This window comes from Corylus avellana, chromosome ca1 (genome assembly GCF_901000735.1).
Source record: "Corylus avellana chromosome ca1, CavTom2PMs-1.0".
Classification (NCBI taxonomy): Eukaryota; Viridiplantae; Streptophyta; class Magnoliopsida; order Fagales; family Betulaceae; genus Corylus; species Corylus avellana.
In genome coordinates, this window is record NC_081541.1 from 26752224 (window position 1) to 26807272 (window position 55049).

Genomic DNA, 55049 nt, shown 5'->3' on the forward strand with positions numbered 1-55049 from the left:
TCTCTCTCTCTCGCCTAAACTCTCTTTCTTCCTCTTCAGCTCTCTGTCTTAAATTTCCCATCTCCCTCTCGGTTTCTCTTGTGTTCTTTCTTTCTTGTAGCGCTTGGTCTCGCCCTTTCTCTCTCTGTTCTGAGTAAACACTCTTAGAAAGAAGAAAGACCGAGTAAAAAGCGGAAGAAGAAAGAATATATGCAAGAGATGGGAGAGGAGATGAGTGAAATTGTGAAGGAGAAGAGCTCTATTTATAGGAGAAAATCAAATACTATTCTACCTTCAATTTACAATTATACCCTCATTTACTATTTCACCCACCAAATACTATTCTACCTACCCTATACTATTCTACCTACCATTTACTATCCTATTATTTCACCAATTACCATTCTCTAATTACCACTCTCATAAATTTTCCAAGAATTAATATCATTGCCTAATCTGAATATTAATATAATCATAGCATAAATTTAGTATCTCTAAAATAAGACTTTAAAAATCTGGGGTGCTACAATCTTCCCTCCTTATTAGAATTTCGTCCTCGAAATTAAAGCCCATAAATTACCACCTATCTTCAAATTGAGCAACCCAAATTAAAAACAAATCATACTTGAACCATAACTTACTCAAGTTACTATAAAAAAATTTTAAATTCAATCTGTTCATAAATAAATATCATAACATATTCCATACCCAGGCGATGTGAGACTCCACAAGCACTCTTCTTGGGCACCAGTGTCACCGTTGGCAATCCTCAGGGAATTTCTTCATTCTCTGCCCTTAACTTTTGGCCCTTATACATTTCATTGTGTCTTAACTGACACCATTATAATATAACCCACTTTTGGCATCACCAACGTGTGTCCACTAGCGACCCTCATAGGCTTGTGCACACTCCCACCATCTCAGGCTGGGTAATGCTTTGATACCATTTGTAACATCCCAGGGAAAAGCGCTAGTCACATCTGCGCTATTACCCCAAAAGGATTAGTCAATTTGGAGCTTTCCTAGAATTCATTATAAAGCCCAGTTTCACTTAGTAACTAGGCAATGTGGGACTTAGCACCCATGACTATCTCTATAAACTACCCACTCAATGTGGGCTTCTTCTCATCTTCCCAATATGGGACCGGGGTGTTACAAACTCCCCCTCTTAAACTCCTGACGTCCTCGTCAGGTCCACGTCATGCAGTGCTTCAATACCACATGACCTGGCGTTACTAGGTGGCTCTGATACCATTTTGTAACATCCCGATATTTCTCTTCTTTTATCTTGTAGATAAACACGAATGTTACGCTGAAATAATCTCATATAGCGGAAAAACTGTAATTATCAATACAAAAAAATACTGTTAAAATACTTTTCTTTATACAAAAAATACCCAAAGCTATGTCGTACAAGGCATTTATACAAATCTATCCGACAGTCTAAACTCTAGACAAAACTTAACCAACTTGGAATCTCTGTACATCTCAATATGAATCTCTAATCACAACTGCATAATTACCTTGATTTTCCATTCCTGCAAGCACTACAAAAAAAACTGTGAAGTAGTGAGTCAATTGATTTCCGACAATATAAATCATTGTTGAATCATATATAGCAAAATGCTAGACAAGTTATAAAACCACAAAAATCCGTATTATTGGATATCAATATCATACTCAATAAGTAAGAATACTTACAGTGGATTACATGAATGGATCATCAAAGGTAATTACTTGAAACCCGTTCTGCTGCAGTTGGTCCATACCCATAACAATCCCTTCACTGACTTTCTCTCTCTCTCTCTCTCTCTCTCTCTCTCTCCTAAACTCTCTTTCTTCCTCTTCAGCTCTCTGTCTTAAATTTTCCATCTCACTCTCGGTTTCTCTTGTGTTCTTTCTTTCTTGTAGCGCTTGGTCTCGCCCTTTCTCTCTCTGTTCTGAGTAAACACTCTTAAAAAGAAGAAAGACCGAGTAAAAAGCGGAAGAAGGAAGAATATATGCAAGAGATGGGAGAGGAGATGAGTGGTGAAAATTGTGAAGGAGAAGAGCTCTATTTATAGGAGAAAATCAAATACTATTCTACCTTCAATTTACAATTATACCCTCATTTTACTATTTCACCCACCAAATACTATTCTACCCACCCTATACTATTCTACCTACCCTATACTATTCTACCCACCCTATACTATTCTACCTACCCTATACTATTTACCTTCTTATTCAAAATTCTACCATCCTTATACCTACCATTTACTATCCTATTATTTCACCAATTACCATTCTCTAATTACCACTCTCATAAATTTTCCAAGAATTAATATCATTACCTAATATGAATATTAATATAATCATAGCATAAATTTAATATCTCTAAAATAAGACTTTAAAAATCTGGGGTGCTACAATTGAGGTTGGAAAGAAACAATGGAAAAGATTTTGAGGTAAGATTTTAGTGTGAATTGATGAATGATTGCAGAAATTGAGACTTTAGACTGTGAATAAGATTTACTCATACAAGAAGGAGATGGAATTTCAATATGATAAAAGAGAGTAAGCTTTGATGAAGGATTGAAAGGAATATCATCTGAATCCCTCAACTTGAAGATTGGACGATAATATTATAGGTTTTAATTTCGAGGACGAAATTCTAATAAGGAGGGAAGATTGTAGTGTCCCATAATTTTCAAAGCTATTTAAATAGATTATTTTGATAATGATGTTATTTTAATATCCATTGTAGCTAAGGATTTTAATTCTTGGGAAATTTATGAGAGTGGTAATTAGAGAATGGTAATTGGTAAAATAATAGGATAGTAAATGGTAGGTATAAGGATGGTAGAATAAGAAGGTAGAATAGTATAGGGTAGGTAGAATAGTATAGGGTTGGTAGAATAGTATAGGGTAGGTAGAATAGTATAGGGTTGGTGAAATAGTAAAATGAGGGTATAATTGTAAATTGAAGGTAGAATAGTGTTTGATTTTCTCCTATAAATAGAGCTCTTCTCCTTCACAATTTTCACCACTCATCTCCTCTCCCATCTCTTTCATATATTCTTCCTTCTTCCGCTTTTTACTCGGTCTTTCTTCTTTCTAAGAGTGTTTACTCAGAACAGAGAGAGAAAGGGCGAGACCAAGCACTACAAGAAAGAAAGAACACAAGAGATAGCGGACTTTAGAAATTAGTTTCAAAAGATATACTAGTGGTGTTAGTCATATTGGAGCAACTAGATTCCTTCATACCACTTTTAGCTTCAGTCTAGAAGTAAGTAAATTCACTACCCCTTCTAAAATTACTTCATGTCATGCTATTTATTCATTCTTTAGTAAATTGTAAATGATTATTTTATTTATGTATTATGAAGTTATGTTGCATGCATGAAGGATTTCTAAAAGAATTATCTAGAAAGTTTCTATTTATTTAAACGCTTTCTAAGTACAACAAGTTTATATTTGAAAAGGTTTTCAATTTGAGAAAAGAAAGTTGAGAAATGATGATGATTATAAGAAAGAAAAAAAGATGATAAACCCTCCTACATGTTGCCCTAAGATGCATCAAAAGAAGTACAAAGAAAAGTACAAGAGATGAGATAAATGTTTATGAAATAAGGGCACATGTATGGAGGAGAGTATTTTTGGCCCCAAGATAAGATAAGATGAGAGTTCGGTACCGATACTCGGATGGAGGCGAAACCACTGAAGGAGGCTATGCCAGAAGGTGGTATTCCATCAACTAGACCGCTGAGTGCACCAAGAAAGAGTTAATTGACGGTCGGGCATGGCTGTGGCCACAGTTCAGTGCCATGGTCACAAGGACCCGCAACCCTCGTGCACAGGGGTAATAGTGTACATGGGCCCTATTATGAGAAAATGATACTATATTTTCAACGATGATATGCTATGATGATTTACAACGATGATCTATTACTAGATGTAATAGTATGTATATGTTACGGGAGATGCAACCGTACATACAGATAATATTATGGCTAGAATTATATTTATTTGCGAAAACGATTTTCAAAACTGAGAACAAGGAGTAAAACTATTTATGGTTGTGGATTTTACTTGCTGGGCCCCCTTTGGGCTCATTCAGTTTTATTTCTTGTTTTCAGGTAGAAAGGATGCTAGAATAGGAGGTCGGAATGGGGTGGGAATAATTATTAATTTTCAAAGTCTTTTCATATAAGTTATTGTAATGATATGATATTCCGCAACTAAAGTTTAATGTTTTCTAATTTCGCTTGTAATAAAATCTCTTGAATAATGTTTTATACATTTTTCGTATCCTTTAAAATCAAGTACTCTGATAGACCTTATAGATCTTTGCAATAACTTTTGTTGTAAAAGAAGAAAAGTGGCAAACTCAGCCTTAACGGGCTGGGGATGTTACACAGACGGTCCTTGACTCAGCAATCCAAACAACGTTGTTTGGAAAAGATGATAGTTAAAATAGAAAAAATGCAATCATTTAGCTAAAAATTTGTTGAGCCAGATATGAAAGCTCTAAGTGCTTTGAAAAAATGGGTAGTTAAAATAAAAATTAGCTAAATATTCGTTGAGACGGGTATGAGTGCTCTAATGAAATCTGAATTTTTTATTTTTTATTTTTTTTTTTTCGGATTTAGGAAGCCCAAACTTGATTAAATAAAAAATACTATAAATAGCTTAATTAATTAAGTAGTTTGCTGTATTTTCCCAAACATCTTTTTAGTCATTTCTTCTTCAACTAATAGAAGGTTACTTTTACAACTTTCGAGCGACTGCAAAAAATGGTCAAATATAAAAATTATTAATGATGCACTTTTGTAGTTTCTTGTTTGGCTGCTTGGAAAAAAGGTAGGAATTTCAATGAAGATAAATAGGAATAGCATAACCATGTAAGGACAGGGGTAGTTCAGTTGCTTCTCTTTTTTAATTTTTAATTTTTTCTTGTTCATCTTTCCAGCTTTCGTTTAATTTAATTAATTTCTTTGTTATCACAATCACATGGAGCAGTTGCAACATTAGTGAAGCAATTCTGATCTTTTTTTCAATATATATATATATATATTCGCTTTGTTTAATATGTTTTATTACTTAACAAGATCGAGTACACAGTGAATAAAGATTTTGCTTGCTTGTCGTATGGTCTAAGTAGCCAAAAAGTTTTTTAGTTGTTTATTGAAAACTGTATGAATTATAGCTCGGTTTGTTTCTGCTACATTAATATGCATAGTTGAATACAATTTTAGTCCAAAAACCTAAGCTAATGGGCTTGGATCCACTTAAGTATATTGACTACTATTTTTCTTTATATTTTCTTAATGTGGGACTCAACACTCACGAGTAATTCTAGAAGTCTCTCTTGTATTACTCTTGTGTCCATCCAAAAATGATGTAGTTTTTAAAATCACAATTTGATCAAAATCTAATAATGATCAATTATAAGCCCAATAGTGATTTTAGGAGCCACATCATTCTTGGAGGGATACAAATGCATTCACAACAATTTCCACTAACTTGTGAGTTTCTTCACATTGACCCAAAGTGTCATGCGTCAAGAGTTGCGAAAATAGACACAACTCCAAACCAAGCGCGTCCAGACACCCGTCCCTAGAAGCTAACCATAGCTCTAATACCACTTGTTGGGAAGATAAACAGTTTGTGAGTTGTTATCAATAGTACATTAATATACATATTTGAACACTACTCTAACTCAAAAGTCTAAGCTAATAATGGGCTTGAATCTACTTAGATATATTAACTACTATTTTTCTTTATATTTTCTCAATGTAAGACTCAAAACTCACATATACACTCATAACACGTCAAACCACCTCCAAACCACAGTGTTAAACCACCGTCGGACCTTCGCTGGACCACTACTAAAAGTCATCGGCCGAGACTATATAAACAAGTTATTTTGTTAGGGTTTTGAGGATGTGATACTTTATTTCGGTAATTTTATTGGCATATATTAACTCCCATAAGTTTACTTGAGTCAATATAAAGCCTGGCATGACCGAGTCATGATCTCAAAAAGTATCTAATTAAGAAAAAATAAGTTAAGAAATGTTTATCTCAACTACAATTCGTATATATATATATATACTTCATAATATCTTCTCTGGTAACAAATATCTTTATAAATAGAATTTCTTTCTACCGTTTTTGTTAAAATCACTACACAAAATATGATCATATATATAACTCGAATTGAACTGAATTGTTCATCTCTCAACATTCTCATCCTATGTGACACATTTGCGTTCACTTAATTTTTTTGTATAAAAAAAAAAATTAAAAACAAAATAACAAAGTGAATACTAAAGATGAACGTACCAGAATACTGAGTAGCATTTCTCTAATTGCTTTCCTACCAGAATACCAAGAAAAAAAAAAACACATTATTTTACTCTGGTCTCATGATTACACCGAAGACCAAAGCCCATAAATAAGAGTGCTCAGTCGCTATTATTCTTGAGCACAAAATAAGGAGCAAAACAATGGTGTCTCTAAGCTCTTCCCTTTTCCCACTATTTTTCCTCCTGCTGTCTGCAGCTTCCATGGCAGCTTCAGCTTTAACTCAAGAACAATTCTTCCAATGCCTTTCTCTTAATTCCAAGATTCCCATTCCACAAGCCACAGCTTTTTTCACCCGAAAAAATACTTCTTCTTTTACTGCTGTCCTTTCATCCACTGCACAAAACCTCAGGTACTTGCTCCCTTCGGTGCCGAAGCCGGACTTCATCTTCGTGCCGGTGCATGAAAGCCATGTTCAAGCAGCGGTAATGTTAAACCATCATTTATCTCAAAAAATTATAAAAATAAATGAATCTAATCATTTGATTTATATTCTAACAGGTAATTTGTTCCAAGAAGCTCGGAGTACATCTCCGAGTCCGCAGCGGCGGCCACGACTATGAGGGCTTGTCTTATGTCTCCGGATTCGAGTCGCCTTTCTTCATTCTCGACCTCTCAAAGCTTAGATCCATCAAGGTTGATATACATGATAATAGTGCCTGGATTCAAGCTGGTGCAACTATTGGTGAAGTTTACTACAGAATTTCTGAGAAAAGCCAAAGACATGGCTTCCCGGCGGGTCTCTGCACCAGCTTAGGCGTCGGCGGGCACATTACGGGGGGCGCATACGGCCCCATGATGAGAAAATACGGCCTCGGTGCTGACAATGTCGTCGATGCTCGGATTGTTGATGTTAACGGCAGGATTCTCGACCGGAAAGCCATGGGAGAAGATCATTTTTGGGCTATTAGAGGTGGGGGAGGAGCAAGTTTTGGAATCATTCTTTGGTGGAAGATAAAGCTTGTTCCTGTTCCTCCAATTGTGACAGTTTTCACTGTCACTAAGAATTTAACACAAGGAGCTACAAAGATCCTCTATAAATGGCAACAAATTGCAGATAAACTCGATGAAAATCTCTTCATCAGGGTCATCATTCAACCTGCCAGCGCAGGCGCTAAAGGCGGAAGAACAATAACAACTTCTTATAATGCTCTGTTTCTTGGTGGTGCTAAAAAACTCCTCCAAATTATGCAGAAAAGCTTCCCGGAATTGGGGTTGACGGGAAAAGATTGTACAGAAACGAGCTGGATTAAATCCGTTCTTTATATTGCCGGATTCCCTAATGGAACATCTCCTGAAATTCTTCTCCAAGGGAAATCCCTCTTCAAGAACTATTTTAAAGCAAAATCGGATTTTGTCAAAGACCCCATTCCAGAGACGGCACTGGAGGGGCTTTGGAAAAGGCTGCTGAAAGAACAGAGCCCATTGACGATATGGAATCCGTACGGGGGAAAGATGAGCAGGATTGCAGAATCTGAAATCCCATTTCCTCACAGAAACGGAACATTGTTCAAAATCCAGTGGCTGAGTTTGTGGCAAGATGCCAAGGAGAATGCAAAGCCGCACATGGTGCGGATCAGGAGGCTTTACAATTACATGGGTCCTTATGTTTCGGGGAATCCGAGGGAAGCGTACGTGAATTACAGGGATCTTGATCTGGGGATGAACAGGAACAAGAACGTTAGCTTCGTACGTGCAAGGGTTTGGGGAAGCAAGTATTTCAAGGATAACTTCAGCAGATTGGCGAGAGTGAAGACAGAAGTTGATCCAGGTAACTTCTTCAGGCATGAACAGAGCATCCCACCTCTTCCACATGCATAATAAATGACTGGATTGGTTGCTCAAGTTTCCTTTGTGTCATCCAGCCATGTGGGTTTCTCTATCTCACTATCTGTGTTTGTTTGAAGATCTAAATGCCTAAATTTGTAACATCTTTTTTAGTATAAAATTTTGTTAAATTAATGGTACTTTTATGACCTGAGAGTGAGGAGCAATAAAAACAGAAATTACTACTCTCCCACAAGGGTTTTGGAGTTTGCTTTTTTTTTTTTTTTTTAAGTGGTTTTTGAGTTCACTAGGGACAAGCATTTGGAAACGGACGAGAGGGGATTCAGTCCTTGTAAATGTAGGACTCAATTATGCCCCTGCATTTACAAGGACTCAATCCCTCCCATCCAAATGGACTGGAGAGGATCCCAGCCCAAAATTAACCATGTATTTCAACGTAAGTGTCAATTTAATCCACACACGTTCAATTGAAAATTTTATTTCAAGCACATTAAATTTGTTACAAACCAAACCTTTTATTAAAAATAATACAAGTTCACAAGAGATAGCTCAATTAGTTGGAGTGTTAAAGTATTGATTATAAATTATTAGAATTACTTCTTCCTATCGGCTTAAATTTTTTAGATAAATTGTAGTTTAGCAGGATATCAAATCTAAAAGGTTATAAGTTCGAATCTTAACTCCGTCAATTCACCCTGCATTTCAATTAAATATTCTACGTGTTGAACCTCACCTATTGAAAGGGAGTTGAATTTGAACTTACGCGTGAGAAGAAGTGCTAAAGTATTGATTAAATGATTACATTTACCTATTTCTATCGGCTTAAGCTTTTGAAATAAATGGTAGTTTAACATAGAGTAACTTGGAGACCATGCCTCATGATGCAAATGTGATTACATCAAATCCTCCTCCTATTGTGTGGACAAATAAAAAAATAAATACAAAATAAAATTTGTTTTTAATATTCATCCGAATTAAAAAGGTTTCTTTCTTTCAATTTTTAAGCAATTAAAAATAGCAGCCAAAAGATATTTGCAATAAAATCAACTATAATTTTTTAATAAATAGGTACTATATTCAAGGAAAAAACTACCAATTTGCTAGAGATGGTTTAAGGCCAGGAATACCTTTGATTCTAGCCCTAGCACAAAACAGGAATACCTTTATGGATGATATTAACATAACAATATTAAAGATACAACTTGAGATATCCTCCATTCAAACCTCATCTATGACATGTCGATCGTCAATTTCAGGTATTGACTTCAAAACACTTCAGCAGTTTTTGTTGTCATAAATTTTTCAATTTTCAAGAATGTGTCATTGTTTGTAGAAGATGTTCAGTTGCTATAACATTTTAAAGCACCGAGACTTCATCGGGACCCTACCGACACTTGCTTGAGACCTGTTCGAGACTTGATCGGAATCCGCCCGGGACCCCTTTTGGACTTGACCGGGACTTGACTAGACCTGCCCGGGACTTGACCAGGACCTACTAGAGATCCCGCCTGGGACTTGACCGGGATCCGCCTAGGACTTGACTGAGATCCAACCGAACCCGCTCGGGACCCTGTTGGGACCTGATCAGGACTTGACTGGGATTCGACCAAGACCCACCCGGGACTCGTCGGAAAATATTTTCAGCGGAAAACATTTCCTTGAAAATGATTTCTTAGAAAATATTTTCTGGTATTTTGTATGTAAGGAAAATCAGGTGGGTCCTAGTCGTCGGAAAACATTTTCAACAGAAAACATTTTCTTGGAAAACATTTTCCAGTAGTTGGTGTGTACGCAAAATCATGTTAAATATTAAATTACAAAATGTCCCTATCGGGTCTTGGGCGGGTCTTGCTAGGGTCTCGGACTGATCCCGACGAGGTCTTGATAGGGTCTAGATGGGGTCTAAATGGGTCTCGGGTGAGTCGCAGTGGGGTCCTTGCTAGGCTTAGTTCGGATACCTCTAAGACTTGGTCATGATATTTTCATAATTTAGAGTTGGGTAAAGTCCACGTACCCCCCTTCAAACTACCATCCAATTGAAAATGTTCTCCCCCAAATTGTCAATTGTGACAATGTCTCTCTCAAACTACCAATCAATTGTCAATGCACCCCCTAATGACAAAAATACCCTTAATATTTTTTTAAAAAAAAAAAGAAAAAAGAAAAAAAGAAAGAAAGAAAAGAAATTGAAGCTCAAGGACGACAGGTACTTCGACAAACTCCCCCTCAAGATCATTCGCAAGGTCAAGGACAACGTACGTGCATGAGCCTCCCCCTTCTCTCTTTCCTAGGGTTTTCAATTTCGATTTTTGCAATCTGATTTGTCGATTTTGAAAGCAAAAAGAAAACAAAAATCGGGTCTGGTACAGTGCTTAAAGATTTGTCTAAATTGCCGATTGTTTGTCTAGTTAAAGCAATCTATTCATTAATATAGTGTGATCGAACTCAATTTTCTTGCAATTCAGTCGTTCAATCTGTTGAATTGATGAAGAAGTATTAGAACCTTTTTTTTTTTTCTTTTTTGGATGAATTCGACTCTGCTATAAATTTTGGCAGATTATGATGAAATTTCCCTTATTCTCATTGAAGGATATAATTACATCTTGAATTTCGTTAATTTCTCAAGGCTGTTTACCGAATTTCAAAGCCAAATACATGAAAATTTGTGAGATTTTCTTGATTCAAAACCATTTTGCCGAATGGGGCTGATTCTCCTTTAAAAAATATATATACGTATATATAGTTTTTTAATTTTTTTTTTTTAAATTTATAATGATATTTTTGTCTTATTACAAATATTTTAAGGTCATTTTTGTCTTTATGCTAGCTTTCGGGGGTAAAATGACAATTGATTGGTAGTTTAGGGGAGACATTGTCCCAATTAAAAGTTTTGAGGGGGATATTGTCAAATGGGTGGTAGTTTGAGGAGGGTATGTGGACTTTTCTCTTTAGAGTTTAATATGATTTAATGAAAAAATATATATAAAAAAACATTTGCTTTTCCATCCACGCGGTAAAAGCCGTAAAATGTTTTTGACAGAAAACATTTTCAAGGAAAATGACTTTCCTGAAAATATTTTTCGACAAAAACTATTTTACGTCAAAGTAAATGGAGTCTAAATAAGATTTAAGTGTACATGCAAATTAAAGTAAACTTGCAACCCTTTGTAAAATACTTAGACAATCTATAGGCATATACAAACACCCCTGATTGTCTTCTGTTGCGGCAACTCTAGCTCCTAACTAGCTAATCTCGTTTATCAAATTCTTTACCCACCCACTGATAGACTTCAACAGTTGATGACCAATGATTGTGATTCGATGAACACAAGCTTCAAGAGAGACTACAACGGAAGTTCTAAACAAAAACTCTCTTGGCACACATCAAAAATGAAGCTAAGCAAAGTGTATCTAATTTTCCCAAGGCTTACACTCGGTCTCCAATCGACTAACAACATCCTTCTGTAGATAAAATGATGAAAACCCTAACTTTGCATGTGAAAAACCATCTCAAAAGTATGCAGGGCATCGAGTGAAAACCCTAGAAGGAAGACTAGTTTTTAGTGAGAGGTTAATAATCACTTCATGCTCACCGCTAGAACATTGGAATAATCACATTTTCGAGGCCCTGTTTGGTAACGGTTTTGAAAATACTTTTTTTTTGTTTAAAAAAAAAGAAAAGAAAAAGAAATACACTTCATAATAGTTACAAATTCTCCCACAAAATACACAGAAAATAGATCACCAATTCTCCCAAGCAGGTAAACACAAATGTTATCATGATGATTTAAATCGCCTGATTAAGTGACGTATGATTTGCTTTGCTGCAAGTTGAGAAGAAGTCATCACACAACTTATTGAGATGCACATTAAAATGATTGTTTCTCTTTTGAAGTAACAGATTTGAATCCTTATATTAAAGAAGAAAATGATGTAATTATGTGAAAAGCGGTTACCGGGTAATAACCAGTCTTCAATAACCATATAACTGCTAGTTGCAGTTAATCGCTAACTAGCCTAACGGGTGCTGTTGTGGTTATTTAAAATTAAATAACTGCCTAAACCGATTGCGATTGTGGTTATAAAAGAATAACTACAACCAGTTGGGCACCCTTAGTTCATGGCGGCACTATTCTTAGAGCATTTTCATTTGGCTCACTAAATTTACGCCATATTTTAGCTAAAAAATCATATTTTCCTATTTTAGTTAATCCGGCTCTCCAAATTAGGGATTCGCTTTCACTATTATATTTAAATAGTATTTTAAGAATTTCTTTATTCTTTCTCTCTCCAGCATTCATGTATTTGAATTTTTTTCTTTTTCTAACTGTTATATTTTCAAAATTTATATTTCTCACCATTATCAATCTAGATAAAAAAAATTAAATTTATTTTTTATTTTTTTATGATTTGGGGAGTGAACAATATTCCCACTCATGCTCCCCAATTTTTTTCTGATAACAGTGAGTCGGGTAAAGGGTTAAAAACATACATTTTACCGTTTTAACTCCCTAAAATAAAAAATTTTCTACAATAAAAAGTTGGATGAGATCGCTCTAAATCCTCCGCCTAAGAGCATTCCTAATGGAAGAGTCAAATGATATTTTTATCTAAAATGACTAATCAAATTTATAAAAAACCCTCCACATTGGATTAGCAAAAAACAAAATGCAAAATGGATATTTTATTAGATTAGCAAAAAAAAAAAAAAGTTACATCTAATAGCACTTTTCAATCGAGTCATTTTACTTTTTATTGTTTCTCACATGTTTTCTCTTTTTCCAAAAACTTTTTCCACTTTTCAAGAGATCATTATGAGAATATTCTTTCTCGATTTTTAATAAAAAGATATTTCATAAATATGATTGACATTACTATGAGAATATAGTTTTCATACTTAACGTTGGCAAATACAACATTTGAAAAATATAATCGTTGAAAAATATAATTATTATAAAATACAACCGCTTCAAAAATATTATAGTCACAAAAATAATTATTTGAAAAATAATAATCGTTAAAAATTATTGTGCTAAATGAATTGCCATTGAAAAAATAAATATAGAATCAATAAAGAGTAAAAAATAATAATATTTAAATGATATAGATAAAAATATAATTAATCAGATGTAGGAAACCTTTAAAAATTCATTAGCTAAACTAGATAAAGTGGCCAGGTTTTGAGGATCCATTTTGCATTAAAAAAAAAAAAGAGGCTTCTTTATGGAGAATAGACTAACAAATAGGATAATAAGGATATTAGTTACTGCGGGTTAGTTTACAGCACAACATGACCGCATAGCGCAGTGGATTAGCGCGTCTGACTTCGGATCAGAAGGTCGTGGGTTCGACTCCCACTGTGGTCGTCTTTAAGACTTTTGATCTTTCTTTTTATATTGAATCGGAAGTCTGCAGTCGCCGCAATAACTATGGAATTGTTCTTTCGCTATTTTTCTCATGTAATTTTTTACTTAATCATTTGTCTTGTTGGGGATAAATGAATCTCATTTGGGCCAGATAACCCGAAGGGCCACAGCCCATCAATGAGGCCATGATGCAGGTCTCAATCAGCAGGCTTTATAGCTAGTAGATATTCACTTCGAAAGAGTCAACAATAAAGACTGCAGAAGCCCGGTTGACCGAAGACCAACCCCCGAGAACAGACTCTTGGGAATATCAAATCATTCGCTTCTTGGGATCCCTTAGACAGATATCGTTGGATATTCCAACTCTCATCACTCAATAGATGATTTTCTTTGGGTTAGAAACTCTTGTCACAACTATCCAATATCGCAAGAATAATGTTAGAGCTCATATGCAACTACTATTCTCAATTCAAATCAAGCTACACGGATAACATAGAGAGAAAGAGAGAGAGAGGATCAAACTAGAAGACTCGGATAGGATCAACGTGAAGTAAAGATAATATCGAAAGAGGAGCTCTAATTCGGGTAAACGTGTTAGCCTATTTATAGGCCAAATCCCCTGTATCAAAGACATGTTTAATTATTCTAGCGCTTACACTTATTTTCTCAGAGATTTTACTTGAGCATCGGAGGGAGATCACACCGTACCAGAAATTGTTCTAACATGTCTATTTTTTTTTAAAAAAAAAAAAAAACAAAAAACAAAATCTAGTGGAAATTTTATAAAATCATGAGAATCACACTATTGAAATTGAAAATTGAGAGCTTTAGTTATGCATATGTCACTACAAAACTATGCATGCATTTCATTTACTTGCAGATACGAGGTAAAACAATTCATGATAAAAAACATTTTAATATATACTTGTTGGTAAGACGCTTGGTTTACTTACCCAAACGGGCCAAACTAGCTAAATACTATGAATGTAAAATACCTTATGTACTGAGCTTTCCTCTGCATTACGTTCACATGTTAGAATTTATCCCCTCTTAGAACCCTAAAGCTTTTCTTTGTATTCTTAACAACTCTTCCCCCTAGAAACCCTAACTTTTTCAAAACCAGGTTATCTCGGTCAATTGAGTAATATTAGAAAAAACACTTTTGTCCTCATTTTATCCCTTCAAAGACGATGCCGTAAATCTAATAATAATTTTAAAAAACGCATTATTTTTAAAAAATAAAAGTTTTCTTTGTAACATTACTCGCAAAAATAATGTTGTCGGCCGGCATTCACAATGGGTTGCCAGGTCAAAGCCATACAGATAAAATCTTGATGTATTAGGGACCTCATTATGAAAAAAGAAAAAGAAAAATTAAATAAATAAAAGAGAGAATAACAACTTAATTGTAACTGGTTTTTTGTTCTCGTAATATATAATACAGATTCCTTTTTTTCTGTACAATTTTAAGGCCCATTAAAATATACAGGCTCTCTTCGATTCATCAAAGAGACTGCTCTCACATGGCTGTTAGCGAGAAAGGTGAAGAGCAGAGTTGCAGGCGGCTGGCTGCGGATGGCTTAATTATTGGCTGCTTCGTAGGCCATGAAAATGAAAGAGTGATGACCCGGGGGTCACTCGATGAGGCACGTAACGGGAAGACACCATGAAACCCTGGCCCACAAGTCCTGACCAACTTGTGGGCTCTGGCCCACACTCTACTAAAACGCATGGGGACCACCTTATTTACCTAAGCTGTGGCCAACATATCCACATGTCAATTATTCCCCACGTGTCGACAATGATATTACCTCCCCCTCTCATTCATGGGTCAAATCTTGTGTGAGAAAGACCTCTCATGAATTAAAGGAACACATAATACGAGCCTTCGAACCTGCGGGTCCTACCCCAGCATATTTCTTCTCTTCTTTTTATTTTTTTTATTTTTATTATTATTATTATTATTTATTGGTTTTTTTAAAAAATAAAATAAAATATGGGATGGGGGCATTTTGAGAAAGAAAAAAAAAAAGTCAAAATGATCGAATTGCAATAATTTGAAAGTTTAGGGAGTCAAGTGTCACGTTTTAAACATTGAATATAAAAATGCAAATGAGTAGATAGTTCATGGGGGTAAAATGTATTTTTTCCTATTTTATAATTATAGAGATGAGGTTAGCATGATATAATTATAGTTATTTTCCTAAGGAAAATATCAAAATCACTCTTTCTACTTTATTTCTTTATCAAAAAGTCACGTGTTTTCAGTTTTATCATACTGATAAAGTTGAAAGCACATAGGAGTTTTTGATAAAGAGTAAAAGCATAACGAGTAATTTTGATACATTTCCTTTTGTCTTTTTCCAATATTATATGTTGCTATCCTTTTTGGAGTTTTGTTGTTTCTTTTATGCTGCATTCAAATTTCTTATAATAGATTAGAGATCCTCCTCAACCATTCCTAGTTTGGCACAATTAGGGTGGTCAAAATCACAAACACTTTTGGTAAGACAACTGAATGCCTGTATTCTATTTCAGGCAATTCTAATATGTTACAGAGAATCAAACTCTTTGACTAAAAACTCCATATACAAAAAAATATATAAAAAAAAAATTATGATTCATATTTCGAAGCAAAAAGTTACAATTTATTTACAGCTTTGCTGGTCACAGACTCACAGATGCAGTTCACAAGTTCATTTGTCTGAACCAGAAAGCAGTTCCTGTTAGAATATTTTCTACACCTCTAATATTTAATGTCACTAGGCCATTAATCTTATACTCCCAGAGTATGCTCTCATCTATGTCATCACTGTCCCATGTCCAAAATACAAGAATTGTGCGATCATAAGCTAGGTTACCAGTTTACAACTTCTCCCTCACCTCCAATTATGGATGCCACAAGTTTTTGCCCTAATGAGTTAAAGGGGAGGATTTGGATGTAGTCTGAGGCTAGACAAAATCAGAACTTACCGTCTGCAGTAGATTTTTCCTTCGGCGTCGTCCTTAATGATATTGCCAAGGCTCTTTGGAAAATCACTAGGCCAGAAAACCATGTCACTCCCCAAAACAGCCATCTTTGAAAGATGATCAGCTGCTCTGTTAGTTTCGCGCCATGAATGAGAAATCTTATACTTTTCAAACTTCTTTAGGAGTTCCCAAATATGATACAGACAGCTAGCAGCCTTTGGACTAAAAGGCTGCTTCTTATTAATGGTTTTCACAACACTAAGTGAATCAGACTCGACCCATATTACTTTAATTCCAAGACCTAAAGCAAGAACAAGGCCTCTCCATACAGCCCATAGTTCAACCAAGAAAGTATCGTCTACGGGTGCTTTAGAGACGAAAGCACATATCGGGTCGCCCCTATAATCTCGAAGTAATCCACCAAAACCGGCGTTTTCTCGATCTACAGATCCATCAGTATTTAATTTTGTCCATCCAAACTTTGGCTTTTGCCATCTACACCATCTAATTGATCCAGCAACTGGACTAAGAAGATTGCTCAATTTTTCAAGGTTCATCTGGACAAAAACCATCCCATTGCTTTTTTTTAGCATAACAGAAGACTTGCTTGCATTCTTAATTAATTTCTCTATTCTTAGTTCTTCTTTCTTAGCCTTGTGCTTCTTACCTTGGAGGTGTGTTTCTAAACAATTTTTACTTGTAGTGCTAACCAGGCAAAGAGCACAGCTCCATTCCTTCTGAACTTTCTTTGGACTGGTTGGCCGAGTAACATTTATTTCTGTACTGCCGTAATTGGCCGCCAATGTTTCCTGATACAGAGAAACAAGAAAAGATAAAATACATGTGATGGCTTCATTCAGCAAAAATTGAATCAACCTTGAAAAAATTAGCATTAAGCTATCCACCCACTTACATCTTCTGAAAGCAGCCATTCAAGACCAGAAAAATGGTGGGGTTTGGGGTTTGGAGGGAGGGATCCATTTTTTAGTTGTAATTATAAGATGAGTAATACTACATATTACATTTTTATCCTACAATTGTTCAACAATGCCGATGTGGCAATCTCAACCAATCCTAAAGGATGGTTGGGAATTCAACGTCAGCATTATGGAATAGTTGAACAATAAAAATGTGGTATATGCAAATAGATGTCATGGCTCCATAGCTTTTCAAATCTAAATTTTTTTGGCCAGACATATGACCTCCAACTTCACATTGTTTTTTGTTTACTCCTTAGAGTAACACATCAAAATAGCATGTTCCAAGGCAGAAATCAGTACCTAAATTAGAAATCATTAAACAAGTTAAGTGTAGTTCCTCAATTGCACCATCCTTCCACATTACAATTTCAGGTTATATAGAAGCCTACCTGACAACTTAAGAATTCTTCCTCCTTCCCTTTCAGTTTGTTTTCGATAATATTTCTCTCAGTCACATCTAGAAAGTTGCTCTGCTGAGTCTCTGCTGAGTTCAGTGCATGGGAACTCTCAGAAATATAGGGCCTTATGAAGTGCTTGTAGACATAAGAAGCACCGCCAAAGTAAGGTATCACCAATAAAACAGTTGCCATACCCTTTGCATAAGACCAGAATGGAAGCCTGTCATGAAAAACAAGTTTAAAGCAAAAAATGCATTCTAAGACATGGCAGGACACCATGAAATCGGCATCTTCCACACGCATACACACACATACAAACACGTAAAAGACACACACATGCAGAAAGAGAAACAAGTGATCAGTCCAGCCAAAGCTTTTGAGCTATGACATTCTCAAGCAAAATTTACTCAGCATTGGGAACTTGAAAATCCAATTTCAACCAGAAAGGGACAGGATTTTTGATGTGTTATGCAACATATAACATCCATCCGCACATATGCAACGTTCAATTTAGCCGCTTCCGCAATAAAAATGCTAAATGTATTTTCAAGTGTTTACTCCCTCATTGAATTTTAAAGTGGTACTAATTTTTTTACTAAGAGATGGGTACCAAGATGATGTAAAACTTATTTATTGGAGAGGATCAAAACAATTAATAAAGAAAAATTATACGGGTACCAATGATTAAGCTCCACATTATTTTAGTACCCATCTTTTGGTAAAATATTTGGTACCCATAACATTTCTCAATGTGTATATTTCACATCAATGGTGATTTTTATTGTAAGCACTTGGAAGTACACGTAGGATTTCTATCGATGTCAAACTAATAAAACTATGAGATGGAAATGTTCCACTAGAAGATAACAGAATGTAACTTTTTCACAACAAAAGAAGCTTAATTACCATTCAAAAAGCTTTGCAAGCAACCACTCCAAGATATTAATCAAAGAAAACAGGACCCAATAACTGAGACATTGCTGATTTTTGGAGATGGAACCACTCTCTATTACCCGAACCGAAACATACCTGTACCATAATGTTGAAATTACAGGTCAAAAAAACAAACTAAAACTAAAGTTCCTTGACATTCAAAAATCAAAATAAAACCATAAGTTTAAGAACCAAGTAGACCCAATAAGCATATAATAAAACCATTCTATGAGAAACGCAAGAGGGATAGCCACGTACAGAGGAAAAAGCATAGTGAATGAAGGCCTGCAGATCAAAGACAGGGAATAATGAATCAAAATCACAGAAAACAATTGTACATTTGTCGCTTAAAATATCCTAACTGCAGCAAGCAACATTCACACTTCTGCAAAATAAGATCACAAAAAAAAAAAAAAAAAAGAAAAAAAAAAGGAAAATATCTACCAAAGTATGCAAATAAATGAAGGGTCTGCATCAAATCAACAAATAAATGACCCCCATAAAAGGAAAAAGAAAAAGAAGCTCAGAAGTCAAACCAGGAGAGAAAACCGAAGAATTTTGCGACAAGCTTGAGAAAAACTCCCCAACCCATTTCTTCAGTGTCGTTGTTCTTCCTTGTTCTTGGTTTTCTGCAGGAATTTTTTGAAATTTTTGTAGCTCGGAATTCGGAAAGGGTGTAAACGGTGTTCAGCTCACAGAGAAGCAAGGCAAGTAAGCCGAGGAGTCAAACAAAGTAAAGTTGGACAATGTTCCCAAGTACCTCGGAACATAGAGAATAACGTGTGCACGCTCTATGGCCATTGGAATTCTTCGAGGCTAAGTCTCCGTCGTATGTATCCAATCAGCATTCGTCAACATGTGGAATTGTTTTCCAGGTTTTTCTTTTCCAATTAATTTATAACGATTAGAAGCCCCATAAAATAAAAATAAAAATAAGAGTTAAATACCTAATAGTCCCATGTGGTTTACAAACTTTATTTTTATGTCATGTGGTTTCATTTTTATCACAGAAGGTTTCTGTGATTTTGATAAATGACCAAATTAGTTCATCTGTTAGTTGACCGTTAGGAATTTCATGTGGACCAATCATATGCTGACACGTGGCACATACTTAATTTTTTTTTTTAAATAAAAAAATAAGTATTTAAAAAAAAAAAAAAGAGGAAAAAAACATTGGGGGTGGCTCTTTGGCCATGGGGGTGGCCAGGCCACCCCCAGTACCCACTGGGGGTGGGTTTCAACCACCCCCTTGGGCACCAACGAGGTGGCTGAAACCACCCCCAACCACCATTGGGGGTGGTTTCGACCACCCCCTAGGCTCCATGCGGGTGGCCGAGGCTGCCGAGCCACCCCCAGTGGATACTGGGGGTGGTTTCGGCCACCCCTTGGGCTCCAAGGGGTGGCCGAGCCACCCCCAATGTTTTTTTTTTTTTTTTTTTAATTTTTTTTAAAATAAAAAATTTAAGTAGGTATCACGTGTTAGTATCTGATTGGTCCATGTTGAATTCCTAACGGTCAATTAACGGATTGACTACCTTGGTCATTTATCAAAACCACATGGACCTCCTATGATAAAAATAAAATCACATGAGGGTAAAAATAAAATTTGTAAATCACAAGGGGCTATTAGGTATTTAACCCTAAAAATAAAAATAAATAAAAGGATTTATAACGATTGGAAGGGCAAAGGACATGTGTTAGGTAAGTATTAATTGCTCTTCTTATTCTTCTTTTTAATGCTTTTATTTATCCTAAGTTGTCTCACAAGCTCTCCCTTCCTTGTGATTTTGCATATTAAAAATTAAAATTTTAAATCAAATCGAAGAAAATGTATAATTTATAAGTATATTTAAAAAAATAAATAAATAAAAAAAATTGCAATTTCAAATAGCAGGTACATTTCTAAAAATGAGCAATTTTAAAGATCTCAAAGTGTAACTCAATCGACTGAAAATTATATTTCACAAAACAAAAGTCAATAGTTCATCCATAGATATTAAGATCTGAAAATAATTCTAGCCATCATGACCTTCCTCCTTTGTATCTACACATACATCTATGTGATTGTGGAAATTACCACGGTTATTTTTTAAGTCATAACTCCCACCGTATAAAGCTTATTGAGTTTTTGAGCTATTGAATTAGGCAATCCGAAAATGAATCTCTTTCTCACTCCCCTCTATCAGAAAAGGAGGCTTGGCTCTGAAATGGTGGTAAGGCAAGAACCATATCGAGCACAGGTCTCACTCTACAAGTTCTTTGGACCGGTAACCATGCATGATGCAACCCTGCTACTCACCAGCTCTATTGTTAACATATTATGCAGTTACAATACTCTACAACAGTATGCAATTTCATTGTCATACCCTGAAACTTGAATGATAAGATGATAAAATAAAATAAGCATAATTATTTGTCAAAATTGTGCTTTATAAAAATCAACCTTGACGGTTTAAATTAACATTAAAAAGAATCCAATAAGTGCTACAAACCAATTTTTTTTTTTTTTTTTCAAAATTAAAATTTGACATTTTCATCATTTCCACCCCTAAGCCAAACGTTCGACATATTACTCGAGCGTTCGATGCTAACCCTAAGCCAAACATTCGATATATTCCTAAAACATTTGAGACTATTAAAATAATGATTATGTGATTCAATTTATCTCTTCTTATTAGTTTAAACTTTTGTAATAATTGGCAATTTAACATGTTATCAGAACCAAATGTTGTAGGATCGAATCTTAACTCTATCAAATCACTTCCATTTAAATAAATATTTCACGTATTGGGCCTCACCTATTAAAAATGAGTTTGAACTCACACATAATGAGAAGTGTTAAAATAATAATTAAGTGATTACATTTATCTCTTTTTATTAATTTAAACTTTTGAGATAATTGATAATTTAACATAGACTAACCTTAAGCAAAACGTTCAACATTTCCTTGGTACATTTGAGGTTGACACTAAGCAAACGTTCGATTTTTGTCTATAGAGAATTTTAACTTTTTAGCACTTCGACCAATCTTATCCATTATCCATGCCTATAGATAGTACCTCATGACCTTCATCTCTCTCTCTCCGCTTTATTCTTTCCTGGAAATACATAAAAAGCTTTTTGTTTCGTATTGGAGCTAAAAACCCTTCACAAACACACAAAAAAAAGAAAGAAAGATACCCATAAATCACTAAAATGCATTTTTTGGGGAAGCTTTTTTCTTCATCTCCTTGAAATTTTCTTGATTTTTTTTTTAATTTTTTGGAGGGAAAAAAAGGTTACACCAAAATGGGGAAAGGTAAGGCTCACCTTAAGCGAATTGAGAACAAGATCAACAGGCAAGTACCGTTCTCGAAGCTAGGTGATGCATATTCTTATATAAACCTAGAAGTCGTATTTGGGCAGGTGGGTTATTGAGCACATGGAGGATGCTGGCATGTGGGCCCTAAGAATGCATTATAGTAGTCTCCCATTTTCTTGAGCTACTTGTGTAATCTAATGGTAATCAAGTTGAAATGGAATCGTGAGCTTCTATTCCAACTTTGATTTTTGTTTTATTAAATATAAAAATACAAAGGCAATCAAATTATGTTATACACACGGCCAAGAAATAATGAAAATATCCTTAGTACCGACAATATTGACCCCGGGTCATGCTGAAGCGGTCCACCTACTCAACCCGCTCTCTCTCTTTCTGCAGTTTCAGAAATCTTTGAACAGTGTAATCTCTCTCTCTCTCTCTCTGTGTATGCATCTTTTGAAATTAAGTGTTGAGTGGGAAGCTGGGTATTAGTGTTTAGTTGAATAGGTTAGATAATTATTTAAATTGGAATTTAAACTTTTGTTGATGTTTGATTTTGCAGTTTGATTGAAGGGTTTGTGGTGCAGTTTTGGTCAAGAATAGATAATGGCTTCAACAGGGCCACTACAGCCTCTCAAGAGACGGGATTCATCTGCAACTAGAGAAGATGATCAACTTATTATAATCCCTTTAGGGGCGGGTAATGAAGTGGGTCGGTCTTGCGTGTACATGTCCTACAAGGGGAAAACTGTGCTTGTGAGCCACTAACACCAAGTACTCTGAATTTTCTTTTATTCTTTTTGTTTTTTGTTGAAAAAAAATTTACGTTAGTTTTTATTATCATATTTTAGATTTTTTTTTTGTTCACGTGTGAATTGAATTGTTCTTTCTTTTTTGCTACTTTTTCATGGACGATAGTTTGATTGTGGAATTCATCTTGCTTACTCGGGCATGGCTGCTTTGCCATACTTTGATGAGATTGATCCTTCAATGATCGATGTGCTTCTCATCACCCAGTATGTATATCTTTTCTTTTGATGTTTTTAAAGTTTCACTTTATACCTTACTGAAATGCTTTATATTCCTTTGTTTCCCCAGCTCGTGTAGCTCTTTTGTATTAAGTGAATAAGTTCAAGATTCTAAATTTGCAAAGTTTGGGGTTTTATCTGCAAGTGGTGCTTCTTAGACAAGATGCATGGTACTGCCAAATATCATATTTTAATTGTTTATTAGCAATGAGGATCTCTTTTACTACTAGTAATTCGGTTGAGTGAAATTGTGGCAAGGAAGGGTGGAAAAATTTATCCAATAGTTCCTTTCCCTCTTTATATCTCAACTGGTTTCCATTGTTCCCTCTTTATATATCAGCTGGTTTTCTCTTTCTGCAATTTCCCTTCATTTTATCAATTGGATAAAGTTGCATTTACTCTTTTCAACAATGTTGATGTAATGGCTATACAGTTGGCCGTCTAATAACTAATAATGGCATAATACACCAAATCTATCTGCTATTAGCATTATGCAACTATAAGGTTCCTATTTGACATAAAATAAAAACTTTATTTACAAGTGCTCATCTTTATTTCCTCTACTTGTAAAATTTGAACAAGCAATGACTTGTAGGGCAATGTAGCATAGTTATATACAATTAACTTAAATGTTTGTAACATGCTTCATCCAAAATCTATTCATTAAAAATTTAGTTAATTAGTAAACTTCTTCAGGCAAAATTGGTATATTTGGGATGATATAAGTGTTACAGATATATATTCCATAGTTATATTTGTCAGCATATTCTATGACTATTAGGTAATAGAATACTCATTATTAGAGGGTCAATTAAGTTTAATACTATTTAGTTGCATATAGGGCTGTAATCAAGCCGAGTATTGGCTGTTCAAACTTAGCTTGACAAAATTTTACATAGGCTCAAATTCGGCTCGAACTTGAGTCGAGCTCTAGGAGGCCAGGAGGGTGTTTGAACTCGGCTTGAAAAAAAAAAAAGAACAAGTTCGAACTTGGCTTGAGCTCGACCCAAATAAATCAAATGGCTCGAGCTTGAGTTCGGATTGAGCTCAAGCTCGATGGTAAAGGAGACAAAAAAACCCCAAACATTAAGAGAAAAAGGAGAGAAGGAAGAAAGAATAAAGGTATTGTGTGTCTTTCCTTGTTTTCTCAAAAGCCAAATAGCAAGGAAAAGAAACAACTACAAAACAGTGGATCTAGATCTAGGGGTTTAGAGATATAAAATAAAAGAAGAAAAAAGAGCAGATAGTTTCTCTGATGTGGATACAGATCTAGGAAAAAAAACAAAAGCAGCTGGTTTCACAGACAGATGGAAGGACTTTTTTTTTTGGAGTAAGAAGCATTTGGTTTAGAGGCCGATGGAAGTGTGGTGGACAGGTGGTGTATGGATAAAAACGGAAAGAGAGAGGCGGTGGTCAGGAGACCAGAGTTCAAAAACAACACAAATTTATCTTGGCTCAAGAAAAGGAAAAAGTGAAATTTTCTCTTGGGAACATTGGAACCGTGTAGTTATTGAAAAAGATATAAGTGGTGTTTGATAACTCTTTTTTAGAGGTTTTTTTTATACAAGTAGTGTTTGATAACTCTTTTTAAGAGGATTTTTTTTTTTTTTTTCATTTTTTTTTTGTGTGTTTTGGTTGAAAAAGTGTTTTGATATGCCTTAAAGGTGAAATGAGTTTTGAGTTTTTTGTGAGGAAAGTTGTTTGTTAATATGTTTCCACTTTTTTGGGTAGTAAGGAAAAAGAAAAGGAAAGAGAGTTAGCAAACAAGCCGAGCTTTTCTACTTGGGACTATCCATGCTACGATTATGTTGACATTTCAATTGTAATTGCATAGAGAAATAGAGAATGTGTTTGATGTGTTAAAAGTCATGCACCACCACTAAATGACAAGCCCTTTCTTATATCTTGTGACTTGTCAGCATGGCAGGTTCTATACATTTACAGTAGCACTTAATTTTCTTACCTCTTTAGTAATGTAACACAGTGATGTGTATATATATATATATATATATATATATTTCTACCACTTGCCATCACTTCCTTATTCCAAATTGTCTTAGTTTTCTCTTCATTTTCCTTGCACGGTTTTGCCACTCTGTTTAACATGATGCTTTTGGCTTGCAGCTTTCACTTGGATCATGCTGCATCCCTACCATATTTTTTGGAGAAGGTATTTTGCTTTGTTCTGAATTAACATTAGTGTTTATGTCTGTTCTTTTCCCCACTGAAAACTAATATATCGAAATTTTGTTTAGACCACCTTCAAAGGTCGAGTTTTCATGACTTATCCAACAAAGGCTATCTACAAGCTGCTTTTGACAGATTATGTAAAAGTCAGCAAAGTTTCAGTTGAAGATATGTTGTTCAACGAGCAAGACATCAATCGTTCCATGGATAAAATTGAGGTCTCCACTTTTTCAATTCATATTTGTCTCTACTTTTGTATTCTTCCCAAAATTGGTCCTGTACTGTTAGATTGACTGTGGAATTATTTCCCATGCACACCTTGCCCTACATTGTGGCAAATTTTGAAGTTTACATTTTTATGGTCATTAAGTCAGGTTTCTATATTTGAATTTTTTTTTCCCTGATCATTCCATCTAGTTTCTTATGATGTTTTCTGTCCATGTTGCATTGACCCCTGAATAAAAAGGTGTTAATATTGGATTCTAGGAGTTTGGTGTTTGTGAATTTTCTCCCTCCCATTTGAACTCCAATATCATGATTTTTCAAATTGTATTAGATTTAAACCTCCCATTCAATATTGAAAGTTTCTCATGAAATATTTGTCATATTTGGTTTATATGATATTATGTGACCAAATGCAGGAGAGCTATCTTTATATGTTCTATAGTTGGATCTACTTGTGGTTTGGAACACGGAATCCAAGGAGGTAGTGTATTCTACCTGACAGAAGAATTATTTAAACCCAAAACGACTAGGGGTGGGCAGATTAATCGGTTACCGATTACCGGCCGTATACCGGTTTCGACCGAACCGATATTAACTGTAACCGATATACCGATATCCTTATCGGTTAAATTTTTTATACCGGTATGCTTATCAGTTCGGTTCGGTCCGGTTAGAAATTTCATATCGGTTAACCGTTTAACCGATATAAACCGTTAAGTAGGGATGCCAAAATGACGTAGTTTTGGGATTATATATATACCTATGTAACCTTATCTTAATTTGGGTTTGCGTAGGTGTGATTTTTTTTTTTTTTTAGTGATGGCATTGGATGAGATTTCTTTATCTTTGGTGAAAGCATTTTTCATTAACTAGTTTTGTTAGTCTAATTAGCATTCATTATGTTAATTAGTCCATTTGCTTTGGAAAAATGTATTTTATAATATAAAAAAAAGTTGTGGTGGATCAATATAAAAAAGCTCAATTTTTATCCCAAAAAACAAATATTTGGGTTCCAACAAAAAGTATTTGGACCCTAAAACAACTCATTTTTAATAAGTTATTTTAGCCCAACAAAAAGTATTTGGGCTCTCAAAAGTCAAAAAAACTCATTTTTTGCCCAACAAAATAAATCAATATAAAGCCCACGGTTTAACCGGTTAACCGGTTTAACCGAACCGTTTAACTGTGTACCGTTATAACCGATAATTTCGGTTAAAATTCTTATTGGTTCGGTATCGGTTAATAAACCGTTTAACCAAAAATTATCCATTAATAACTGATAAGAGCCAAAACCGGACCGTTTTGACCGATACTCAAGCCTAAAAACGACTACTAAAAATGAATACTACTAACATTCCAATGGGCATTGCACTAAGGGCCTTTGATATTCTTTTAGAAGGATCTCCAAACTTGATCTTGATGATACCTTCATATTCGGGTACTTGTTTGTGGAAATATGGTCTTTTTTTTCTTCTAGTATTAGTGTCGTGTTTCTAACATTCCAATGGGCATTGCACTAAGGGGCTTTGATCTTCTTTTAGATGGAGCTCCAAGCTTGATCTTGGTGATACATTCATGTTCGGGTATTTGTTGAACAGTCCAAAATTGTACACTTCAAAATAGTATTTAAGATATTTAAGTAAAGAAGTATTTGACTTAGATGCAGATCATTTGGCTACCTGGATATTCGATTGTTTTTTGTTGTTGATAAAATTCCATATCCAGGCATGCATCCTCACATTGTTATTCATTTTGTTAACATACGATTCTGTGGTAGATCCTATAAATCTAATAAAACATGAACTATTCTTCCATGTCTGTCTTCTGACGGAGTATAGTAACTGCAGGTTATCGATTTCCACCAAACTGTAGAGGTAAATGGCATTCGATTTTGGTGCTATACTGCCGGCCATGTCCTTGGTGCTGCTATGTTTATGGTTGATATTGCTGGTGTTCGAGTACTCTACACTGGAGACTATTCACGTGAAGAAGACCGGCATCTCCGTGCTGCTGAGACCCCACTGTTCTCCCCTGATGTATGCATAATTGAATCCACTTATGGTGTCCGGCAACATCAACCTCAGCACGTCCGAGAGAAGCGCTTCACTGATGTTATTCATACAACCATTTCTGAAGGAGGTCGTGTCCTTATTCCAGTTTTTGCCCTTGGCCGTGCCCAAGAACTGCTTTTGATTCTTGACGAGTATTGGTCAACCCATCCGGAGCTCCAAAACATTCCCATATATTATGCTTCTCCCCTTGCAAAAAGGTGTTTGAGTGTTTATGAGACATACCTCCATTCAATGAATGACAGGATACGCAGCAAACATGCAGCAAAGTCAAACCCCTTTGTGTTCAAGTACATATCACCAATAAAGAGCATTGAGAATTTCAAAGATGTTGGCCCATCGGTGGTGATGGCGAGTCCCGGAGGGCTTCAAAGTGGATTGTCACGACAACTATTTGACATGTGGTGCTCTGATCGGAAAAATGCTTGTGTTCTACCTGGATATTTGGTTGAAGGCACACTAGCTAAAACCATTATTAATGAACCCAAGGAGGTTACTCTCATGAATGGTCTCACTGCTCCTCTTAACATGCAGGTCCATAACATATCCTTCTCTGCCCATGCAGACTCTGCTCAGACAAGTGCATTCTTGGAAGAGCTCCTGCCTAACAACATAATTCTTGTTCATGGAGAAGCTAAAGAGATGGGGAGGCTCAAACAGAAACTCATTGGCCAGTTTGCTGATCGCAACGTCAAAATCTTCAACCCGAAGAATTGTCAGTCTGTTGAAATGTACTTCAACTCTCAGAAAATGGCAAAAACCATTGGACGGCTGGGTGAAAGGACACCAGAAGTAGGGGAAACTGTCAGCGGTTTACTGGTCAAGAAAGGATTCACCTATCAGATAATGGCACCTGATGATCTCCATATCTTCTCTCAGCTATCGACCGCAAACATTACTCAAAGAATTACTATCCCATATGCTGGTGCCTTTAGTGTATTAAATCACCGGCTCAAGCAGATATTTGAGAGTGTAGAGTCTTCAACGGACGAGGAGTCCGGAATCCCAATGCTGCGAGTGCATGAACGAGTTACAGTTAAGCAGGATTCTGAGAAACTCATTTCATTGCATTGGTCATCAGATCCTGTAAGTGACATGGTTTCGGATTCCATTGTGGCTCTGGTTGTAAATATCAACCGGGAGATCCCCAAGGTAGTTGTTGAAGCAGAGGCAATAAAAACTGAGGAAGAGAATGGGAAGAAAGTAGAAAAGGTTATTTATGCGCTCCTTGTTTCGCTCTTCGGGGACGTGAAGGCCGGAGAAAATGGGAAGCTGGTGATCACCGTTGATGGAAATGTGGCAGAGCTTGACAAACAGAGTGGGGATGTTGTGAGTGAAAATGAAGGCCTAAAAGAAAGAATAAGGACGGCTTTCCAGCGAATTCAAAGTGCTGTGAAGCCAATCCCTCTATCTGCATCGTAGCTGCTTCCCCTGCACTTACTTTTCTTTTCTTTTTCTTTTTTTTTTCTGTATTTTGGAGGTTAAAACTTTTGTATTTTGTATGCTACACAGTAATACTTATCACTTATCAGTAAACACTAATTGTAGTTTGTATTTACTATCACTGAGATATTATGTGTTATCAATACAGCTAGTGATTACTCTATAATATTTTGGTCTGTTGTGGTAAGGTAATTTTGGTGTTGACCTTATTTATATTTGCTGAATGTTTTTATTTTTTTACTTTCTGATGACTTTCATGAGATTTGCTTCATTATCTATCTCATGACTTTCTTGCATTGCACATATTGCGGCTGGTTCCATTGTGCGTGATGTGGTGTATTTGGAGAGAGCGAAATATTCAAAGTTTTGATGACTGCGAGAGAGAATTGGTCAATTTGAAGAAGTTGATGTTACAAACGCTGATTTCGTAGAGAATGATTTGGCCTACTCCAACTATTTTTAATTTTTCTTAGTTTCTAGATTTATGCAGTTCTTTCTCTTTGGAGTAGGGGTCTTTTGTTATACTCTCTGTATACATGGGTTGTGCTTCTCAGCCCGTTGTTTTAAGATACATTATTTATAAATAAAAAAATCTATCTTATTACAATGGTACAAATTATGTATTGAATCTGATCCATTGGGCCATAGCCTTTCATTTCTTTGTTTCTTTGTATTGTTTTTAATAATAATAATAATAATAAAAGGTCTGGATATATCATGCGTTAATGTAATTTATTCAAGTTACTGCTGAGGCCGTCTATTTTCCATCCAAAAGTCATTGTTCTGCCACGTGTCCCACTACTAATAAATAATAAATATTTATTATTTTATTAATAGTGGGACACGTGGCAGAACAATGACCATTGAATGAAAAATGAACGGCTTGTTTGAAATTTTAGAAACTAAAATTTCCTAAAAATTTCAGTAGATCCTCAGTAAAACTAAAATTTCCATGGATTTACAAAAGAAGAAAAGGTTTAGCATCTCAAACAATGTAGCCATGCCTCTCAACCTCGATGATTGACATTAATATTTCTTTCTTTTGATCCAAGGAGATACCCTACATTTCATTGCTTTCGCCCAACAGCACAAGAGAAGTAATTAATGTGGCCTTTGAATCTGATCCTTAGCTTATGGACTGTGTTCTCCGATATTACCTTTATTTTTTTAGCTAAAATAAACTACTATTTTGTCTTCACTTTCACTTTTTTAAAGTGGATGGTAGCATTTGGGAGTTTTTTTTTTTTGTTTTTTTTGTTTTTTTTTTTAAATTTTATGTTATGTAAAGGTGAAAATTGTGTATAAAAGTGGTTATTCTTAAGACAAGTATGTTAACAACAGGCCTTCAGTAATCGTATAACCATCGATTGCGGTTAATTGTTAATTGACTTAATGGTTGCAGGCGTTTACTTAAAAAATAATGGCCGCCTAAAACGGTTGTGGTTAAGAGGAAATATCTGGAACCTCAACCACAACCACTTGTACACCCTTATAGCACTGTTCACTCTCCAACAGAAGTAATGTTATAAATTTCTCTTATGTTTATCTTGTATTATTTCAAAAATGATATGGCTCTTAGAATTACTATTGAGCTTGTGATTGATCATTATTAGATTTTTATCCAATTGTAATTTTAAAAACCATCTCAATTTTAGAAGGATATAAGAGAAATTTTTAGAATTACTCATGCTCAAATGATAAAAAGAATTTGAACAGTCTCTTTCCTACCAAATTTTTTTATTTATTTTTTTCATTTCTCATTTCCTCTTCTCTCTTTCTTTTTCTTGCATACCCACAAAATTACCACATTATTCACTCTTCACTTTTTCTTTTTCTTTTTTTCTAATGTTGCCTAGAGATATACTAATGATTTAAGAATTGATAATGATGAAATATCATAGTCAGAAAAAGAAAAAAATTTAAAATATGACAATTAGGGAAAAGACTCATTTTTAAAAATATATTATTAAAAAAAATAAAATTCCAAATATATAAATGCTAGAGAAAAAAATAAAAAAATCATTAAAAATTATATTTAAATAAAATAATGAAAGCAAATGTTTAATTTGATAAATAATTAAAATAAAAAAATGTGAAATAAATTTGAAAAGACAAGTCAATGATACTAATTCCTAAGTCGTTGAAATGTTCCAGTTATTCTTCTTTTTAATGCTTTTATTTACCTAAGTCTCCCTAACTCCCCCTTCATTATGATTTTGCATATTAAAAGTTGCAATTTTAAATCAAATTGAAGAAAATGTATAATTTGAAAGTGTATTTTAAAAAAAAATTGCAATTTCAAATAGCAGATACATTTCTAAAAAGTGAGCGATTTTAAAAGTTTAACTGTAATTTTAAAGATCTCAAACTGTAACTCAATCAGCTAGAAACTATATCTCATGAAGCAGAGGTCAGTAGTTAATCCATTAAATATCAAGATCATAAAATAATTCTGCCCATCATGTCCTGCCTCCTATGTATCTACACATACATCTATGTGATTGTGAAAATTACAAAAATTACATATGCAGATGGGTGAGTCTACATTCACAATAAGAATAAGGATCACTAATTTTGTTAGGAGCTTTTACTAAGAAAATATCATTCTCATATGATTATGAATTAGGATCCTCTTCATTTTATTTGAATAGTTTAATATCCAGTTAGTTATAGTGGAATGATATTTTTGTCCACTCAAAAAGTGAAAAGACAAAAATACCCTTCCACTATAACTAACTGATATTATTCTGTTCATTTAAACCAGATAGATAAGATAAGCAATTAGAGTTAATGTATCATATAACTTTATGTGCATGTGTGTTTATATATATATACAAAGCAATAAAACAATAATACAATGTAATGATTGACAATCTTTTGAATTTTAAGTCTTATTTATTTTCTTTTCACACATCTCTTACAAAGTCATACTCGGTTAACGGTTATTTTTGAAGTCATAACTCCCACCATATGAAGTGTATTGAGTTTTTGGACCGGTAACCATGCACCCCCGCTACTCACCAGCTCTATTATTAGCATATTATGTAGTTACAATAATCTACAACAGTATGCAATTTCATTGTAATACCCTGAAACTTTAATAATAAGATAATCTACAATAGTATGCATATTATGTGGTGACGGGCTCGCCTTCCCAGACAGTAGTTATGGCTCAAACCGGACATTCCACAGCAGGTGGGAACCCCGATGATAACACTCAAGGGGGAAAACTACACTGGTCGCCCCTTTCCACCTTTTTAATTAGAAAAAAATAATAATAAGATAATAAAATAAAAATAAGTATAATTATTTGTCAAAATTGTGCTTTATAAAAATCAACCCTTATGGCTTGAATTAACACTAAAAAGAATCCAATAAGTGCTACAAACCAATTTTTTTTTTTTTTTTCAAAATTAAAATTTGACATTTTCATCATTTCCACCCCTGAGCCAAACGTTCGACATATTGCTGGAGCGTTCGATACTAACCCTAAGCCAAACGTTCGACATATCCCTAAAACATTCGAGACTAACCTTAAGCCAAGCGTTCAACATTTCTTTGGAACATTTGAGGTTGATCCTAAACAAATGTTCGACTTGTACCTTGAACGTTCGGCTTTTGTCTAAAGAGAGTTTTAACTTTTTAACCCCTTCAATCTTATCCATTCTCCATGCCTATAAATAGTACCTCACGACCTTCAACTCTCTCTCTCTCTCTCTGCTTTATTTTTCCCGGAAATACATAAAAAGCCTTTTGCTTCTTGTTGGAGCTAAAAACCCTTCACAAACACAAGAAAAGAAAAAAGAAAAAAGAAAAAAGAAAAAGATACCCATAAATCACTAAAATGCCTTTTTCGTGATGCTTTTTTCTTCATCTCCTTGCAATGAACCCTCTTTAAGGTTTTATTTTTATTTATTTATTTATTTTTTCTTGAAAAAAAGGTTACACCAAAATGGGAAGAGATAAGGTCTAGCTTAAGCAAATCGATAACAAGATCAACAAGCAAGTGACATTCTTGAAGCTAGGAGATGCATATTCCTATAAAACCCTAAAAGTCGTATTTGGGCCGGTGGTTATTGAGCACGTGGAGGATGCTGGCATGTGGGCCCTAGGCATCCATTCTAGCAATCTCCCATTCTCTTGAACTACTTGTATAATCTAATGATAATCAAGTTGAAATGGAAGCGTGAGCTTCTATTCCAACTTTGATTTTTGTTTTATTAAATTTAAAAATACAAAGGCAATCAAATTAGGTTATACACACGGCCAAAAACCAATGAAAATAACCTTAGTACCGACAATAAAAAAATGAAAATGAAAACTCAACTATGATCAAATTTTCAAAAGAACAATTAAGGAAACAAAAAGCAATTATCAGATTTTCCAACCCATATTGTCTCCGGGTCATGCTGAAGAGGTCCACCTACTCAACCCGATCCACTTTCAGAAACCATTTTTGTTAAACCGCAAAACTCACTCGTACTTCAAATTAGGGTTTTAGCGCTCTCCCTCTTTCTGCATTTTCAGAAATCTTTGAACAGTGTAATCTCTCTCTCTCTTTCTCTCTGTATTACTTTTCTTTATGCGTCAAAAGAAATCTTAGGGCACTGTAATTTCTCACTCTTATTGGTTTGCGTTAACTCCTATTGTGTGCGCGTGTGTATTTGCTGAATTTATTATATTTAGAAATCTTTTTTTTTGCTTCTGAGTTGAGATTCAGCTCACTTTCACTCTCTTTGATTTCCGAGAAACCGCGAGAAAATAACGGAAATCGCAAAGAAAATTACAGAAATGAAAAGCTGAGAAGAAAATAAATGAAACGAGAGAGAGAGAGAGAGAGAGAGTGGGAAGCTTATTAAGGCGTTCATATTCTAGACATTACTAGATTTCAAATACGTATATCCTTCCCATTTCAATTTTTATTCTTATTTTTAATTTGCGGGTTTCTTGAGTTGCTAGGCTCAATTTGTTGATTTTTTTTTTGTTTTTTTGGTATGAAAAATCTCTCTTCATGATTCACTTGAACTTTTTGGCAGCCAAAGGTAGAAATTATTGCTTTTTTCAATTAAGTGTTGAGTGGGAAGCTGGGTATTAGTGTTTAGTTGAATAGGTTAGATAATTATTTAAATTGGAATTTAAACTTTTGTTGATATTTGATTTGGCAGTTTGATTGAAGGGTTTGTGGTGCATTTTTGGTCAAGAATAGATATATAATGGCTTCAACAGGGCCACTACAGCCTCTCAAGAGACGGGATTCATCTGCAACTAGAGAAGATGATCAACTTATTATAATCCCTTTAGGGGCGGGTAATGAAGTGGGTCGGTCTTGCGTGTACATGTCCTACAAGGGGAAAACTGTGCTTGTGAGCCACTAACACCAAGTACTCTGAATTTTCTTTTATTCTTTTTGTTTTTTTGTTGAAAAAAATGGCCAATTTACGTTAGTTTTTATTATCATATTATAGATTTTTTTTTTGTTCACGTGTGAATTGAATTGTTCTTTCTTTTTTGCTACTTTTCATGGACGATAGTTTGATTGTGGAATTCATCCTGCTTACTCGGGCATGGCTGCTTTGCCATACTTTGATGAGATTGATCCTTCAATGATCGATGTGCTTCTCATCACCCAGTATGTATATCTTTTCTTTTGATGTTTTTAAAGTTTCACTTTATACCTTACTGAAATGCTTTATATTCCTTTGTTTCCCCAGCTCGTGTAGCTCTTTTGTATTAAGTGAATAAGTTCAAGATTCTAAATTTGCAAAGTTTGGCGTTTTATCTGCAAGTGGTGCTTCTTAGACAAGATGCATGGTATTGCCAAATATCATATTTTAATTGTTTATTAGCAATGAGGATCTCTTTTACTACTACTAATTCGGTTGAGTGAAATTGTGGCAAGGAATCGCCAGGTGGAAAAATTTATCCAATAGTTCCTTTCCCTCTTTATATCTCAATTGGTTTCCATAGTTCCCTCTTTATATATCAGCTGGTTTTCTCTTTCTGCAATTTCCCGTCATTTTATCAATTGGATAAAGTTGCATTTACTCCTTTTCAACAATGTTGATGTAATGGCTATACAGTTGGCCGTCTAATAATAATAATGGCATAATACACCAAATCTATCTGCTATTAGCATTATGCAACTAAAGGGTTCCTATTTGACATCAAATAAAAACTTTATTTACGAGTGCTCAACTTTATTTCCTCTACTTGTAAAATTTGAACAAGCAATGACTTGTGGGGCAATGTAGCATAATTATATACAATTAATTAAATGTTTGTTACTTATCAAAAAAATATACAATTGACTTAAATGTTTGTAACATGCTTCATCCAAAATCTATTCATTAAAAATTTAATTAATTAGTTAACTTCTTCAGGCAAAATTGGTATATTTGGGATGATATAAGTGTTACAGATATATATTCCATAGTTATATTTGTCAGCATATTCTATGACTATTAGGTAATAGAATACTCATTATTAGAGGATCAAAAAAGTTTGATACTATTTAGTTGCATATAGGGCTGTAATCAAGCCGAGTATTGGCTGTTCAAACTTAGCTTGACAAAATTTTACATAGGCTCAAATTCGGCTCGAACTTGAGTCGAGCTCTAGGAGGCCAGGAGGGTGTTTGAACTCGGCTCGAAAAAAAAGAAGAAGCAAGTTCGAACTTGGCTTGAGCTCGACCCAAATAAATCAAATGGCTTGAGCTTGAGTTTGGATTGAGCTCAAGCTCGATTGTAAAGAGGACCAAAAAAACCCCCAAACATTAAGAGAAAAAGGAGAGAAGAAAGAAAGAATAAAGGTATTGTGTGTCTTTCCTTGTTTTCTCAAAAGCCAAATAGCAAGGAAAAGAAACAACTGCAAAACAATGGATCTAGATCTAGGGGTTTAGAGATATAAAATAAAAGAAGAAAGAAGAGCAGATAGTTTCTCTGATGTGGATACAGATCTAGGAAAAAAAAACGCAGCTGGGTTCACAGACAGATGGAAGGACTTTTTTTTTTTTTGGAGTAAAAAGCATTTGGTTTAGAGGCTGATGGATGTGTGGTGGACAGGTGGTGTATGGATGAAAACGAAAAGAGAGAGGTGGTGGTAAGGAGACCAGAGTTCAAAAACAACACAAATTTATCTTGGCCCAAGAAAAGGAAAAAGTGAAATTTTCTCTTGGGAACACTGGAACCGTGTAGTTATTGAAAAAAGATACAAGTGGTGTTTGATAACTCTTTTTAAGTGGTTTTTTTTATACAAGTAGTGTTTGATAACTGTTTTTAAGTGGTTTTTTTTTATACAAGTAGTGTTTGATAACTCTTTTTAAGAGGATTTTTTTTTTTTTTTCATTTATTTGTTGTGTGTTTTGGTTGAAAAAGTGTTTTGATATGCCTTAAAGGTGAAATGAGTTTTGAGTTTTTTGTGAGGAAAGTTGTTTGTTAATATGTTTCCACTTTTTTGGGTAGTAAGGAAAAAGAAAAGGAAAGAGAGTTAGCAAACAAGCCGAGCTTTTCTACTTAGGACTATCCATGCTACGATTATGTTGACATTTCAATTGTAATTGCATAGAGAATCTGTTTCATGTGTTAAAAGTCATGCACCGCCACTAAATGACAAGCCCTTTCGTATATCTTGTGACTTGTCAGCATGGCAGGTTCTATACATTTACAGTAGCACTTAATTTTCTTACCTCTTTAGTAATGTAACACAGTGATGTGTGTGTCTATATATATATATATATATATATTTTTTTTTTTTTCCAACACTTGCCATCACTTCCTTATTCCAAATTGTTTTAGTTTTCTCTTCATTTTCCTTTGCACGGTTTTGCCACTCTGTTTAACATGATGCTTTTGGCTTGCAGCTTTCACTTGGATCATGCTGCATCCCTACCTTATTTTTTGGAGAAGGTATTTTGCTTTGTTCTGAATTAACATTAATGTTTATGTCTGTTCTTCTTTTCTCCACTGAAAACTAATATATCGAAATTTTGTTTAGACCACCTTCAAAGGTCGAGTTTTCATGACTTATCCAACAAAGGCTATCTACAAGCTGCTTTTGACAGATTATGTAAAAGTCAGCAAAGTTTCAGTTGAAGATATGTTGTACAATGAGCAAGACATCAATCGTTCCATGGATAAAATTGAGGTCTGCACTTTTTCAATTCATATTTGTCTCTAGGCTTGTATTCTTCCCAAAATTGGTCCTGTACTGTTAGATTAACTGTGAAATTATTTCCCATGCACACCTTGTCCTACACTCTGGGAAATTTTGAAGTTTACATGTGTATGGTCATTAAGTCAGGTTTCTATATTTGATTTTTTTTTACCTGATCATTCCGTCTAGTTTCTTATGATGTTTTCTGTCCATGTTGCATTGACCCCTGAATAAAAAGGTGTTAATATTGGATTCTAGGAGTTTGGTGTTTGTGAATTTTTTCCTTCCCATTTGAACTCCAATATCATGATTTTTCAAATTGTATTAGATTTAAACCTCCCATTCAATATTGAAAGTTTCTCATGAAATATTTGTCATATTTGGTTTATTTGATATTATGTGACCAAATGCAGGAGAGCTATCTTTATATGTTCTACAGTTTGATCTACTTGTGGTTTTGAACACGGAATCCAAGGAGGTAGTGTATTCTACCTGACAGAAGAATTATTTAAACCCAAAACGACTACTAAAAATGAATACTTCTAACATTCCAATGGGCATTGCACTAAGGGCCTTTGATCTTCTTTTAGAAGGATCTCCAAACTTGATCCTGATGATACCTTCATATTCGGGTATTTGTTTGTGGAAATATGGCATTTTTTTTTCTTCTAGTATCAGTGACTTTTTTCTAACATTCCAATGGGCATTGCACTAAGGGGCTTTGATCTTCTTTTAGAAGGAGCTCCAAACTTGATCTTGGTGATACATTCATGTTCGGGTATTTGTTTGTGGATAGATTGGTATTTTTTTCTAGTATCAGTGACGTGTTTTTTCCAAAATGGTTCTCTCTTTCTTAAAAGAGTTCCTGGAGAGAGTGTTGACACTGGATCTGCAACATCATTAAAATACTTGTATTTATAGAGAGAAATTATATGCACACATGATTTATGCTATTGTTGTCCAGGTGAGTGCTCTCATGATTCTTAGTTTTAACATAGAAGTTGCCCTTTGTTTTTGTAATTGAAAATGAAGGCTATTTTAGGTCCATACTAATTTGGACGGGGTTAAAACTTTCCGACATGGATTCCCCTTCAATTTTGATCCAATTATAAACTAATGCAATACAATTTGTCCAGAAAAGTGTAACCTAGATATTTGATTGCTTTTGGTTGTTGATAAAATTCCATATCGAGGCATGCATCCTCACATTGTCATTCATTTTGTTAACATACGATTCTGTGGTAGACCCTATAAATCCAATAAAACATTAACTATTCTTCCATGTTTGTCTTCTGACGGAGTATAGTAACTGCAGGTTATCGATTTCCACCAAACCGTAGAGGTAAATGGCATTCGATTTTGGTGCTATACTGCCGGCCATGTCCTTGGTGCTGCTATGTTTATGGTTGATATTGCTGGTGTTCGAGTACTCTACACTGGAGACTATTCACGTGAAGAAGATCGGCATCTCCGTGCTGCTGAGACCCCACAGTTCTCCCCTGATGTATGCATAATTGAATCCACTTATGGTGTCCAGCAACATCAACCTCGGCACGTCCGAGAGAAGCGCTTCACTGATGTTATTCATACAACCATTTCTGAGGGAGGTCGTGTCCTTATTCCAGTTTTTGCCCTTGGCCGTGCCCAAGAACTGCTTTTGATTCTTGACGAGTATTGGTCAACCCATCCGGAGCTCCAAGACATTCCCATATATTATGCTTCTCCCCTTGCAAAAAGGTGTTTGAGTGTTTATGAGACATACATCCATTCAATGAATGACAGGATACGCAGCCAACATGCAGCAAAGTCAAACCCCTTTGTGTTCAAGTACATATCACCAATAAAGAGCATTGAGAATTTCAAAGATGTTGGCCCATCGGTGGTGATGGCAAGTCCCGGCGGGCTTCAAAGTGGATTGTCTCGACAACTATTTGACATGTGGTGCTCTGATCGGAAAAATGCTTGTGTTCTACCTGGGTATGTGGTTGAAGGGACACTAGCTAAAACCATTATTAATGAACCCAAGGAGGTTACTCTCATGAATGGTCTCACTGCTCCTCTTAACATGCAGGTCCATTACATATCCTTCTCTGCCCATGCAGACTCTGCTCAGACAAGTGCATTCTTGGAAGAGCTCCTGCCTAACAACATAATTCTTGTTCACGGGGAAGCTAATGAGATGGGGAGGCTCAAACAGAAACTCATTGGCCAGTTTGCTGATCGCAACGTCAAAATCTTCAACCCGAAGAATTGTCAGTCTGTTGAAATGTACTTCAACTCTCAGAAAATGGCAAAAACCATTGGAAGGCTGGGTGAAAGGACACCAGAAGTAGGGGAAACTGTCTGCGGTTTACTGGTCAAGAAAGGATTCACCTATCAGATAATGGCACCTGATGATCTCCATATCTTCTCTCAGCTATCGACTGCGAACATTACTCAAAGAATTACTATCCCATATGCTGGTGCCTTTAGTGTGTTAAATCACCGGCTCAAGCAGATATTTGAGAGTGTAGAGTCTTCAACGGACGAGGAGTCTGGAATCCCAACGCTGCGAGTGCATGAACGAGTAACAGTTAAGCAGGAGTCTGAGAAACACATTTCATTGCATTGGTCATCAGATCCTGTAAGTGACATGGTTTCGGATTCCATTGTGGCTCTGGTTCTAAATATCAACCGGGAGATCCCCAAGGTAGTTGTTGAAGCAGAGGCCATAAAAACTGAGGAAGAGAATGGGAAGAAAGTAGAAAAGGTTATTTATGCGCTTCTTGTTTCGCTTTTTGGAGACGTGAAGGCTGGTGAAAATGGGAAGCTAGTGATCACCGTTGATGGAAATGTGGCAGAGCTTGACAAACAGAGTGGGGATGTTGCGAGTGAAAATGAAGGCTTAAAAGAAAGAGTTAGGACGGCTTTCCAGCGAATTCAAAGTGCTGTGAAGCCAATCCCTCTATCTGCATCGTAGCTGCTTCCCCTTCACTTCCATTATTTATTTTATTTATTTTTTTTTCTGTATTTTGGAGGTTAAAACTTTTGTATTTTGTATGCTACACAGTAATACTTATCACTAAACACTAATTGTTGTTTGTATTTACTAGCATTGAGATATTATGTGTTATCAATACAGCTAGTGATTACTTTATAATATTTTGGTCTGTTGTGGTAAGGTAATTTTGGTGTTGACCTTATTTATATTTGCTGCATGTTTTGATTTTTTACATTGTCATGACTTTCATGAGATTTGCTTCATTATCTATCTCATGACTTTCTTGCATTGCAGATATGGCAGCTGGTTCCATTGTGTGTTTTGGAGAGCGGAATATTCAAAGTTTTGATGACTATGAGAGAGGATTGATCCATTTGAAGAAGTTGGTGTTATAAATGCTGTTTTCATGGAGAGTGGCTTGACTTACTCCGACTATTTTTAATTTTTCTTAATTTCTAGATTTATGCACTTTTTTCGACTATTTCTAATTTTTCTTAATTTCTAGATTTATGCACTTTTTTCTCTTCGGAGTAGGGGTCTAACTCTCTTGTATACTCCTTGTGTACAAGGGTTGCACTCCTCTGCTCGTTGTTTGAATATACATTATTTATATATAAAAAACAAAAAAAATCTAAAGAAAACTTTACTTTGGCTCCCTAAACTTCCATGCAAGTTGACAAACTCTCTTCAAACTTTCAAATATCTTATTTTGGACTCATGAACTTTCAATTTATATCACTTTGGACCCTTCTGTTAGTTTTCAATATTAAACTCAAATGGAATGAATTTTTGTGCCCATTATACCCTCACTCGGAAACTACACCGTTTTGGGCCCCAAAACTACAACACTCACTCCAGCCCAAAACGATGTCGGGCATTAAAATTATCTTCTTTATTTATTTATTTATTTTTTAAAAAGGTAAAATATTAAAAAAAAAAAAATAATAATAATAAAATAGGAGTGGTTGCCTGTCTGGGGGTGGTTCGAACGGCCAAGGGGGTGGTTTGGCCACCCACAAAATGGAAAAAAAAAAAGAAAAAAAAAAAAAAAAAGAGTGGGAGGAAAGCTTGGTATGCCCCTTCGAAGTTCCAGTTGATTTAATAAACACCTCATGAATTATCAAAACTCTCACTTAGGCCTCCTGAACTTTGGTTTTCTTTCATCTGAGACCCTTCTGTCCATATGAATCGTCAAACCCCTAACGGAAGGCTCCTCACGTGATTTTCATGTGGTCTTTTTCAGCTGGCTTACCCATTTTGCCCTCCCTCATTCTTACTAACCCTCACTCACTCTCACCCTTACAACCTCACGCTCACTCGTCCAAGCCACTCAAACTCGAAGCCGAAGACCCACCATCGAAGCTTGAGGAAAAAATGTCGAAGCTGATGGTTTAGGGTTCCAGCCATCGATTCGAAGCCTTAGAAAGAAAGCTAAGGAACTAACTTCCAACGGCGAAGAATCCCACACGATGAGACCCAGTACTGGCGAAAATCATCCACCGGCAAAATTACTTATCGTCCAGTACCGGCGAGGTGTCGACGGTTAAAGATGGAGCACTCCGAGGGTGAGGTAAGCGATTCAGGATCGAGCTATCCAATTTGCAAATGTGGAAGCAAAACTGTTGTCAAAACTGCATCAACAACTAAAAATCTTGGGAAAATGTTTTATGCCTGTGTAAATTATGTGGTAAGATGTGTTTGAAAATTTATTAATTTTTTTTCACATAAATTTGCTGCTCATCCCGTTATGCCTAAATCCTTTAATAATGGATTAAACCCTAATATGTGTGATCCTAATTTGTGTGACCCTAATTTGTGTGATTATGCAGAATGAAACAAATCGTGATTGCAATTTTTTTAAATGGGTTGAACTAGAAATTTGTGTGTACGGTGATCGAGTGATGTCGATGTTGTTGGCGTGGTAGCACGATTTGAAGTCCGAAAGGGCAATGGAAGTCTTGAAATGCAAGATTGAACTTGCTGAGTATAAGTCAAAAATTAAAGTTGATGCTACTAATTTTGCACTTAAACTTGAAAGGGTTGAGAATAAGTATCGTTCGATGCGGCTGAAGTTTCGAGTTGCACTTGCATGTTGTTAGTGTCTTGTTGCTATATTGTTGTGTTTCCCTTTTTCTAATGGACTTGCATCAAAGCTAATGTTAAGCAACTGAAAAAAGACATTTTGTTGTCTTTATTTGTATCAGACTTGTATCAATTGACCATATGGTTAGGTTTTTTGTACCCAACTATTGTGTAATATTTGGTGTGGTTTATATGAATTTTCTTGGTACAATTTTACAAGTATCCAAATGGATTTGTTCACTAAATTTTCCAACCCCCTTGTGACCGCAATTTCTCTGATTGCTTGATGTTGTGTTACCTTCAGCTTAGGAAATAAAACATTGGCAAAATGTTGTCAATTTAACTCAATTGAAGTCAGTTTAAATCCAAAAGTTACATCATCCACATGTACTCAATTTAACCTAATTAATATCACAAGAACACTAAATGTATAAGCACTTCTAAATTAATCCAACTATCAAAATCATAGCAAACACTATATATAGTCACAACTACTTAAGAAATTATACCCCAATTCAAATCCAAAAGTATTCAATTTATCTAAATGTTGCCAACAATACATGACCATCATCTACAATTCATCCACACAATACCCCAAATACTTACAAGCTGTAAGTGGTCAAACACAAAATAAAGTTGACACCAAACAGCTATATGACAACCATTTAGAATTTATCCATTACATTGTTCACAAAAATAGCCCAAACAGTTACAACAACTACATGACAGCCATCTAGAATTCATCAATTACATTGTTTACAAAAATAGCCCAAACAGTTACAAGTTGTGAGTGGTCAAATATAAAATAAAGTTGACACCAAACAGCTACATGTCTAAAGAGGTCAACCATTATAATGTTTACAAAATACCTCAAACAGCTACAAGTTCTAATAAAGTTTAGGGTTTACAATGTTTACAGACCACACCAAAGACAAAAAAGTTAGACAAGCACACGTTCACATAAAACATTCATGGTCCATGCATTTTCTTCTTCCCTTTGTCAATTCTTCGAACATGTTCATCAAAACCTGGTGGATGGTTAGCAGCTGTCCCTTGGCCCTTTTGTATGTCGAAATCATGCGGGGCTATTCTAAATGTCATACCACCAACTCTGGGAGGACCCCAAGAACATAATGATCGACCACCTAGAATTGGTGGTGGCCCAGTAGGGCTGCCAGTCAGATCAACAACAAGCTTCTGCCTGTTAGCAGGTTCTCTTCCACTTCTAACATGTTCTCTCAGCCTACCACCTGCTCTCGTCCTTGTTGCCAATCCTAGGGTTCTTTTATTTTTGTTCCCAAAAATGGTAGATGCCTGCAAGTTAGGTATACAATTAGGCCCCTAAATTTTTTTCTCCCTCTTAATTACATGGATATGAAGAATTGCTCACATTTTGTTTGTAGGCATAAGGTGTTGCTGCTTTGCTGGTTGGGTGGCAGTAGGTGCATTTCCTGCAGAATGTGCTGCAGAAGTTGCTACTCTCACAGGCTGTGATGCAATCTCTAAACATGGCCTAAATGCAGTCTGTGCTACAGGATGGGATGCAGGCTGTGAGACATGAGGTGATGCAATCTCTGAGGTTGGCCTAAATGTAGGCTGCCAGGAGTTGTGAGGTGATGCAATCTTTGAGGTTGGCCTAAATGCAGGCTGTGATACATGCTGTGATACCAGCTGTGAAGGTGTTTGAGTTGTGGTTGTTGAACAACCACCAGATTGTGATCCTCCTGCCCTTTGTGAACTTGATGGTGTGTTCACTCTTCCCCTTTTCCTTCTAGTAGTTGTAGTGGCAATTGAAGATCCATCCAACTACAAACACAAAAAAAATGAACAAATAAATAAATAATGAAATATGTAAACCAATTTAGTCAATTAAATAGTAATCAGCAATTGTGAAATAACTTGAGTGGATACCATATCCAAATTCCAGTCAGTTGATGCATTATCTCTGAAGTATTTTCTAACACGTGACCTTCTTTCATCTTGTCTCTGCCTAGCAACGCATGACCTCTTGTTGTGGCCAAACTTCATGTAGTACCCACATTGATTCTTGTTTCCTCCCTTCCTAGTTGTATTAGGATTTCTTGGTTCATCAATAGTCATTTCTCTTACTTTTTTAGGTCTGCCAAGAGCTACCATTGCCTTGGGTGGCTCAATCTTTGGTTGGTTGCTTCTAGGCCATTGCTTTTCACTTGGCACAGGGTAGACAACGTAGTCATAAGCCTTGAGGTACTTTTCATTGCCATAGTACTCACTCAAATATTTAGTTGATTCCCCACCTCAATGTAAAATGACAGAAATTGCATGCACACATGGGATACCAGCCACATCCCATCATCTAATCCCTTCCAACATGCTCAAGATTGTCTAGTCACAGAATTTTTTGATCCATGAATTGAAACCCTCACAAATATTGTTGTGTAAGAGGCTGGACTTACAATGTGTATTGAACCATCCCCTACACCAAGTGTTAGGATCTATCTTCTCTAGGTAGGCATGCGCATCCTTACTAACCATCTTTAGCTCATCCATTACTCCGTATAACTCAATCTTTGTGTAGGATGTGGCAGCTCACCAAAGAAGATCCTACAATAGCACCCCCCAATGACCTGCGTTTATGAAATTAGCGTACAAGTGCCTAACACATATACGATGCTCAGTGCGAACATACTTGTTCTAGGCTTGGAATGAGGCCCTACACAATAGTTGAAAAAATAATTAGTTGTATTACAATAAATACTCAATTTATATCAATAACAAATGAACACAAGTAGTTTACCTTATGTCGATCCGAAATAAAAGTCAACCTATGTCGAGTAGGGCCAAGATCTGCAACAAGTGCCTCAATAAACCATGTCCAACTATCTTTCGTCTTAGCCTTTACAACGGCCATTGCAATAGGGTACATGTTGTTGTTGGCATCTCTGCCCATAGCAGACATCAACTGCCCCTTACACATTCCCTTCATAAAACATGTATCAAGACCCACAATAGACCTACACCCTTCCAGAAAACCATTTTTCATGGCTGCCAATGAAATGTAAAACCTCTGAAATCTGCATGGCACCTGAAGCATTGGTCTCTCAACCATCAAAATCAAACAACTACCTACATTAGTGCCCGTAACAATTGAGCAATAATCCCACAACTGTTATCACAATTGTCTACCTAAATTAATAGGCAAATAATTGGATATTTTACCCGCAAGTGCACGAGGTCAACACAGTAGTATAGTGTGCAAATACGGAGTCATTCCCACGAGGATTGCTGAATCTTGTCTAAAATCAATTCCCAAAGTAAAATAAAACAAGAGATTGGATTTAAGTTGATAATGATAAAAATGTAGGGCTTTGATATCCACCACTAATTATATTTAGCTAATATATCAATATGCCAATGTTTTGATCATATTATGTCGATCTAATGTTTGTCAACCTAAGAGCATGGGTGTATACTCCTTAAGCTATAGATTTCCCGAAGCAACGAGTTAGGCATAAGTGTATACTCTAACTCTTTTTTTTCCTAAAGGATTTAGCATAGTGTATACTAAGTTATTCTTTAGGAAAACATATATTTTGTGGAAATCAACAAACACATGAGGCATAGGGCATGTGTGTATACTCCTGGTTTTCCATGTTGATTAACCCAAGAACCCGGTGTGCATTACTTTTGTTACTTATATCAAACCCAGGACTCGGTCATCCAAATTGATTTAACTAACTAGTCCATACCACATGCACATGTTGATTAGGCACATACATATGAGGAATTCATGCAAACATGCATTCATCAATTTAGATATCACAACAAGATCATCACAAATGCGCCAATATTGAATATTAACTAAACATGACTAGGGCTTCAATCTAACCCTACTAAATAAATTAGTAAATTAGTTACACATGAAGTTGATTTTAAACATCTTCATAAAATAAAATAAAAGAAAGGAAAAGAATAAACCCGAAACTTGAACTTGAAGAGCTCCAATTCTTCTCATTGCAAAAGTGTGTCTATTCTAGAGGCTTAGAAGTCTATTTATAGGCTTTTAGGAATACTCTAGAACCCTAAAAATCGTAGGGTTTGAGCCCTAGTCCGCACTAAGCTACAAAACCCTAAAAGTGCTATTTCCATAACAGGGCTGGCGGCTATCTTGGCCATCACGCACGGGTGCGCTAGATTGTAGCCTGTGTGCAATCGATCACAGGTCTGCGAACGATCCTCCTTGTCCATGCGCTCGATCGTGGTTGCCTTGCATCTTGCCATCCTCGCTTGTAGTGCGCTTGATCGCAGCTCCCCTGCGATCGATCGCTCTACTAGAGCCTTCCAAAATCCAAAATAGCTCATTTTCGGTCCAAAACTTCTGAGTTTGCTTTTTTTTCTTCTGATGACCTACAAAATCAAAGAAAACACATAAAAGAACTAAAATTGCCTAATTAACTAAAACTAAAGAATTAAAACATGTAAGTTAAGGGCTGAAAATATGAATATTTTAGCACTTAACAACAACCGATGGTACTGCTCATCCAGTTTTCCATAAATTGATTATCTTGCTTTTCCTTGCCCTATACAGAGAACTAACATAGACATCCACATGATATTTGGCTTTCACCTTTTTTTGCAACACATCTATGGGCATGTTTGGCTGCTCCCTAAAAGAATCCATGCACCACTTAGCAATCCAACTTGAAGTGACCATATGATTTTGGTATTTCCTAGTGCAGCTGTGTTTGGACCTAAGGGATATTAAAAGAAATGTCATCTCATTCTTCAACTACTTCCCATATACCCTATACTGCACTTTGTATCTTTGCAAACAATCACAATCCTCCTCTTTTCATTTTTCTTGAATTTCAAATCCTTCCCTCTCATAGTATTGTACTGTCTCACGGCTTTTCTAAATTCAGTCGCATCATGAAATGTATTCCCTACAATCAATGTCGGATTATCCATAATAGTAGGATCAAAAGGGACTCTTGTGGTTACATCCATACGGATTAAGTGAACTGTACTATCATCACCACTACAATGTAGTGATTCTACCTGATCACTATCATATTTCTCTACACTACCATCACTTTCGTCCCCACCCTCCCCAGCATCACCCTCCACAGCACCACTCTCACCAGCATCCCCAACATCCCTTTCCACATTTGACTCTTCAACAACCCCTTCAGATTTTGCAACCCCCTCATCAATGTCCCCACTAGGATGAGTAGCATCATCATCAGAATCAACTCAATCTATATCATCACTAAGCACTGAATCCCAGAAGGCATCTTCCTAAACACAACTGCCCTCTTATACTCTGAATCCTCCTCTTCCTCTTCATCAACTACATCATCTGCTACACCATAAGTTACTATATACAACACTACGAGATCATGATCTAAATGTCTTGCCACCATTTCGTTTACATTGTAGTCAGATGACATAAGTCTTAAGCGTTGGTCTAAGGGAAATCCTAGTAAACTGTAATAAACAAGGTCCCCAGACCTATACCCATATGTACTACACATGTCCTCTATGTCAGAAAATTTCAACTTGTACCCATCATATGGGTTTGGGTAATTACTAACATTGCCCCCAACATAATTATCCAACATTACCTATAAAAAACACCCCCATAATGCACCTCAAACATGATAGAATGTGTATCCATTGCGTATCCTGCCACATTCATTATATTGAAAGGTAGTTTAATATTATACCCCAAACAATACCAACCACAAAAAATGAATACAATTTCAGCAAAGTAAAAATTTAATCAAAGTAAAAGCAACCCAACTCACAATTTTAGCAAAGTAAAAACAACTACCCAACTCTAACTGATCACAGCATATATTTAGAGTTTATTTTTACACAAAAGGTTAGACATTTGCAATAAACTAAAAAGAAATTTTTTAAAGTAATCAATCATTGTTGTAAAATTCAACAAAGTAAAAATTTAACCAAAGTAAAAACAACCTAACCCACAATTTTAGCAAAGTAAAAACAACTATCCAACACTAACTAATCATAACATATATTTATGGTTTATTTATACACAAAAAGTTAGACATTTGCAATAAACTAAAATTTTTTTTTTTAAAGTAATCAATCATTGTTGTAAAATTCAGCAAAGTAAAAATTTAACCAAAGTAAAAACAACCCAACCCACAATTTCAGCAAAGTAAAAACAACTACCCAACCCTAACTGATCACAACATATATTTAGGGTTTATTTATACACAAAAAGTTAGACATTTGCAATAAACTAAAAAGAAATTTTTTTAAGTAATCAATCATTGTTGTAAAATTCAGCAAAGTAAAAATTTAATCAAAGTAAAAACAACCCAACCCACAATATCAACAAAGTAAAAACAACCCAACACTAAATTTCAGCAAAGTAAAAACAATCCAACCCACAATTTCAACAAAGTAAAAACAACCCTAAAGCATATATTTTATCATAATTCCTATCACAAACACAACTTTTAATATAATTGTCCCTTTTAGAAAATTATCCATCTTACCCTTGTACTCATAGCAGCCACAAACAAACCCCAAGGTTTAAGTAGTAATTTCAAAACCAAATCTAAATACTACATTCTACTATAAATTATGTAGTGTGGTCCTGTTTTTTCCTATACCCAAAGGACTACATTACCCCTAAACCAAAAACAACAACTCCACAACAACTGAAACTCTCTACCAATACACTAAGCACAATTATCCCTTATAAGGTTAGCAACAAAAAATCCTATGATAAAGAACAAGTAATGGAAGGGATCACTTGACCACTTTATTCATAGTATAAAACTCATAGTGCTACTCACGTGTCCAACACAAGTCGAAGCTAGGGGACCACATCTAGATTAGACAAAATAACAACAACTTTCAAAAAAACCAACGATCCTAACCCATAAACATATGACAACTTTTAGCGCATTGTCTGACAAACACCCTAAACGAATTTCAAAAATGGCGACAATATGGCCCACTTCAAATAAATAATACCCTAAACTAAAAACTCCACAAAATCCCTTCCAAAAACGTTACATGCAAAACCCCCCAAACATCCGATACAAATTGTTGGTCAAACACAAATCTCAGAAAATTTCTAATACAAACCCTAAATGTATATTTTAGGGATAACGAAACTTACTTGATTATCGTGGATCCCAAGTGATTTAGATGGGATTTCTGGCTAAACCGTTGCAGATTGATAACCAAACTCCAACCAAAATGGTTCACCGATGACGAAGACGATGGTTTGCAAGAGCAGTCCCTGAAGCGTTTAGCAATTTCAGCTCGATAATTTGCAAGACTTAGGTTTTAACTTTTCCTACTTTTCGAATGAGGGTAGTTTGGGAATTTCGATTAGTAATAATGAGGGCAAAATGGGTAAGCCAATTGAAAAAGACGACGTGAAAATCACGTGAGGGGCCTTCCGTTAGGGTTTGACAATTCATATGGATGGAAGGGTCTTAGATGAGAGAAAACCAAAGTTCAGGGGGCCTAAGTTAGAGTTTTGGTAATTCAAGGGGTGTTTATCAAATCGGCTGAAACTTTTTTGGGGGAGGGGGATTAGTGAAGTTTCCAAGAAAAAAAAAATGAGAAACTTCACTGAAGACCCCTGAACTTTCATCCGTTTTGAAATACCCCCTCTAAACTTCAAAATCTCTCAATTTAGTCCCCTAAACTTTCAATTGCTCTCAATTTGGACCCCTCAGTCTAAATCAATCGTTAACCTCAAACGGAAAACAATAAATGTGACTTGCATGTGACTTTTTTCGCCAAAACTATCCATTATACCCTCATACTCCCTCACCCTTACTAACTTAAATGTCCAAGAGAAACTCACTCAATTTGCAGGCCAAAATCCCACCCGAAAATGTACTCCAACACTGACAGGCGACCCACATGATGAACCACTGCAAATCTGAGGACATCGCAACCACAACCCAAGGCTTCCACCCTTTTGAGGAAATCGCAATCTTAAAACAAATGTTTTGCATCAGCTGAAGATCACGACCTACACTCGTTCTCCTCTCCCAACGACGAGCTCAAGACGGTGAAGGAGTCCCACACCACGACAAGGTTACGACAGTGAAAGATGGAGCACTTCGAGGGTGAGGTAAGCGATTCAGGATTGAGCTATTCGATTTGCAAATATGGGAGCAAAACAGTGATCAAAACAACTTCCACAACTAAAAATCATGGCAAGAGGTTTTATGCGTGTGTAAATTATGTGATAAGTTTAGGGTTTAGAAATTTGAACAGAAATATAATTTTTGTTGTTGTAGTAATGGGTTAAACCTTAATTTGTGTGATTATGTAGAATGAAAAAAAATCATGGTTGTAATTTTTTTAAATGGGTTGAACCAGAAATTTGTGTGCTGTGATCGAGTGATGTCGATGTTGATGGAGTGGTAGTAGGATTTGAAGTCTGAAAGGGCAATGGAAGTCTTCAAATGCAAGATTGAAATTACTCAGAACAAGTCAAAAATGGAAGTTGATGTTGCTAATTTTGCACTTAAACTTGAAAGGCAGAAGAATAAGTATCAAGACTTGCAGCTGAAGTTCCAAATTGCACTTGCATGTTGTTTGTGTCTTGTTGCTGTAATGATGCTTTATCTATCTTCTTCTAATGGACTTACATCAAGGCTGATGTTGACTAGATGAAGAAGACAATTGAAGTTGCATGTTTTTGTTGTCGTTATTTGTTAATCCAATCCAACTACTATCAGACTAGTGCTTATGTTTTATTTTGTAATGTTTTTTGTATGAATTTTGTTGAATTTGGAATATTTGGAATGTTTTGGAATACTTTGTATGAATTTTGTTGGTACAATTTGACAAGTTGTTTTTAGGATTTGTTCACAAAATTGAGTCCTCTATTCAATCTAATGTCTGTCAATTTCAACAGTGGAGAACTTCACAAGTGGAGTATAAAGTTTGTCACATGCTCGTAAACCTATAATTTTAAATGACAATAACAAGTGAATAACCTATACCAGCCAACCTGAAATTAAAGAATGTTTAGATAGAAAATGGCCCAAGCATCTCAAAAATAAAATATTGAAGTTGGCCTTGATGCTTATCAGAATCCAACACTCATAAATAGATTGCATTATATTCTATTAGAGTTTTCAATCATAGGAAATAGGCATGACAACTTACCTTTATCTATAAAAGGCTATATTGTCAAAACAAGCTCACAAAACCTGAATATGGACACATTACATGCATATGAACATCATGGCTTCTAGGCTATTCAGCAATTCCATTAAGCAACTTCTTAATCATCCAACTAATCAACAATTTCAGCATAATAGTAACATAATAGTGAATCCACAAGTCACATAGTTTCTAAATGTTCCCACAAGTCAGCATGACCACCATTTCACTTCATCCATTACAATGTTTACAAAATATAAATAGAACTATTAGGCGGTCCAATACAAAAAGTTGACAACAACAAGTCATAGTTCTCATATTTTCTTCTTCCCTTTGTCCTTCACTACTGTGGTGGACTTCTCTTTCCCCCTTATTCATTCTTCGAACATGGTCCCCAAAACCTGACGGAGGCTTGTCAATAGTTGTCCCCTTACCCTTTTGTTATACCACCAACTCGGGGAGGACCCCAAGAGTATATTGGTCCACCACCTGGAATTGGGGGTGGGCCAACAGGGTCCCCAGTCAAATCAACAATAAGCTTTTGCATGTTGGTAGGTTGTCTCTCACTCCCAAGATGCTCCCTTAACCTACCACCCTCCCTTGTCCTTGTAGCCAATCCTAGGGTTGTCTTCTTTTTGTGACCAAATATGGATTTAGCCTGCAATATAGGTATACAATCCTAGTAAAGTTATATTTTTTTTGTCCTTTAATTACTTAATATGAAAAATTACTCACATTTGGTCTGTATGCATAATGTGTTGCTGCCCTGTTCACTGTTCTGGCTTTCTGGGATGAAGAAGGTGCTATTCTGGTAGGCTTTGATGTAGGCTGGGATGCAGGCTATGATGGAGGCTCTGGTGCAAGCTGGGATGCAGGATATGATGGAGGCTTTAGTGCATGTTGTGATGGAGTCTCTGGTGCAGGTTGTGATTGTGTGTTCACTCTTGATTTTTTTGCACCAGCTGATGGTGTGTTAACTCTTCCACTTTTTGCACCATTTGATGGTGCGTTTACTCTTCCCCTTCTTGCACCATTTGATGGTGTGTTCACTCTTGATCTTGTGGTGGTGGTTGCTGAAGTGGCAGTTGAAGATCCATCCAACTACAACAATATAGTAAATATAGTAAACTAAACACGACACAAGTGTTGACAAATATAGTAAATTAAACACTAAACAAGAAACCATAGATATAGTAAACTAAACAAGTGACTTACAATGTCCAAATTTTAGTCAGTTGATGCATTGAATTGTCTCGCACAGTCCCTTCTTTCCTCCTGCCGTTGCCTTGCTTCGCATGATCTCTTATTGTGACCAAACTTTGACAGTACCCACATTGATTTTTATTTCCCCCATTTCTAATTGCATTAGGGTTTCTTGGTTCTTCAACACCCCTATGTCTGAGTTTTTTAGGTCTGCCAGGAGTTACTCTTGATTTGGGTGGCTCAATTTTAGGTTGGTCCCTTCTAGGCCATTGCTCTTCACTTGGCACAGGGTAGATAATGTAGTCATAGGACTTCAAGAACCATTCAAAAAGAATGACTAAACCAACCCAATTTTTCATAATCTACTATGGTAGTTTACCTGGTATTTATAATGTCAATTATTAAATAACTTACATTTATTTGTTTAACTCCGTTGCTTAATCACATGAAACATTATGTGGCATGGCATTCATAATATAAACCGACATGTAAGTTTGTATGAAAATTATAGTAAAAAAGTGAAGTAGCCCAAATATTATCCATCTAGAACATCTATTGGACACCTAAAAAAATAATAACTTCACAAAAAATTTTATCTCCTGCCTATATGAATTTTTATTTGTCCTTATTAAAATCAGGAGGGTTGCTACAATACATTCCCCTCACCATCTCCCCACCATCTCCCCACCATCTTCCCTCTTTCAACATTTTGATTTTTTCAAAAATAAAAAGAGAGAGGAGATAGTGAGGGGAATGAAAAATAGCATTTGCCTAAAATTAGCAACCAAATAATGCAAAAGTAATGGAAGAGACCACTATATTTAATGTATTACATTCGTAGTACTAATCACGTGTCCAATACAAGCACCAACTAGTGGACCACGCTTAGATCAGACAAAGAGAAAGATATTTGGTGGCCACACTTTAGTATCAGACGACGAGATTACCAAACAATATGACAACTTTAGACAACATTATCAAAAACCAACAACTTTCAATGACAAAAAAATTACAAGGACGAATCAGAAACCAACAACCTTCAATGCGAAAAAAAAAGACAAGGACGAATCCCACGGATGACCCACTGCAAATTGACAAAAATAGCCACACTAAAAACTCAACAAAATCCATTCTAGAAGTGTTACATGCAAAACCCCCAAATATCAAATACAAATTAAAGATCAAAAACAACTTTCAATAAACGTCAACTACAAACCCTACAATACAGTAACGAAACGTAATGCTACACAAAACGTAAAGTGTACTTGATTATAGCAGTAAAGAACTGAGTTAGACATGATTTTTGACTAAATCGACACCAAAAGTTCGGGGGTCTACTCTGGTTCGTCGACAACGACGATGGATAGGTTCGCAAGAGGACTTTTCATTTCACATTGGCAGTATAGAATGGAATTTCACTTTAAGGTTTAATTTGGGATTTTTTTCGAAGAGGGTAGTTTGGACATTTAACTTAGTTAGTATGAGGGTATAATGGGCAGTTCAAGCGAAAAAAGCCACGTGCAGGTCACGTTTTTCGTTTTCTGCTTGAGTTAACGATTGATTTAGATGATGGGGTCCAAATTGAGAACAATTGAAAGTTCAGGAGACTAAATTGAGAGATTTTGAAGTTTAAGGGGATATTTCAAAACAGGTGAAAGTTTGGGGGTCTTCAATGAAGTTTCCAAAAAAAAAAAAAAAAAAAAAAAAGGGTATGGGCTTTTTTGGGGTGGCCAGACCACCTAAAGAACGAGGTGAGTTTCGGCACCCTCATGCAACCTATTGGGGGGGGGGGTGGGTGCTGTAGTTTTGAGTGTTTTCAAAATTTCAAGTGGACTCGGTGGGGATACTAATGAACATAAAAATACAAATCGTTTGAGTTTAACGTTGAAAACTAACAGATGGGTGCAAAGTGATAGAAATTGAAAGTTCAAGTGAAGTTTGGAGGGATTTATTAAATCACGTGAAAGTTCAGAGGCGAAAGTGAAGTTTTCTAAAAAATCTATCTTATTACAATGTACAAAGTAAGTATTGAATCTGATCCATAGCCTTTCATTTCTTTTGTTTCTGTGTATTGTTTTTAATAATAATAATAATAATAATAATAAAAGGTCTGGATATTTCATGTGTTAATGTAATTTATTCAAGCTCCTTTGAGGTACTTGGTAAAACTACAATTCCCTTGGACTTGCAAAAGAAGAAAAGGTTTAGCAGCTCAAACACTGTAGCCATGCCTCTCAACCTTGAGGATTGACATTAACATTTCTTTCTTTCTGCTGATCCAAGAAGAGACCTTGCATTTCATTGCTTTCGCCCAACACCACAAGAGAAGTAATTGTGGCCTTTGAATCTGATCCTTAGCTTACGAACTGTATTCTCCGATATTACATTTTTTTTTTTTTTAGCTAAAATAAACTACTCTTTTGGTCTTTGCTTTCTCTTTCTAAAGTGAATGGTAGCATTTG

General features: G+C 35.6%; 4 protein-coding genes and 1 non-coding gene across 6 annotated transcripts; 4 read left to right on the top strand and 1 right to left on the bottom strand.

Annotated features, from left to right (window-relative positions):
* Window positions 1–6470: 6470 nt before the first annotated feature.
* LOC132167398 (berberine bridge enzyme-like 15) lies at window positions 6471–8257 on the top strand. The gene is made up of 2 exons (XM_059578361.1): window positions 6471–6752; window positions 6829–8257. Exons 1-2 carry the CDS (start codon window positions 6471–6473, stop codon window positions 8146–8148), a joined length of 1602 nt encoding a protein of 533 aa, XP_059434344.1. The 3' UTR covers window positions 8149–8257.
* Window positions 8258–13407: 5150 nt separating this feature from the next.
* Window positions 13408–13481, top strand: TRNAR-UCG (transfer RNA arginine (anticodon UCG)). Its single transcript has one exon. It is a non-coding gene; the product is annotated as a tRNA-Arg (tRNA).
* Window positions 13482–16092: 2611 nt separating this feature from the next.
* On the bottom strand, window positions 16093–19478 carry LOC132166898 (uncharacterized). The gene is made up of 5 exons (XM_059577754.1): window positions 19299–19478; window positions 19021–19047; window positions 18736–18858; window positions 17821–18049; window positions 16093–17260 (listed from the first exon to the last, which is right to left on the bottom strand). The coding sequence occupies exons 1-5, from the start codon at window positions 19352–19354 to the stop codon at window positions 16451–16453; spliced, it is 1245 nt and encodes a 414-aa protein (XP_059433737.1). The 5' UTR covers window positions 19355–19478; the 3' UTR covers window positions 16093–16450.
* Window positions 19479–22023: 2545 nt separating this feature from the next.
* On the top strand, window positions 22024–29183 carry LOC132189017 (cleavage and polyadenylation specificity factor subunit 3-I-like). 2 transcript variants are annotated; one of them, XM_059603487.1, is made up of 6 exons: window positions 22024–22481; window positions 22626–22819; window positions 22982–23079; window positions 25216–25261; window positions 25347–25496; window positions 27351–29183. In XM_059603487.1, the coding sequence occupies exons 2-6, from the start codon at window positions 22670–22672 to the stop codon at window positions 28992–28994; spliced, it is 2088 nt and encodes a 695-aa protein (XP_059459470.1). In that variant the 5' UTR covers window positions 22024–22481; window positions 22626–22669; the 3' UTR covers window positions 28995–29183. The 2 variants fall into 2 exon arrangements, with proteins under 2 accessions (XP_059459470.1, XP_059459478.1); XM_059603495.1 differs by lacking the exon at window positions 22024–22481 and having other exon boundaries at window positions 22748–22837.
* A 4297-nt stretch (window positions 29184–33480) lies between these two features.
* LOC132161779 (cleavage and polyadenylation specificity factor subunit 3-I-like) lies at window positions 33481–40297 on the top strand. The gene is made up of 6 exons (XM_059571965.1): window positions 33481–33557; window positions 34181–34378; window positions 34547–34644; window positions 36874–36919; window positions 37008–37157; window positions 38482–40297. Exons 2-6 carry the CDS (start codon window positions 34229–34231, stop codon window positions 40123–40125), a joined length of 2088 nt encoding a protein of 695 aa, XP_059427948.1. The 5' UTR covers window positions 33481–33557; window positions 34181–34228; the 3' UTR covers window positions 40126–40297.
* The last annotated feature ends 14752 nt before the right edge of the window (window positions 40298–55049 follow it).

Excerpts from the sequence above, each read along its gene's own strand:
- LOC132161779 (XM_059571965.1), top strand. The coding sequence starts at position 34,229 with ATGGCTTCAACAGGGCCACTACAGCCTCTCAAGAGACGGGATTCATCT. Across the intron at positions 34,379-34,546 it reads ACAAGGGGAAAACTGTGCTT|TTTGATTGTGGAATTCATCC; the intron begins GTGAGCCACTAA and ends CATGGACGATAG. Across the intron at positions 34,645-36,873 it reads GATGTGCTTCTCATCACCCA|CTTTCACTTGGATCATGCTG; the intron begins GTATGTATATCT and ends TTTGGCTTGCAG.
- LOC132189017 (XM_059603487.1), top strand. The coding sequence starts at position 22,670 with ATGGCTTCAACAGGGCCACTACAGCCTCTCAAGAGACGGGATTCATCT. Across the intron at positions 23,080-25,215 it reads GATGTGCTTCTCATCACCCA|CTTTCACTTGGATCATGCTG; the intron begins GTATGTATATCT and ends TTTGGCTTGCAG. Across the intron at positions 25,497-27,350 it reads GTTCCATGGATAAAATTGAG|GTTATCGATTTCCACCAAAC; the intron begins GTCTCCACTTTT and ends TAGTAACTGCAG.
- LOC132167398 (XM_059578361.1), top strand. The coding sequence starts at position 6,471 with ATGGTGTCTCTAAGCTCTTCCCTTTTCCCACTATTTTTCCTCCTGCTG. Across the intron at positions 6,753-6,828 it reads AAAGCCATGTTCAAGCAGCG|GTAATTTGTTCCAAGAAGCT; the intron begins GTAATGTTAAAC and ends ATATTCTAACAG.
- LOC132166898 (XM_059577754.1), bottom strand. The coding sequence starts at position 19,354 with ATGGGTTGGGGAGTTTTTCTCAAGCTTGTCGCAAAATTCTTCGGTTTT. Across the intron at positions 18,859-19,020 it reads TTCACTATGCTTTTTCCTCT|GTATGTTTCGGTTCGGGTAA; the intron begins GTACGTGGCTAT and ends ATTATGGTACAG. Across the intron at positions 17,261-17,820 it reads AAGAATTCTTAAGTTGTCAG|GAAACATTGGCGGCCAATTA; the intron begins GTAGGCTTCTAT and ends TCTCTGTATCAG.